The sequence below is a fragment of the Pithys albifrons genome, chromosome 30 (assembly GCF_047495875.1).
Source record: "Pithys albifrons albifrons isolate INPA30051 chromosome 30, PitAlb_v1, whole genome shotgun sequence".
Classification (NCBI taxonomy): Eukaryota; Metazoa; Chordata; class Aves; order Passeriformes; family Thamnophilidae; genus Pithys; species Pithys albifrons.
Genome location: NC_092487.1, coordinates 815,593 through 885,231, shown reverse-complemented (window position 1 = coordinate 885,231; position 69,639 = coordinate 815,593). Strand labels below are relative to the sequence as shown.

The window sequence follows — 69,639 nt, the reverse complement described above, 5'->3', positions numbered from 1 at the left end:
GACACAAACACCTCCCAGGAGGACACAAACACCTTCTCAGGAGGACAAAAACACCTCCCAGGAGGACACAAACAGATTCCAGGAGGACACAAACACCTCCCAGGAGGACACAAACACCTTCTCAGGAGGACAAAAACACCTCCCAGGAGGACACAAACACCTCCCAGGAGGACACAAACACCTTCTCAGGAGGACAAAAACACCTCCCAGGAGGACACAAACACCTCCCAGGAGGACACAAACACCTTCTCAGGAGGACAAAAACACCTCCCAGGAGGACACAAACACCTTTCAGGAGGACAAAAAACAGATTCCAGGAGGACACAAACACCTCCCAGGAGGACACAAACCCCTCCCAGGAGGACACAAACACCTTTCAGGAGGACACAAACACCTTCCAGGAGGACACAAACCCTTCCAAGAAGGACACAAACCCCTCCCAGGAGGACACAAACCCCTCCCAGGAGGACACAAACAGTTTTCTGAAGGAACAAACACCTTCCAGGAGGACACAAACCCCTCCCAGGTGGACACAAACACCTTCCAGGAGGACCAAAACCCCTCCCAGGAGCTGCCAAACCTCCTGGCAGGATCAGGAGCCCGAGGGAGGCTCCGTGGGAAGAGCAGAAATGTGGGAAGAGCAGCCGGAGAACTGGAGTGACCAGGAGGAACCTTCTCCCTCCACCCACTCCCACCAGCCCCAGCAGCTCCTGCAGGAAGGTCAGGTGGGTTTAGACTCGAAATTAAGGCTTGGGTTTATTTTTAGGGGTGGTTTGGAGTCGGGTCTGGTCTCAGCAGAGCTCAGGGGTGGGGAAAATAAAGGGGCTTAAAGTGAAATGAAAAAAGGTTTAAACTGGAGCGGAAAAGGTTTAAACTGGAGTGGAAAAAGGTTTAAACTGGACTGGAAAAGGTTTAAACTGAACTGGGAAAGGTTTAAACTGGAGTGAAAAAGGTTTAAACTGGACTGGAAAAGGTTTAAACTGGACTGGAAAAGGGGTTTAAATTGGACTGGAAAAGGTTTAAACTGGACTGGGAAAGGTTTAAACTGGACTGAAAAAAGGGTTTAAACTGGACTGGAAAAAGGTTTAAACTGGATTGAAGAAAGGTTTAAACTGGACTAAGAAAAGGTTTAAACTGGACTGGAAAAGGTTTAAACTGGACTGGAAAAGGGGTTTAAATTGGACTAAAAAAAGGTTTCAACTCAACTGAAAAAAGGTTTAAACTGGACTGGAAAAGGTTTAAACTGGACTGAACAAAGGTTTAAACTGGACAGAAAAAGGGATTCAAACTGAACTTAAAAAAGGTTTAAACTGGACTGAAAAATGGTTTAAACTGGACTGAAAAAGGGTTTAAATGGAACTAAAAAAAGATTTAAACTGGACTTAAAAAAAGGTTTAAACTGGACTAAGAAAAGGTTTAAACTCAACGGAAAAAAGGTTTAAACTGGACTGGAAAAGGTCTAAACTGAACTGGAAAGGTTTAAACTGGACTGGGAAAGGTTTAAACTGGACTGGGAAAGGTTTAAACTGAACTGGGAAAGGTTTAAACTGGACTGGAAAAAGGTTTAAACTGGACTAAAAAAAGGTTTAAATTGGATGGAAAAAGGTTTAAACTGGAGTGGAAATAGTTTAAATTGGATGGAAAAGGGGTTTAAATTGGAGAAAAAAAGGGTTTAAACTGGACTGAAAAATGGTTTAAATTGGATGGAAAAAGGTTTAAACTGGACTAAAAAAAGGTTTAAACTGGACTGAAAAAAGGTTTAAACTGGACTGAAAAAAGTTTAAACTGGACTGAAAAAAGTTTAAACTGGACTGGAAAAGGTTTAAACTGGACAGAAAAAAGGTCTAAACTGGACTGGAAAAGGGGTTTAAATTGGAGTAAAAAAAGGTTTAAACTGGACTGAAAAAAGATTTAAACTAAACTGAAAGAAAGTTTGAACTGAAAAAAGGTTTAAACTGGACTCAAAAAAGGGTTTAAACTGGATTGGAAAAAGGTTTAAACTGGACTGAAAAAAGGTTTAAACTGGACTGGAAAAAGGTTTAAACTGGACTGAAAAAAGGTTTAAACTGGACTAAAAATGGTTTAAACTGGACTGAAAGAAGGTTTAAATGGAACTAAAAAAAGGTTTAAATTGGACTAAAAAAAGGTTTAAACTCAACTGAACAAAGGTTTAAACTGGACTGAACAAAGGTTTAAACTGGACTGGAAAAGGTTTAAACTGGACTGGAAAAGGTTTAAATTGGATGGAAAAAGGTTTAAACTGGACTGACAAAAGGTTTAAACTCGACTGAAAAAAGGTTTAAACTGGACTGGAAAAGGTTTAAACTGGACTGGAAAAGGTTTAAACTGGACTGAAAAATGGTTTAAACTGGACTGAAAAAGGTTTAACTGGACTGAAAAAAAGGGTTTAAACTGGACTGGACAAAGGTTTAAACTGGAGTAAAAATGGTTTAAACTGGACTGGAAAATGGTTTAAATGGAACTAAAAAAAGGTTTAAACTGGACTGGAAAAAGGTTTAAACTGGACTGGAAAAAGTATTTAAACTGAACTGGGAAAGGTTTAAACTGGACTGGAGAAGGTTTAAACTGGACTGGAAAAGGTTTAAACTGGACTAAAAAAAGGTCTAAACTGGACTAAAAAGGTCTAAACTGGACTAAAAAGGTCTAAACTGGACTGGAAAAGGTTTAAACTGGAGTGGAAAAGGTTTAAACTGAACTGGAAAAGGTTTAAACTGGACTGGAAAAGGTTTAAACTGGACTGGGAAAGGTTTAAACTGGACTGAACGAAGGTTTAAACCAGAGTGCCCAGTCTGGGTGGCGGGAGGGAGCAGGGTGGGGGTCCCTGCGGGCACGGCTGCCCCTGCCAGGTGCTGTGCCCTCAGGTTTTGCTCCTCTCCAGGCCTGGCATCATGTCCAAGCTCCTCAAAGCCCTCAGTGACTTGCTGGGCACTTCCCAGGGCAGTGCCAGGAAGGGCAAGAAGTCGGAGTCGTTGAGCAGGGGCGAGTTCAAGAAGCTGATCCAGCAGGAGTTTGCCCCTGTCAAGGTAACTGGGCACCATGGGGGGCACAGAGAGGGGTGGGGATGGCACTGGGGGGGTATTTGGGGGTGGGCAGAGGGGGCTGAGGGGGCAGAATCTTCCACCCCACCCCGGGCTGGGATGGGAACTCTTCAATATTCAGCCTTGGGGGCACACCCTGAGCTGTGCCCTCGGTGCCAGGCTGAGGTTCAGCCCCAATAGAACTCACCAGGGCACAGGGCAGGAGGGATTTCAGCCTCTTGGAGCTGTGCCCTCGGTGCCAGACTGTGACCCAGCCCCAATGGATCCCACCAGGGCACAGGGCAGGAGGGGTTTCAGCCTCTTGGAGCTGTGCCCTCGGTGCCAGACTGTGACCCAACCCCGATGGAACCCACCAGGGCACAGGGCAGGAGGGGTTTCAGCCTCTTGGAGCTGTGCCCTCAGTGCCAGGCTGTGACCCAGCTCTGATGGAACCCACCATGGCACAGGGACAGGAGGGATTTCAATCCAAATGGAACAACCTGAGCTGTGCCCTCTGTGCCAGGCTGAGGTTCAGCTCTGATGGAACCCACCAGGGCACAGGGCAGGAGGGATTTCAGCCCCTTGGAACACACTGAGCTGTGCCCTCGGTGCCAGGCTGTGACCCAACCCCGATGGAACCCACCATGGCACAGGGCAGGAGGGGTTTCATCCTCTTGGAGCTGTGCCCTCGGTGCCAGGCTGAGGTTCAGATCCAATGGAACCCACCAGGGCAGGAGGGATTTCAGCCCTGATGGGACACACTGAGCTGTGCCCTCAGTGCCAGGCTGTGACTCAGCCCCGATTGAACCCACCAGGGCACAGGGCAGGAGGGATTTCAGCCTCTTGTAGCTGTGCCCTCTGTGCCAGGCTGTGACCCAGCCCTGATTGAACCCACCAGGGCACAGGGCAGGAGGGGTTTCAGCTTCTTGGAGCTGTGCCCTCTGTGCCAGGCTGTGACCTAACCCTGATGGAACCCACCATGGCACAGGGCAGGAGGGGTTTCAACCCCTTGAACACCCTGAGCTGTGCCCTTGGTGCCAGGCTGTGACCCAACCCCGATTGAACCCACCAGGGCAAAGGGCAGGAGGGATTTCAGCCCTGATGGGACACACTGAGCTGTGCCCTCGGTGCCAGGCTGTGATCCAGCCCCAATGGATCCCACCAGGACACAGGGCAGGAGGGATTTCAGCCCATTGGAACACTCTGAGCTGTGCCCTCGGTGCCAGGCTGTGACCCAGCTCTGATGGAACCCACCAGGGCACAGGGCAGGAGGGATTTCAATCCAAATGGAACACTACGCTGTGCCCTCAGTGCCAGGCTGTGACCCAGCCCCGATGGAACCCACCAGGGCACAGGGCAGGAGGGGTTTCATCGTCTTGGAGCTGTGCCCTCTGTGCCAGGCTGTGATTCAGGTGCAATGGAACTCACCAGGACACAGGGCAGGAGGAATTTCAGTCCTGATGGAACAACCTGAGCTGTGCCCTCGGTGCCAGGCTGAGGTTCAGCCCCAATGGAACCCACCAGGGCACAGGGCAGAAGGAATTTCAGTCCCTTGGAACACTCTGAGTTGTGCCCTCTGTGCCAGGCTGTGACCCAGCTCCGATGGAACCCACCAGGGCACAGGGCAGGAGGAATTTCAGCCCCTTGGACACACTGAGCTGTGCCCTCGGTGCCAGGCTGAGGTTCAGCCCCAATGGAACCCATCAGGGCACAGGGCAGGAGGGGTTTCAGCCTCTTGGAGCTGTGCCCTCTGTGCCAGGCTGAGGTTCAGCTCCGATGGAACCCGCCAGGGCACAGAGCAGGAGGGATTTCAGTCCTGTTGGAACACACACTGAGCTGTGCCCTCAGTGCCAGGCTGTGACCCAACCCCAATGGAACCACCAGGGCACAGGGCAGGAGGGATTTCAGCCCCTTGGACAGACTGAGCTGTGCCCTCAGTGCCAGGCTGTGACCCAGCCCCGATTGAACCCACCAGGGCACAGGGCAGGAGGGGTTTCATCCTCTTGGAGCTGTGCCCTCGGTGCCAGGCTGAGGTTCAGCTCCGATGGAACCCACCAGGGCACAGGGCAGGAGGGATTTCAGCCCTGATGGGAAACTGAGCTGTGCCCTCGGTGCCAGGCTGTGACCCAGCCCCGATTGAACCCACCAGGGCACAGGGCAGGAGGGATTTCAGCCCTGATGGGACACCCTGAGCTGTGCCCTCGGTGCCAGGCTGTGACCCAGCTCTGATGGAACCCACCATGGCACAGGGACAGGAGGGATTTCAATCCAAATGGAACACTGCGCTGTGCCCTCAGTGCCAGGCTGTGATTCAGGTGCAATGGAACTCACCAGGGCACAGGGCAGGAGGGATTTCAGCCTCTTGGAGCTGTGCCCTCTGTGCCAGGCTGAGGTTCACCCCCAGTGGAACTCACCAGGGCACAGGGCAGGAGGAATATCAGCCCCTTGGAACACCCTGAGCTGTGCCCTCAGTGCCAGGCTGTGACCCAGCCCCGATTGAACCCACCAGGGCACAGGGCAGGAGGGATTTCAGCCCATTGGAACACTCTGAGCTGTGCCCTCAGTGCCAGGCTGAGGTTCAGCCCCAATGGAACCCACCAGGGCACAGGGCAGGAGGGATTTTTGCCCTGATGGCACACCCTGAGCTGTGCCCTCAGTGCCAGGCTGTGACCCAGCCCCAATGGATCCCACCAGGGCACAGGGCAGGAGGGATTTCAGTCCTGATGGGACACACTGAGTTGTGCCCTCGGTGCCAGGCTGAGGTTCAGCCCCAATGGAACCCACCAGAGCACAGGGCAGGAGGGATTTCAGCCCATTGGAACACTCTGAGCTGTGCCCTCAGTGCCAGGCTGTGATTCAGATCCAATGGAACCCACCAGGGCACAGGGCAGGAGGGATTTCAGCCCATTGGAACACTCTGAGCTGTGTCCTCTGTGCCAGGCTGTGATTCAGATCCAATGGAACCCACCAGGGCACAGGGCAGGAGGGATTTCAGCCCTGATGGGACACACTGAGCTGTGCCCTCGGTGCCAGGCTTTGACCCAGCTCTGATGGAACCCACCAGGGCACAGGGCAGGAGGGATTTCAGTCCTGATGGCACACTCTGAGCTGTGCCCTCTGTGCCAGGCTGTGATCCAGGTAACTGGGCAGGATGTTGGGCACAAAGGTGGGTGCCAGGCTGTGATATCCCCTTGGCACTGCAGCCTGTGCCCCCTCCTCTGCCTTCTGCTCCTTTTCCTGGCTTTGCCCTTGGCACTGCAGCCTGTGCCCCCTCCTCTGCCTTCTGCTCCTTTTCCTGGCTTTGCCCTTGCCCCGGGGGGGTGCCAACCTTGGCTTTGCCAAGCACTGATGAGCTCCTGTGCCCCCAGAGATCGCCCACCAGCAAGTTCAGGATCATCCCTCGCTCGCCCGACTCCGACTCCGAGCCCGTGGCCAGGAAGGGGAGGGGCAAATCCTGCGGGTACTGAGGGGCATCTGCACCACCCCTGGGCACAGAGAGGGCAGGTAAGGAGAGCTCGGGGTGGTCCCTAAACTCCTGGAGGACATTCCCATCCCTTCATTAAGGTCAGGAGAGCTCAGGGTGGTCCTAAAGCTCCTGGAGGACACTCCCATCCACTCCTGAAGGTCAGGAGAGCTCAGGGACCTCCCAAAGCTCCTGGAGGACATTCCCATCCACTCCTGAAGGTCAGGAGAGCTCAGGGACCTCCCAAAGCTCCTGGAGGACATTCCCATCCCCTCCTAAAGGTCAGGAGAGCTCAGGGACCTCCCAAAGCTCCTGGAGGACATTCCCAACCCCTCCTGAAGGTCAGGAGAGCTCAGGGACCTCCCAAAGCTCCTGGAGGACATTCCCATCCCTTCATTAAGGTCAGGAGAGCTCAGCGTGGTCCTAAAGCTCCTGGAGGACATTCCCAACCCCTCCTGAAGTTCAGGAGAGCTCAGGGAGTTCCCAAAGCTCCTGGAGGACATTCCCATCCCCTCCTGAAGTTCAGGAGAGCTCAGGGAGTTCCCAAAGCTCCTGGAGGACATTCCCATCCCCTCCTGAAGGTCAGGAGAGCTCAGGGAGTTCCCAAAACTCCTGCAGGACATTCCCATCACCTCCTGAAGGTCAGGAGAGCTCAGGGAGTTCCCAAAACTCCTGCAGGACATTCCCATCCCCTCCTGAAGGTCAGGAGAGCTCGGGGTGGTCCCAAAACTCCTGCAGGACATTCTGATCCCTCCTGAAGATCAGGAGAGCTCGGGGTGGTCCCAAAACTCCTGCAGGACATTCTGATCCCTCCTGAAGATCAGGAGAGCTCAGGGTGGCCCCAAAACTCCTGTAGGACATCCCCATCCCTTCTTTAAGGCAAGGAGAGCTCAGGGAGCTCCCAAAGCTCCTGCAGAAAATTCCTATCCCCTCTTTAAATTAAGGAGAACTCAGGGTGTTCCCAAAACTCCTACACAACATTCCCACCCCTTTTTCAAGGTCAGGAGAGCTCAGGGACCTCCCAAAGCTGCTACACAACATTCCCATCCACTCCTGAAGGTCAGGAGAGCTCAGGGACCTCCCAAAGCTGCTGCACAACATTCCCATCCGCTCCTGAAGGTCAGGAGAGCTCAGGGTGGTCCCAAAGCTCCTGTACAAGATTCCCATCCACTCCTGAAGGTCAGGAGAGCTCAGGGAGCTCCCAAAACTCCCTCACAACATTCCCATCCCTTTTTCAAGGTCAGGAGTGCTCAGGAACCTCCCAAAGCTCCTGTACAACATTCCCATCCAATCCTGAAGGTCAGGAGAGCTCAGGGTGGTCCCAAAACTCCTACACAACATTCCCATCCACTCCTGAAGGTCAGGAGAGCTCAGGGTGGTCCCAAAGCTCCTGTACAACATTCCCATCCATTCTTCAAGGTCAGGAGAGCTCAGGGAGTTTCCAAAGCTCCTGCACAACCTTTCCATCCCTTCTTGAAGGTCAGGAGAGCTCAGGGTGTGCCCAAAACTCCTACACAACATTCCCATCCCTGTTTCAAGGTCAGGAGAGCTCAGGGACCTCCCAAAGCTGCTGCACAACATTCCCATCCACTCCTGAAGGTCAGGAGAGCTCAGGGACCTCCCAAAGTTCCTGCTCAACATTCCCACCCACTTCTGAAGGTCAGGAGAGCTCAGGGTGGTCCCAAAGCTCCTGCACAAGATTCCCATCCCTTCTTGAAGGTCAGGAGAACTCCCAAAGGTGCTGCACAACATTCCCATCCAATCCTGAAGGTCAGGAGAGCTCAAGGTAGTCCCAAAGCTCCTGAACAACATTTAAATCTTTTCTTTAAGGTAAGGAGAGCTCAGGGAGCTCCCAAAGCTGCTGGAGGACATTCCCATCCCTTCTTCAAGTTAAGGAGAGCTCAGGGACCCCCAAAACTCCTGCTCAACATTCCCATCCATTCTTCAAGGTCAGGAGAGCTCAGGGTGGTCCCAAAGCTCCTGCACAACATTCCCATCCACTCCTGAAGGTCAGGAGAGCTCAGGGAGCTCCCAAAGCTGCTGCACAACATTCCCATCCAATCCTGAAGGTCAGGAGAGCTCAGGGTGTTCCCAAAACTCCTGCACAACCTTTCCATCCCTTCTTGAAGGTCAGGAGAGCTCAGGGTGTGCCCAAAACTCCCACACAACATTCCCATCCCTTTTTCAAGGTCAGGAGAGCTCAGGGACCTCCCAAAGCTGCTGCACAACATTCCCATCCAATCCTGAAGGTCAGGAGAGCTCAGGGACCTCCCAAAGCTCCTGCACAACATTCCCATCCGCTTCTGAAGGTCAGAAGAGCTCAGGGTGTTCCCAAAACTCCTACACAACATTCCAATCCCTTTTTTAAGGTCAGGAGAGCTCAGGGTGGTCCCAAAGCTCCTGCACAACATTTCCATCCAATCCTGAAGGTCAGGAGAGCTCAGGGTGGTCCCAAAGCTCCTGCACAACATTCCCATCCACTCCTGAAAGTCAGGACAGCTCAGGGACCTCCCAAAGCTCCTGCACAACATTCCCATCCAATCCTGAAGGTCAGGAGAGCTCAGGGACCTCCCAAAGCTCCTGCACAACATTCCCATCCCTTCTTGAAGGTCAGGAGAGCTCAGGGTGTTCCCAAAGCTCCTGTAGAACATTCACCTCCACCCCTTAGGTGGTCACAGGGGTGTCCCCAGGGCTGGTGTCACCCTGAGGTGACCAGATTTACCCCCTATGGTTGTCCCAGTCCATGAGGGAGGGTGGGATTCCAAAATTCCCAGAATATTCCAGGTTGGAAGGGACTCCCAAGGGTTGTGGAGTCCAACTCTTGGCCCACACAGGGAGTTCCAGCTCCAGAGAATTTAATCAGCTCTAATTAAAATCACAGAGTTATTGGGCACAAAATTAGAGCAAAGCAGAGTTGGGTAATTGGGGAGGGGGTTTGGGGTCACCTTGAGCAGATTTTTGGGGTGACCACAATGAACCTCTCCATGAGTTTCCATCTCTCCTTGTAGGATCCCAAAATTCTCCCCGTGGGTGAAGGAAAAGTGGCACCTTTTGGGCTCTCTCTGTTCCCCTGGAGATGAGAAGACCATGCCCTGCTCCTCCTTGGACCTCCAGGAGGCCAAACCAACCCCAGGCCTCCTGTTTGTCCTTCTGCTCCTTGGTGGCTCTTTGGGGCACTTTGAAAGGTTGGAAGGGGCATTTTGGGGGGTCAGATCTGCTCTTTTCTTCTCCTAAACTCAATGCCAGGGCACAGAGCTACGATGCCAACCCCTTGGTGCATGTGCCAGGGCAAAGAGCTGCGATGCCAACCCCTTGGTGTTGGTGCCGGGGCAAAGAGCTGCAATGCCAACCCCTTGGTGAGGGTGCCAGGGCAAAGAGCCACAATGCCAACCCCTTGGTGTGGGTTTTTAATGGGTGAAGGAAAAGTGGCACCTTTTGGGCTCTCTCTGTTCCCTGGAGATGAGAAGACCATGCCCTGCTCCTCCTTGGACCTCCAGGAGGCCAAACCAACCCCAGGCCTCCTGTTTGTCCTTCTGCTCCTCGGGGGCTCTTTGGGGCACTTTAAAAAGGTTGGAAGGGGCATTTTGGGGGGTCAGATCTGCTCTTCTCTTCTCCTAAACTCAATGCCAGGGCACAGAGCTGCGATGCCAATGCCTTGGTGAGGGTGCTGGGGCGAAGAGCTGCGATGCCAACCCTTTGGTGAGGGTGCCGGGGCAAAGAGGTGTGATGCCAACCCCTTGGTGAGGGTGAGAGCTGCAATGCCAACCCCTTGGTGAGGGTGCCAGGGCAAAGAGCTGCAATGCCAACCCCTTGGTGAGGGTGCCAGGGCACAGAGCTGCGATGCCAACCCCTTGGTGAGGGTGCCAGGGCAAAGAGCCACAATGCCAACCCCTTGGTGTGGGTTTTTAATGGGTGAAGGAAAAGTGGCACCTTTTGGGCTCTCTCTGTTCCCCTGGAGATGAGAAGACCATGCCCTGCTCCTCCTTGGACCTCCAGGAGGCCAAACCAACCCCAGGCCTCCTGTTTGTCCTTCTGCTCCTCGGTGGCTCTTTGGGGCACTTTGAAAGGTTGGAAGGGGCATTTTGGGGGGTCAGATCTGCTCTTCTCTTCTCCTAAACTCAATGCCAGGGCAAAGAACTGCGATGCCAACCCCTTGGTGAGGGTGAGAGCTGCGATGCCAACCCCTTGGTGAGGGTGCCAGGGCACAGAGCTGCAATGCCAACCCCTTGGTGAGGGTGCCGGGGCAAAGAGCTGCGATGCCAACCCCTTGGTGAGGGTTCCAGGGCACAGAGCTGGAATGCCAACCCCTTGGTGAGGGTGCCAGGGCAAAGAGGTGCGATGCCAACCCCTTGGTGCATGTGCCAGGGCAAAGAGCTGCAATGCCAACCCCTTGGTGAGGGTGCCAGGGCAAAGAGCTGCAATGCCAACCCCTTGGTGTGGGTGCCAGGCCAAAGAGCTGTGATGCCAACCCCTTGGTGTGGGTTTTTAATGGGTGAAGGAAAAGTGGCACCTTTTGGGCTCTCTCTGTCCCCTGGAGATGAGAAGACCATGCCCTGCTCCTCCTTGGACCTCCAGGAGGCCAAACCAACCTCAGGCCTCCTGTTTGTCCTTCTGCTCCTCGGGGGCTCTTTGGGGCACTTTGAAAGGTTGGAAGGGGCATTTTGGGGGGTCAGATCTGCTCTTCTCTTCTCCTAAACTCAATGCCAGGGCACAGAGCTGCGATGCCAACCCCTTGGGGTTGGTGCCAGGGCAAAGAGCTGCGATGCCAACCCCTTGGTGGGGGTGCCAGGGCACAGAGCTGCAATGCCAACCCCTTGGTGAGGGTGCCGGGGCAAAGAGGTGTGATGCCAACCCATTGGTGAGGGTGCCAGGGCAAAGAGGTGTGATGCCAACCCATTGGTGCATGTGCCAGGGCAAAGAGCTGCAATGCCAACCCTTTGGTGCATGTGCCAGGGCAAAGAGCTGCGATGCCAACCCCTTGGTGAGGGTGCCAGGGCAAAGAACTGCAATGCCAACCCCTTGGTGCATGTGCCAGGGCAAAGAGCTGCGATGCCAACCCCTTGGTGAGGGTGCCAGGGCAAAGAGCCACAATGCCAACCCTTTGGTGTGGGTTTTTAATGGGTGAAGGAAAAGTGGCACCTTTTGGGCTCTCTCTGTTCCCCTGGAGATGAGAAGACCATGCCCTGCTCCTCCTTGGACCTCCAGGAGGCCAAACCAACCTCAGGCCTCCTGTTTGTCCTTCTGCTCCTCGGGGGCTCTTTGGGGCACTTTGAAAGGTTGGAAGGGGCATTTTGGGGGGTCAGATCTGCTCTTCTCTTCTCTTAAACTCAATGCCAGGGCACAGAGCTGCGATGCCAACCCCTTGGTGAGGGTGCCGGGGCAAAGAGCTGCGATGCCAACCCTTTGGTGAGGGTGCCAGGGCAAAGAGGTGTGATGCCAACCCATTGGTGGGGGTGCCAGGGCAAAGAGCCGTGATGCCAACCCCTTTGGTGCATGTGCCAGGGCAAACAGCTGCGATGCCAACCCCTTGGTGTGGGTGCCGGGGCACAGAGCCGTGATGCCAACCCCTTGGTGAGGGTGCCAGGGCACAGAGCTGTGATGCCAACCCCTTGGTGCATGTGCCAGGGGAAAGAACTGCGATGCCAACCCCTTGGTGAGGGTGCCAGGGCACAGAGCTGCAATGCCAACCCCTTGGGGTTGGTGCCGGGGCAAAGAACTGTGATGCCAACCCCTTGGTGAGGGTGCCAGGGCACAGAGCTGCAATGCCAACCCCTTGGGGTTGGTGCCGGGGCAAAGAACTGTGATGCCAACCCCTTGGTGAGGGTGCCAGGGCACAGAGCTGCGATGCCAACCCCTTGGTGAGGGTGCCAGGGCACAGAGCTGCGATGCCAACCCTTTGGTGTTGGTGCCAGGGCACAGAGCCGTGATGCCAACCCCTTGGTGAGGGTGCCAGAGCAAAAGGCTGTGATGCCAACCCCTTGGTGAGGGTGCCAGGGCACAGAGCCGTGATGCCAACCCCTTGGTGAGGGTGCCAGGCCAAGGAGGTGTGATGCCAACCCCTTGGTGAGGGTGCCAGGGCACAGAGCTGCGATGCCAACCCCTTGGTGAGGGTGCCAGGGCAAAGAGCCGTGATTCCAACCCCTTGGTGTTGGTGCCAGGGCACAGAGCTGCGATGCCAACCCCTTGGTGAGGGTGCCAGGGCACAGAGCCGTGATGCCAACCCCTTGGTGAGGGTGCCAGGGCACAGAGCCGTGATTCCAACCCCTTGGTGTTGGTGCCAGGGCACAGAGCTGCGATGCCAACCCCTTGGTGAGGGTGCCAGGGCAAAGAGCCGTGATGCCAACCCCTTGGTGAGGGTGCCAGGGCACAGAGCCGTGATTCCAACCCCTTGGTGTTGGTGCCAGGGCACAGAGCTGCGATGCCAACCCCTTGGTGAGGGTGCCAGGCCAAAGAGCTGTAATGCCAACCCCTTGGTGAGGGTGCCAGGGCAAAGAGCTGCAATGCCAACCCCTTGGTGTGGGTGCCAGGGCACAGAGGTGTGATGCCAACCCCTTGGTGTGGGTGCCAGGCCAAACAGCTGCGATGCCAAGCCCTTGGTTTGGGTTTTTAATGGGTGGAGAGTGGAAAAAGTCTCTGGTTAATGAGGGTGAATTAATTAAGTGGATTCATTGTAGAGGGATAATGAGTCAAGAGTGGAGATTCCTCCAGGAAAATGGAATATTTGTGGTTGGAAGTTTTGTCTCCAGGTTGGTTGGAGGCAGCAGAAAAATTCCCAAGGGTTTTGGGTGGTTGGACACACCCAGAAGAGGCTCCACCTGCAGCTGATCCTTCTGAGGTTGCTCCATTGAGGTGTTTCACTCTAAATATCCAACAGGTGTTTTGGTTTTTGGGGTTTTTTTTTGGCTTGTTTTGCTCTTTCTTCCACAAAGACCATAAAAAATTGTCCAAAGTGGTGCCTGTCTGGTTTTTATGAGCCCTCACCTCGATCTTCAGGAGCCTCCTGAGGTTGGGAGGTTGTTCAGGGCTCTTGGTGGTGGAGAAACCCCCAAGGCAGGATTGGAAAGGGGGGTTGAGGGTTCTGGTTGGGATCAGAACTTGGGGAGATCCCTCACTGGGCACCACCAGGGGCAAACTGGGCTTAAAGTGGGGCTGGTAATTGGATTTCTGATCAACAGAAGCAGAGAAGGGGAATGGGAAGGAAAATAAGTCTTGAAAACATCTTAAAAAAATTAAAAGTCCTTTTCCATGGGGTCAGTCCCTCAATGTGGGTCCCTTTCCATGGGGTCAGTCCCTCAATGTGGGTCACTCTCCCATGGGGTCAGTCCCTCAATGTGGGTCCCTTTCCATGGGGTCAGTCCCTCAATGTTGGTCCCTTTCCATGGGGTCAGTCCCTCAATGTGGGTCACTCTTCCATGGGGTCAGTCCCTCAATGTTGGTCCCTTTCCATGGGGTCAGTCCCTCAATGTGGGTCACTCTTCCATGGGGTCAGTCCCTCAATGTTGGTCCTTTTCCATGGGGTCAGTCCTTCAATGTGGGTCACTCTTCCATGGGGTCAGTCCTTCAACATTGGTAACTCTTCCGTAGGGTCAGTCTATCAATGTTGGTCACTCTCCCATGGGGTCAGTCCCTCAATGTGGGTCACTCTCCCATGGGGTCAGTCCTTCAATGTGGGTCACTCTCCCATGGGGTCAGTCCCTCAATGTGGGTCACTCTCCCGTGGGGTCAGTTCTTCTGTGTGGGTCCTTATCCATGGGGTCAATCCTTGAATGTTGGTAACTCTTCTATGGGGTCAGTCCCTCATGTGGGTCACTCTTCCATGGGGTCAGTCCCTCAATGTGGGTCCTTCTCCATGGGGTCAGTCCCTCAATGTGGGTCCCTTTCCATGGGGTCAATCCTTCAATGTGGGTCCTTTTCCATGGGGTCAGTCCCTCAATGTGGGTCACTCTCCCATGAGGTCAGTCCTCCAATGTGGGTCCCTTTCCATGGGGTCAGTCTTTCAATGTGGGTCCTTTTCCATGGGGTCAGTCCTTGAATGTTGGTAACTCTTCTGTGGGGTCAGTCCTTCAACACTGGTCACTCTCCCATGGGGTCAGTCCTTCAATAGGGGTCCCTTTCCATGGGGTCAGTCCCTCAATGTTGGTCACTCTCCCATGGGGTCAGTCCCTCAATGTGGGTCACTCTCCCATGGGGTCAGTCCCTCAATGTGGGTCACTCTTTCCATCCTGGAGCCTCTGGAATTGTCTCCATGGACATGGGGGAACCTTCTGGCAGCTTCTCACAGAAGCCCCCCCTGGAGACCCTCAAACCTGCCCATGGAAACCCAAAGTCCCAGCCCTGCAGAGATGGCACAACATGTGGGTGGGACCCTCTGAACCCCTGAGGGGTTTGGGGAGAACCTGGATGAGAAGGTGGGAGGAGAACATGGACGGGAAGGTGGGAGGAGAACATGGATGGGAAGGTGGAAGGAGAACACGGACCAGAAGGTGGGAGGAGAACATGGACAAGAAGGTGGGAGGAGAACACGGACCAGAAGGTGGGAGGAGAACATGGATGAGAAGGTGGGAGGAGAACATGGATGGGAAGGTGGGAGGAGAACATGGAACAGAAGGTGGGAGGAGCACATGGATGGCAAGGTGGGAGGAGAACATGAACGAGAATGTGGGAGGAGAACACGGACCAGAAGGTGGGAGGAGAACATGGACAGGAAGGTGGGAGGAGAACACGGATGGGAAGGTGGGAGGAGAACATGGATGAGAAGGTGGGAGGAAAACATGGATGAGAAGGTGGGAGGAGAACATGAACGGAAAGGTGGGAGGAGAACATGGATGAGAAGGTGGGAGGAGAACATGGACGAGAAGGTGGGAGGAGAACATGAACGGAAAGGTGGGAGGAGAACATGGATGAGAAGGTGGGAGGAGAACATGGACGAGAAGGTGGGAGGAGAACATGAACGGAAAGGTGGGAGGAGAACATGGACCAGAATGTGGGACTTGATGGTCTCTTTCCCGGCCTAATTGATTCTGTTCTTCTGTGATTCTCAATTTAAGGAAATGCCGACACGAGGGAGGTCTTGGGAATGTGACACTTTATTGGGCACCTCATGGGGCCAAAGCACAGCCTGGGGCACCATTGATGCCCCTTCTCCAGGGGCTCCAGAGGGCACAGGAGGGGGATTGGCAGCCCCGGGGCTGGCAGAGCTCTGTGGGGATGATGGGAGGGAGCTGGTCCAGGCATGGACACCCATCACTTCATCTTCTGCTGGGGCATCTGGGGCATCTGCTGCTGCTGCTGCTGCTGGACCTGCATCTGGGGCTTGCCATGGCAGCCACCAGAGCCACCAGAGCTGTGACAGCCACCCCCACCAGAGCTGTGACAGCCCCCGGAGCTGCCACCAGAGCTGTGACAGCCACCACCTCCCGAGCTGTGACAGCCACCACCTCCAGAGCTGTGACAGCCACCAGAGCTGCCACCAGAGCTGTGACAGCCACCACCTCCAGAGCTGTGACAGCCACCACCTCCAGAGCTGTGACAGCCCCCGGAGCTCTGGCGGGTGTAACGCCCCTGCTGGTGGCACTGGTCCTTCTCCTGGCGGGAGCACATTGTCCTCTGCTGGGCTGACCTGGGAGGACAGAGAGGACCATCAGGGCTTTCCTTTCCTTCCTCTGCCCTCCCTGGGGAGAGGAATCTGGGGGTGCAACTACCCAGGCTTTGCCAGGTCCCCAAATCAGCTTTAAACCTTGTCCCGGGTTCTTGTCCCGGGTTCTTTTCCTGGGTTCTTTTCCCAGGTTCTTTTCCCAAGTTCTTGTCCTGGTCTATTTTCCCAGATTCTTGTCCTGGGTTCTTTTCCCAGGTTCTTTTCCCAGGTTCTTGTCCTGGTTTATTTTCCCAGGTTCTTGTCCCGGGTTCTTTTCCAAGGTTCTTTTCCCGGGTTCTTTTCCCGGGTTCTTTTCCCAGGTTCTTGTCCTGGTTTATTTTCCCAGGTTCTTGTCCCAGGTTCTTTTCCCGGGTTCTTTTCCCGGGTTCTTTTCCCAGGTTCTTGTCCTGGTTTATTTTCCCAGGTTCTTGTCCCAGGTTCTTGTCCCGGGTTCTTTTCCCGGGTTCTTTTCCCGGGTTCTTTTCCCGGGTTCTTGTCCTGGTTTATTTTCCCAGGTTCTTGTCCCGGGTTCTTGTCCCGGGTTTTTTCCCAGGCTCTTGTTCTGTTTTTTTTCCCCAGGTTCTTTTCCCAGGTTCTTTTCCCACCTCGGGGGTCCAAACCCACCTCAGAAGCTCAAACCCACCTTAGAAGTCCAACCCCACCCACCTCCGGGATCCAAACCCACCCACTTTGGGGTGCTCCAAATCCACCCACCTTGAGGGTCCAAACCCACCTTAGAAGTCCAGACCCACCTTAGATCTAAACCCACCTTAGAAGTCCAAACCCTTCCACCTCAGGGGTCTGAACCCGCCCACCTGAGGGGTCCAAACCCACCTTAGAAGTCCAAACTCACTCACTTTGGGGTCCAAACCCACCCACCTGAGGGGTCCAAACCCACCTTAGAAGTCCAAAACCACCTTAGAACTCCAAACCCACCCACCTGAGGGATCCAAACCCACTCACTTCAGGGGGTCCAAACCCACCTTAGAAGTCAAGACCCACCCACCTGAAGGATCCAAACCCACCTACCTCGAGGGTCCAAACCCACTTTAGAAGTCCAAACCCATCCACCTCAGCGGGGTCCAAACCCATCCACCTCAGGGGGGCCAAACCCACCCACCTTAGAAGTTCAAACCCACCTTAGATCTAAACCCACCTTAGAAGTCCAAACCCACCTCAGAAGCCCAAATCCACCCACCTCTGGGGGGTCCAAACCCGCCCACCTGAGGGGTCCAAACCACCTTAGGAGTTCAAACCCACCTTAGAAGTCCAACCCCACCCACCTTAGGGATCCAAACCCACCTTAGAAGTCCAAACCCACCTTAGATCTTAACCCCACCTTAGGGATCCAAACCCACCCACATCAAGGGTCCAAACCCACCTACCTGAGGGGTCCAAACCCACCTTAGGGATCCAAACCCACCTTAGGGATCCAAACCCACTCACATCAGGGGTTCAAACCCACCTACCTGAGGGGTCCAAACCCACCTTAGAAGCCCAAACTCACCCACCTCGAGGGTCCCAAACCCACCAACCTTGGGGGTCCAAACCCACCTTAGAAGTCCAAATCCACCTTACAAGTCCAACCTCACCCACTTGAGGGGTCCAAACCCACCTTAGAAGTCCAAACCCAACCACCCTGAGGGCTCCAAACCCACCCTAGAAGTTCAACCCCACCCATCTCAGGGGGGTCCAAACCCACCCACTTTGGGGGGATCCAAATCCACCCACCTTGAGGGTCCAAACCCACCTTAGAAGTCCAACCCCACCCACCTCAGGGGGGTCCAAACCCACCCACTTTGGGGGGCTCCAAATCCACTCACCTTGAGGGTCCAAACCCACCTTAGATCTAAACCCACCTTAGAAGTTCAAACCCACCTCAGAAGCCCAAACTCACCCACCTCTGGGGGGTCCAAACCCGCCCACCTGAGGGGTCTAAACCACCTTAGGAGTCCAAACCCACCTTAGAAGTCCAACCCCACCCACCTTAGGGATCCAAACCCACCTTAGGGATCCAAACCCACCTTAGGGATCCAAACCCACCCACATCAGGGGTCCAAACCCACCTACCTGAGGGGTCCGAACCCACCTTAGAAGCCCAAACTCACCCACCTCGAGGGTCCCAAACCCACCCACCTTGGGGGTCCAAACCCACCTTAGAAGTCCAAACCCACCTTAGAAGTCCAACCTCACCCACTTGAGGGGTCCAAACCCACCTTAGAAGTCCAAACCCAACCACCCTGAGGGCTCCAAACCCACCCTAGAAGTTCAACCCCACCCATCTCAGGGGGGTCCAAACCCACCCACTTTGGGGGCTCCAAATCCACCCACCTTGAGGGTCCAAACCCACCTTAGAAGTCCAACCCCACCCACCTCAGGGGGGTCCAAACCCACTCACTTTGGGGGGCTCCAAATCCACTCACCTTGAGGGTCCAAACCCACCTTAGATCTAAACCCACCTTAGAAGTCCAAACCCACCTTAGAAGTCCAAACTCACCCACCTCGAGGGCTCCAAACCCACCTTAGAAGTCCAACCCCACCCACCTGAGGGGTCCAAACCCACCTTAGAAGATCAACCCCACCCACATCAGGGCTCCAAACCCACCCACCTTGGGGGTCCAAACCCACCTTAGAAGTCCAAACCCACCTTAGAAGTCCAACCCCACTCACCTGAGGGCTCCAAACCCACCTTGGGGGTCCAAACCCACCTTAGAAGTCCAAACCCACCTTAGAAGATCAACCCCACTCACCTGAGGGCTCCAAACCCACCCTGGGGGTCCAAACCCACCTTAGAAGTCCAACCCCACTCACCTGAGGGCTCCAAACCCACCTTGGGGGTCCAAACCCACCTTAGAAGTCCAACCCCACCCACCTGAGGGGTCCAAACCCACCCACCTTGGGGGTCCAAACCCACCTTAGAAGTCCAACCCCACTCACCTGAGGGCTCCAAACCCACCTTGGGGGTCCAAACCCATCTTAGAAGTCCAAACCCACCTTAGAAGTCCAACCCCACTCACCTGAGGGCTCCAAACCCACCTTGGGGGTCCAAACCCACCTTAGAAGTCCAAACCCACCTCAGAAGCCCAAACTCACCTACCTCTGGGAGGTCCAAACCCACCTTAGAAGTCCAAACCCACCTTAGAAGTCCAACCCCACTCACCTGAGGGCTCCAAACCCACCTTGGGGGTCCAAACCCACCTTAGAAGTCCAAACCCACCTTAGAAGTCCAACCTCACCCACCTGAGGGGTCCAAACCCACCCACCTTGGGGATCCAACCCCCCCCTACCTCCCCACGGAGCCCCCCAAAGTCTCTGCTCTCACCTGAGACGCTCGAGCAGCAAAGCCACGAGGACGGAATGAGGTTCTGAGGACCAGCAGCACTTTTATACCCTCCCTTCCCACCCCACCTGACAGTGAAGCCCCTCCCTGTCTCAGGTCAATGAAACCATCGATGGGTTTTCAGTTTTTGCCTCCCCACTCCTCTGGGTGTGACTCACCCCAAACACTCTCCTGGTAGGTCGCCCTTCCTGTGCCACAGAGATGAGATTGAGGTTGAGCCAATGGGGGAAGGTGAGTGGGTGGCCCTGGTTTGGTTTCCAGGTTGGGTTTGGGGTGGGTCCCACCCGGGCAGAGCTTTGAGGTTGAGAAAGGGGGAGGAGAATTAAATCAGAATTAAATCCCAACATCCTTCTGGAATGGCTTGAGGTTCTCCAGGCTTGGAAAACCCCCCTAAAAACCTCCAGAGATGTGTCTGTAAAGACCAAAGAGGGAGAAAAGTCTTCTTTAACAGCATCTCCTGCTCTGCTGGGCATTGGGGAGGGCACCACAGCTGTGCCCACCTCTCATCCAAGAGAGACATTGAGGGGCTGGAGCAGGTCCAGGGAAGGGGAAGGGGCTGGAGCAGCAGGAGGAGGGTCTGGAGAACTCCTGAGGGAGCTGGGGGGGCTCAGGATGGAGAAAAGGAGGCTCAGGGGGGACCTTCTGGCTCTGCAATCCCTGAGGGATCCAGGGGAAGGGTGGGATCTTCTGCCAGGGAAGAGGGACAGGCCAAGGGCAAGGGTGGGATCTTCTGCCAGGGAACAGGGACAGGCCAAGGGCAAGGGTGGGATCTTGTGCCAGGGAACAGGGACAGGCCAAGGACAAGGGTGGGATCTTCTGCCAGGGAACAGGGACAGGCCAAGGGCAAGGGTGGGATCTTCTGCCAGGGAACAGGGACAGGCCAAGGGCAAGGGTGGGATCTTCTGCCAGGGAAGAGGGACAGGCCAAGGACAAGGGTGGGATCTTCTCCCAGGGGGGACCTTCTGGCTCTCTGCAACTCCCTGATGGATCCAAAGGGGTTTGGTGAGCAGGAGCTCCCCAGGGATGGACATGAAGGGGAGGAGAGACCCAGGAGGGTTCCCATGGTGTGGAAAGAGGGAAGAAAACCAAAGAGGAAGGATGAGAGTCTTGTGGTGGGTGTTGTTTATTGTCCAAGAGAGACACTGAGGGGCTGGAGCTTGGCCAAGGATGAGAACGGGGCTGGAGCAGCAGGAGGAGGGTCTGGAGAACTCCTGAGGGAGCTGGGGGGGCTCAGCCTGGAGAAAAGGAGGCTCAGGGGGGACCTTCTGGCTCTGCAATCCCTGAGGGATCCAGGGGAAGGGTGGGATCTTCTGCCAGGGAAGAGGGACAGGCCAAGGGCAAGGGTGGGATCTTCTGCCAGGGAACAGGGACAGGCCAAGGGCAAGGGTGGGATCTTCTGCCAGGGAACAGGGACAGGCCAAGGGCAAGGGTGGGATCTTGTGCCAGGGAACAGGGACAGGCCAAGGGCAAAGGGCCTCAGGCTGTGCCAGGGGAGGGGCAGGTGGGACATGAGAGGGAATTTCTCTGTGGAAAGGGTGGGGAGGCCTTGGAAGGGGCTGCCCAGGGAGGGGATGGAGTCCCCACCCCTGGAGGTGTCCAAGGAACACCTGGATGTGACACTGAGTGACAAAGTGGGGCATTTGGGGCACAGAATGGACTTGAAGACCTTGAAGGTCTTTTCCAACCTCAAGAGTTCCATGATTTTTTTAATTTGAGCTCATTCCTCTCAGAACCATCCAAAACATGATGGAGAGAAGAAGAGAAGAACCTCTGCCAACCCTTTCCTGCTGCTTCCAGAAGGACCACAGGCAGTTGGAATTGTTATTTTTGGAAGGAGGAAGCCCCGCCCTGGGTGGTGATCCAGGATTAGCAGGTGCTTAATGATGTGGTTGGACCTTCAGCTGATGAGCAAGTCCCAAACCTTGGGTTTATTCCAGGTTTTTATTCCAGGATTTTATTCCAGGATTTTATTCCAGCTTCAGTGCCACCCACAGGGGTCTGTGTCACCCATAGTGGGTCCAGTGCCACCCACGGGGGGTCTGTGTCACCCACGGGGGAGGGTCTAGTGCCATCTCTGAAGGTCCTGGGTCACCCACGGGGGTCTCTGTGTCACCCACTGGGGTCCAGAGGCACCCATGAGGATCCTGGTGTCACCCGGGAGGTCCCAGTGCCACCCACGGGGGTCTGTGTCACCCAGAGGGGTTCCAGTGCCACCCCCGGGGGTCTGTGTCACCCATAGGAGGTCCAGTGCCACCCCCGGGGGTCTGTGTCACCCATAGTGGGTCCAGTGCCACCCACGGGGCTCTGTGTCACCCATAGGAGGTCCAGTGCCACCCATGGGGGTCTGTGTCACCCACGGGGGGGGGTCTAGTGCCATCTCTGAAGGTCCTGTGTCACCCACGGGGGTCTCTGTGTCACCCACTGGGAGTCTGTGTCACCCATAGGGGGTCTGGTGTCATCTCTGAAGGTCCTGGGTCACCCACGGGGGTCTCTGTGTCACCCACTGGGGTCCAGGGGCACCCATGGGGATCCTGGTGTCACCCTGGAGGTCCCAGTGCCACCCACGGGGGTCTGTGTCACCCATAGGGGGTCCAGTGCCACCCACGGGGGTCTGTGTCACCCACAGGGGGTCCAGTGCCACCCACGGGGGTCTCTGTGTCACCCATAGTGGGTCCAGTGCCACCCATGGAGGTCTGTGTCACCCACAGGGGGTCCAGTGCCACTCACGGGGGTCTCTGTGTCACCCATAGGGGGTCCAGTGCCATCTCTGAAGGTCCTGGGTCACCCACTGAGGTTCAGGGACACCCATAGGGACCTTGGTGTCACCCAGGAGGTCCCAGTGCCACCCACGGGGGTCTCTGTGTCACCCACTGGGGTCCAGGGACACCCATAGGGACCTTGGTGTCACCCAGGAGGTCCCAGTGTCACCCCCAGAGGTCTCGCTGTCCCTGAGTGTCCCCCCAGAGTCCTGGTGACACCAACAGACCTGAGTGACATCAACACACCCCTGGAGCGAGAAGGTCCCTTGGGGGCTGCTTGAGGTCCCACCTTGTGGGCTTCTGGACCTTCTCAAACTCACGGGAACACCCTTCCTGAGGTTCTCCCAGCTCCCTAATTAGCTGCTAATTGAGCTAATCCCGAGGGATGCAGCGCACCACAGTGAGAGCAGATCCCAAGCAGGAATTTGGGATCCTCCCTCTGTGTGGGCTGGGAATTCTTCATGGACCACAGGGCTTGTTTGACCCTTTTCCTCTCCCTGCTTGTGGGAGACAATTGACTAATTAAACTGCAAGTTCAGTAATTAATTTCCAGCTAAACTGGGGGAGCTGCTGGGATGTTGTCGGTGGGAAAGACCTTGGGAAGAAGCAGGTGGGAAATATTTCCTTTCAAAGAGCTGCTATTTTTGGGCCACTTCTCCTGCCTTTTATTTCTCTTTTTTCCATGTTAATTAGCCCTCATCCCACCTTTCCTGGTGCTCTTGGAGCTCCAACATCCTTTGGGAAGGTTTTGAACCTCAGCCCACCATTCCTGGTGCTGTTGGATCTCCAACATCCTTTGGGAAGGTTCTTGAACCTCATCCCACCTTTCCTGGTGCTGTTGGAGCCCCAACATCCTTTGGGAAGGTTCTTGAACCTCATCCCACCATTCCTGGTGCTGTTGGATCTCCAACATCCTCTGGGAAGGTCTTCTGGAGCTTCATCCCACTTTTCCTGGTACTTTTGGAGCTCCAACATCCTTTGGGAAGGTTCTTGAGCCTCATCCCACCATTTCTGGTGCTGTTGGAGCTCCAACATCCTTTGGGAAGGTTCTTGAACCTCATCCCACTTTTCCTGGTACTTTTGGAGCTCCAACATCCTTTGGGAAGGTTCTTGAGCCTCATCCCACCTTTCCTGGTGCTGTTGGAGCTCCAACATCCTTTGGGAAGGTTCCCTTGGAGCCTCATCCCACCTTTCCTGTTGCTGTTGGAGCTCCAACATCCTTTGGGAAGGTTCTTGAGCCTCATCCCACCTTTCCTGGTGCTCTTGGAGCTCCAACATCCTTTGGGAAGGTTCCTCTGGAGCCTCATCCCACCTTTCCTGGTGCTGTTGGAGCTCCAACATCCTTTGGGAAGGTTCTTGAGCCTCATCCCACCTTTCCTGGTGCTCTTGGAGCTCCAACATCCTTTGGGAAGGTCCTTCTGGAGCTTCATCCCACTTTTCCTGGTACTTTTGGAGCTCCAACATCCTTTGAGAAGGTTCTGGAGCTTCATTCCACCTTTCCTGGTGCTGTTGGAGCTCCAACATCCTTTGGGAAGGTTCTTGAACCTCATCCCACCTTTCCTGGTGCTCTTGGAGCTCCAACATCCTTTGGGAAGGAACCTGGAGCCTCATCCCACCTTTCCTGGTGCTCTTGGAGCTCCAACATCCTTTGGGAAGGTTCCTCTGGAGCCTCATCCCACCTTTCCTGGTGCTCTTGGAGCTCCAACATCCTTTGGGAAGGTTCTGGAGCTTCATTCCACCTTTCCTGGTGCTGTTGGAGCTCCAACATCCTTTGGGAAGGTTCTTGAACCTCATCCCACCTTTCCTGGTGCTCTTGGAGCTCCAACATCCTCTGGGAAGGTCCTTCTGGAGCTTCATCCCACCTTTCCTGGTGCTGTTGGAGCCCCAACATCCTTTGGGAAGGTTCTTGAACCTCATCCCACCTTTCCTGGTGCTCTTGGAGCTCCAACATCCTCTGGGAAGGTTCCTCTGGAGCCTCATCCCACCTTTCCTGGTTCTGTTGGAGCTCCAACATCCTTTGGGAAGGTTCTTGAACCTCATCCCACCTTTCCTGGTGCTGTTGGAGCTCCAACATCCTTTGGGAAGCTTCTAGAACCTCATCCCACCTTTCCTGGTGCTGTTGGAGCTCCAACATCCTTTGGGAAGGTCCTTCTGGAGCTTCATCCCACTTTTCCTGGTACTTTTGGAGCTCCAACATCCTTTGGGAAGGTTTTGAACCTCATCCCACCTTTCCTGGTGCTCTTGGAGCTCCAACATCCTCTGGGAAGGTCCTTCTGGAGCCTCATCCCACCTTTTCCTGGTGCTGTTGGAGCTCCAACATCCTTTGAGAAGGTTCTGGAGCTTCATTCCACCTTCCCTGGTTCTGTTGGAGCCCCAACATCCTTTGGGAAGGTTCTTGAACCTCATCCCACCTTTCCTGGTTCTGTTGGAGCTCCAACATCCTTTGGGAAGGTTCTTGAACCTCATCCCACCTTTCCTGGTTCTGTTGGAGCTCCAACATCCTTTGGGAAGCTTCTAGAACCTCATCCCACCTTTCCTGGTGCTGTTGGAGCTCCAACATCCTTTGGGAAGGTTCTTGAACCTCATCGCACCTTTTCTGGTCCTATTGGAGCTCCAACATCCTCTGGGAAGATCCTTCTGGAGCTTCATCCCACTTTTTCTGGTACTTTTGGATCTCCAACATCCTTTGGGAAGGTTCTTGAACCTCATCCCACCTTTCCTGGTGCTGTTGGAGCTCCAACATCCTCTGGGAAGGTTCTGAACCTCATCCCATCTTTCCTGGTGCTGTTGGAGCTCCAACATCCTCTGGGAATGTTCCTCTGGAGCCTCATCCCACCTTTCCTGGTTCTGTTGGATCTCCAACATCCTTTGGGAAGGTTCTTCTCCAACCTCATCCCACCTTTCCTGGTGCTGTTGGAGCTCCAACATCCTCTGGGAAGGTCCTTCTGGAGCTTCATCCCACTTTTCCTGGTACTTTTGGAGCTCCAACATCCTTTGGGAAGGTTCTTGAACCTCATCCCACCTTTCCTGGTGCTCTTGGAGCCCCAACATCCTTTGGGAAGGTTCTGGAGCTTCATCCCACCTTTCCTGGTGCTGTTGGAGCTCCAACATCCTTTGGGAAAAAAAAATATTTTGGGGAAAAAAATTTTTGGGAAAAATATTTTTGGAAAAAAAATAATTTGGGGAAAAAATTATTTTGGGAAAAATATTTTGGGGAAAAATATTTGGGAAAAATATTTTGGGAAAAAATATTTTGGGGAAAAATATTTGGGAAAAATATTTTGGGGAAAAAATAATTTGGGGAAAAATATTTTGGGAAAAATTATTTTGGAAAAAAATATTTTGGGAAAAAATAATTTGGGGAAAAATAGTTTGGGAAAAATATTTTTTGGGGGAAAATATTTTGGGGAAAAATATTTGTGGAAAAAATATTTTGGGGAAAATTATTTTGGGAAAAAATTTGGGAAAAAATATTTTTGGGGAAAAAAATTGTGAAAAAAATATTTGTGAAAAAATATTTTGGGGAAAAATATTTTGGGGAAAAAATATTAGTGGAAAAAATTTGGTGAGAAAATATTTGGGGAAAAATATTTTTGGGGAAAATATTTTTGGGAAAAAGTATTTTGGAATGAAATATTTGGGAAAAAATATTTTGGGGAAAAATATTTTGGGGAAAAATTATTTGGGGAAAAATATTTTGGGAAAAAATATTTTGGGAAAAATATTTGGGGAAAATATTTTGGGGAAAAATATTTTTGGAAAAAATAATTTGGGGAAAAAATTATTTTGGGAAAAGTATTTTGGGAAAAAATATTTTGGGGAAAAATATTTTGGGAAAAATTATTTTGGAAAAAAATATTTTGGAAAAAAATATTTTTGGAAAAAATGTTTTGGGGAAAAATATTTGGGGAAAAATATTTTGGAGAAAAAATATTTGGGAAAAGATATTTTGGGGAAAAATTTGGTGAGAAAATATTTGGGGAAAAATATTTTGGGGGAAAATATTTTTGGGGAAAAAATATTTTGGGAAAAAAATAATTTGGGGAAAAAATTATTTTGGGAAAAATATTTTGGGAAAAAATATTTTGGGAAAAATATTTTGGGGAAAAATATTTTGGGGAAAAATATTTTTGGGAAAATATTTGGGGAAAATATTTTTGGGAAAAAGATTTTGCGAAAAAATATTTTTGGGGGAAAAATAATTTGGGGAAAAATATGTTGGGGAAAAATATTTTTGGAAAAAAATAATTTGGGGAAAAGATTATTTTGGGAAAAATATTTTGGAAGAAAAATATTTTGGGGAAAAATATTTTGGGGAAAAAATATTTGGGAAAAATTATTTTGGGGAAAAATATTTTTGGAAAAAATAATTTGGGGAAAAAATTATTTTGGGAAAAAATATTTTGGGAGAAAAATATTTTGGGAAAAATATTTTGGGAAAAATAGTTTGGGAAAAATATTTTTTTGGGAAAAATATTTTGGGGAAAATATTTTGGGGAAAAATATTTTGGGGAAAAATATTTTTGGAAAAAAATAATTTGGGGAAAAAATTATTTTGGGAAAAATATTTTGGGGGAAAAATATTTTGGGAAAAATATTTGAGGAAAAAATATTTGGGAAAAATATTTTGGGGAAAAAATATTTTGGGGAAAATATTTTGGGAAAAATATTTTGGGGAAAAATTATTTGGGGAAAAATATTTTGGGGGAAAAATATTTTGGGAAAAAATATTTGGGGAAAAATGTTTTAGGGAAAAATATTTTGGGGAAAATATAATTTGGGGAAAAAATTATTTTGGGAAAATATTTTGGGAAAAAATATTTTGGGGAAAAATATTTTGGGAAAAAATATTTGGGGAAAAATATTTTGGGGAAAAAATATTTGAGGAAAAAATATTTTGGGAAAAAAACCCCACTCCAAGTGATTTTTGGTTGACTGTTTTTGGTTCCTCATGGTTTGGTTGCTCTGAGTTTATTGAGGATGAACATCCAACCCCAATATTTGGGGAAAAATATTTCGGGAAAAATATTTTTGGAAAAAAATAATTTGGGGAAAAATAGTTTGGGAAAAAAATATTTTTTGGAAAAAAATATTTTGGGGAAAATATTTTGGGAAAAAATATTTGGGAAAAAATATTTTGGGGAAAAATATTTTGGGGAAAATATTTGGGGAAAAATAGTTTGGGGAAAATATTTTGGGAAAATATTTTGGGAAAAAATATTTGGGAAAAATAGTTTTGGGGAAAAATATTTTGGGGAAAAATATTTTTGGAAAAAAATAATTTGGGGAAAAAATTATTTTGGTAAAAATATTTTGGGGGAAAAATATTTTGGGAAAAATTATTTTTGGGGAAAAATATTTTTGGGGAAAAATATTTTGGGGAAAAAATATTTGGGGAAAAAATAATTTGGGGAAAAAAATTGTGGAAAAAAATTTGGGGAAAAAATATTTGGAAAAAAATTTGGTGAGAAAATATTTGGGGAAAAATATTTTGGGGAAAAAAAATTTGGGGAAAAATATTTTGGGGGGAAAATATTTTGGGGAAAAAAATTGTGGAAAAAGTTTGGGGAAAAAATATTTTGGGGAAAAATATTTTGGGGAAAAATTTGGTGAGAAAATATTTGGGGAAAAATATTTTGGGGAAAAAATATTTGGGAAAAATATTTTGGGAAAAAATATTTTGGAAAAAATATTTGGGGAAAAATATTTTGGGAAAAAATATTTGGGAAAAATATTTTGGGGAAAAAATATTTGGAAAAAATATTTTGGGAAAAAATTATTTGGGGAAAAAAATATTTTGGGGAAAAATATTTTTGGAAAAAATAATTTGGGGAAAAAATTATTTTGGGAAAAATATTTTGGGAAAAAATATTTGGGAAAAAATATTTTGGGGAAAAATTTGGTGAGAAAATATTTGGGGAAAAATATTTTGGGGGAAAAATATTTTTGGGGAAAAATTATTTGGGAAAAAATATTTTGGGGAAAAAATTGTGGAAAAAAATTTGGGGAAAAAATATTTTGGGGGAAAAATATTTTGGGGAAAAAAAATTGTGAAAAAATTATTTGGGAAAAAATATTTGGGAAAAAAATAATTTAGGGAAAAATATTTTGGGGAAAAGTATTTTTGGAAAAAAATAATTTGGGGAAAAATATTTTGGGGAAAAATATTTTTGGAAAAAAATAATTTAGGGAAAAATATTTTGGAAAAATATTTTGGGGAAAAAACTTTGGTGAGAAAATATTTGGGGAAAAATATTTTGGGGGAAAAATATTTTTGGGGAAAAATTATTTGAGGAAAAATATTTTGGGAAAAAATATTTTTGGAAAAAAATATTTTGGGGAAAATTATTTTGGGGAAAAATTATTTGGGAAAAAAATATTTTGGGGGAAAAATATATTGGGGAAAAAATTTGTGAAAAAAATATTTGGGAAAAAATATTTGGGAAAAAATATTTTGGGAAAAAAACCCCACTCCAAGTGATTTTTGCTCCACTGTTTTTGGTTCCTCATGTTTTGGTTGCTCTGAGTTCGTTGAGGATGAACATCCAACCCGGTGCCACCTCCAGATATTTCGGGATTTGGCCACTTTAAATCACCTTCCAAACGACCTTTGACACGGGAGGAAAATTCCAGAGGTTTTTTTTTTTTTCCCAAAGGATCCCAAAGCAGGGAGTGGATTTCCCCCTGCACCCTTTGCAGCGATGTCAGACATTTCTGCTCCTCGTGACTCACTCCAGAACCATCTTCTCGAGGCTTCACCCACCCCCTGAGTGGCAACACCAGAGCAAGAAATTACCCCCCTGCTTTTAATTACCAGTTGAGAAGGAATTAATCAGCTCCTTGTGCAATTCCGGCGTCGCTCGACGCCCCCAGCCCCACCCAGAGCTCCTCAAGGGTTGGGCTGGAGGTTTCTAGAAAGGCTTGATGGGAGGTTTGTCACCACCCCCAGGGACAGAGTTTTGGGGTCAAAGGGGGGAAAAAAATGGGGTTTTTTTTTGGTCTGGAAAATGGAGATGGAAGAAAAGGGAGAAGGGAAATCAACAGGACAAAACTCTCCAAAACTCTGAACTGTGGGGGCTAAAAAGTTGTGCCAAACTCTGGATTGGAATGGTTGGAAATCCCTCCCAAAATCCAGATGGAAATGGCTTAAAAACACTCCAAAATTTTGGATTGGGATGGCTCAAAATTCCTCCCAAAATCCAGATGGAAATGGCTTAAAATCCCTCCCAAAATCCAGATGGAAATGGCTCAAAGTTTCTCCCAAGTTCCAGACTGGAATGGCTCAAAATCCCTCCCAAATTCCAAATTGAAATGGCTCAAAGTCCCTTCCCTAATGCCAGACTGGAATGTCTCCAAACCTCTCCCAAATTCCAGACTGGAATGGCTCAAAATCCCTCCCAAAATCCAGATGGAAATGGCTTAAAATCCCTCCAAAATTTTGGATTGGGATGGCTCAAAATCCCTCCCAAAATCCAGATGGAAATGGCTCCAAACCTCTCCCAAGTTCCAGACTGGAATGGCTCAAAATCCCTCCCAAACTCCAGATGGAAATGGCTGAAAATCCCTCCAAAACTTTGGATTGGGATGGCTCAAAATCCCTCCCAAAATCCAGATGGAAATGGCTGAAAATCCCTCCCAAAATCCAGATGGAAATGGCTTAAAATCCCTCCAAAATTTTGGATTGGGATGGCTCAAAATCCTTCCCAAAATCCAGACTGAAATGGCTCAAAACCTTTCCCAAATTCCAGATTTTAATGGCTCAATATTTCTCCCAAAATCCAGATTGAAATGTCTCCAAACGTCTCCCAAACTCCAGACTGGATTGGCTCAAAACCTCTCCCAAATTCCAAATTGAAATGGCTCAAAATCCCTCCCAAACTCTGGATTGGGATGGCTCAAAATCCCTCCCAAAATCCAGATGGAAATGGCTTAAAATCCCTCCCAAACTCCAGATTGGAATGGCTCAAAGTTTCTCCCAAGTTCCAGACTGGAATGGCTCAAAATCCCTCCCAAATTCCAAATTGAAATGGCTCAAAGTCCCTTCCCAAATTCCAGACTGGAAGGGCTCCAAACCTCTCCCAAATTCCAGACTGGAATGGCTCAAAATCCCTCCCAAATTCCAGACTGGAATGGCTCAAAATCCCTCCCAAATTCCAGACTGGAATGGCTCAAACCCCCTTCCCAAACTCTGGATTGAAATGGCTCAAACCTCTCCCAAACCTTAGATTGGAATGGCTCAAAATCCCTCCCAAACTCCAGACTTTAATGGCTCCAAACCCCTCCCAAATTCCAGACTGGAATGGCTCAAAATCCCTCCCAGACTCTGGATAGAAATGGCCCCAAACCCCTCCCAAACCTTGGACAGAAATGACCCCAAACCTCTCCCAAACCTTGGACTGAAATGGCTCCAAACTTCTCCCAAACCTTGGACAGAAATGGCCCCAAACCCCTCCCAAAACTTGGATTGAAATGGCCCCAAACCTCTCCCAAACTCTGGATTGAAATGGCCCCAAACCTCTCCCAAACTCTGGATTGAAATGGCCCCAAACCTCTCCCAAACTCTGGATTGAAATGGCCCCAAACCTCTCCCAAACTCTGGACTAAAATGGCCCCAAACCTCTCCCAAACTCTGGATTGAAATGGCTCCAAACCTCTCCCAAACTCTGGATTGAAATGGCTCCAAACCTCTCCCAAACTCTGGATAGAAATGGCCCCAAACCTCTCCCAAACTCTGGACTAAAATGGCCCCAAACCTCTCCCAAACTCTGGATAGAAATGGCCTCAAACCTCTCCCAAACCTTGGACGGAAATGGCTCCAAACCCCTCCCAAACCTTGGATGGAAATGGCTTAAAATCCCTCCCAACCTCTGGATTGAAATGGCCCCAAACCCCTCCCAAAGTCTGGATTGAAATGGCCCCAAACCTCTCCCAAACCTTTGATTGAAATGGCTCCAAATCCCTCCCAAAGTCTGGATTGAAATGGCCCCAAACCCCTCCCAAACTCTGGATTGAAATGGCCTCAAACCTCTCCCAAACTCTGGAGTGAAATGGCCCCAAACCTCTCCCAAAACTTGGATTCAAATTGCCCCAAACCTCTCCCAAACTCTGGATTGAAATGGCTCCAAACTCCTCCCAAACCTTGGATAGAAATGGCCCCAAACCTCTCCCAAACTCTGGACTGAAATGGCCCCCAACCTCTCCCAAAACTTGGATTCAAATGGCCCCAAACCTCTCCCAAACCTTGGACTGAAATGGCCCCAAACCTCTCCAAAACCTTGGACTGAAATGGCCCCAAACCTCTCCCAAACTCCAGATTTTGTCTCTCTAAGCAGCAACAAACCAAACCAGAGCAAACTGTGCCATGAACGCAGAGTTTATTTCAGCACCCCCAGAGAAGCTCAGGGGGGGTCTCAGGACTCACCAGGGGAGGGGGAGGAGGAACTTTGCTTGGAGATGATTGACAAGGACATGCAAAGCTTTCTGCACTCGCCACAGGATGGAGGACGTGCCTGTGGGTCACCTGCAGATGGTTTGGTCTCTTCATCTTCAGAGGATGATGTGGTCAGTTCATCTTCAGAGGATGGTTTGGTCACATCATCTTCAGAGGATGGTGTGGTCAGTTCATCTTCAGAGGATGGTTTGGTCACATCATCTTCAGAGGATGGTGTGGTCATTTCATCTTCAGAGGATGGTTTGGTCACATCATCTTCAGAGGATGGTGTGGTCAGTTCATCTTCAGAGGATGGTGTGGTCTCTTCATCTTCAGATGATGGTGTGGTCAGTTCATCTTCAGAGGATGGTGTGGTCAGTTCATCCTCAGATGATGGTGTGGTCATTTCATCTTCAAACTGTGGTCTGGTAATTTCATCTTCAGAGGATGGTTTGGTCATTTCATCTTCAGAGGATGGTGTGGTCACTTCATCTTGAGGTGATGGTGTGGTCAGTTCATCTTCAGAGGATGGTGTGGTCATTTCATCCTCAGAGGATGGTTTGGTCATTTCATCTTCAGATGATGGTGTGGTCACTTCGTCTTCAGGTCATGGTCTGGTCACTTCATCTTCAGAGGATGGTGTGGTCTCTTCATCTTCAAATTGTGGTCTGGTCATTTCATCTTCAGGTCACGGTCTGGTCATTTCATCTTCAGAGGATGGTTTGGTCACTTCATCCTTGAGGAGACTTGGTAGATTTGCTGCTGGCAATCCTGAGGGTTTCCATGGCAGGATCCACCACTGCTCCCCTGGCAGGACCCACCACTGCTCCTGTGGCATCCAGACCCACCACTGCTCCCTTGGCATCCAGACCCACCACTGCTGCCCTGGCAGGATCCACCACTTCCATGGCATCCAAATCCACTGCTCCTGTGGCATCCAGACCCACCACTGCTCCCTTGGCATCCAGACCCACCACTGCTCCCATGACAGGATCCACCACTTCCATGGCATCCAAATCCACTGCTCCTGTGGCATCCAGATCCACCACTGCTTCCTTGGCAGGATCCACCACTGCTCCTGTGGCATCCAGACCCACCACTGCTCCCATGACAGGATCCACCACTGCTCCCTTGGCATCCAGATCCACCACTGCTCCCATGGCAGGATCCACCACTGCTCCCCTGGCATCCAGACCCACCACTGCTCCTGTGACACCCCCCACTGCTGTGGCAGGAGGACCTTTCCTGCTGGTGGCACTGGTCTTTGTCCTGGCGGGAGCACATCCTTGGAGACCTGCTGGGAAAATTCATCTTTGAGGGAACACAACGACAAAGGAATATCCAAGGCCAGGCTGGAGCAACCTGGTCTACTGGGAGGGTGTCCCTGTCCACGGCAGGGGGTGGAAGGTCATGATTTTAAGGTCCCTTCCAAACCAAACCATTCCACAAGTCCATGATTGTGATTCAGGTGGAAGGAGATGATCTTTAAGGTCCCTTCCAACCCAACCCATCCCACGACTCCGTGATTGTAATTCAGGTTCTTGAAGGAGATGATCTTTCAGGTCCCTTCCAATCCAACCCATTCCATGATTGTAACTCAGGTGGAAGGAGATGATCTTTAAGGACCCTTCCAACCCAAACCATCCCACAAGTCCATGATTGTAACTCAGGTTCTTGAAGGAGATGATTTTAAGGTCCCTTCCAACCCAACCCATTCCATGATTGTAATTCAGGTGGAGGGAGATGATCTTTAAGGTCCCTTCCAACCCAAACCATTCCATGACTGTAATTCAGGTTCTTGAAGGAGATGATCTTTAAGGTCCCTTCCAACCCAACCCATCCCACAAGTCCATGATTGTAATTCAGGTGGAAGGAGAAGATTTTAAGGTCCCTTCCAACCCATTTCATTCCATGATTGTAATTCAGGTGGAGGGAGATGATCTTTAAGGTCCCTTCCAACCCAAACCATCCCACAAGTCCATGATTGTAATTCAGGTTCTTGAAGGAGATGATTTTAAGGTCCCTTCCAACCCACTCCACAAGTCCATGACTGTAATTCAGGTGGAAGGAGATGATCTTTAAGGTCCCTTCCAACCCAAACCATTCCATGATTGTAATTCAGGTGGAAGGAGATGATCTTTAAGGTCCCTTCCAATCCAAACCATTCCATGAGTCCATGATTGTAATTCAGGTGGAAGGAGAAGATTTTAAGGTCCCTTCCAACCCATTTCATTCCATGATTGTAATTCAGGTGGAGGGAGATGATCTTTAAGGTCCCTTCCAACCCAAACCATCCCACAAGTCCATGATTGTAATTCAGATTCTTGAAGGAGATGATTTTAAGGTCCCTTCCAACCCAACCCATTCCATGATTGTAATTCAGGTGGAGGGAGATGATTTTTAAGGTCCCTTCCAACCCAAACCATCCCACAAGCCCATGATTGTAATTCAGGTAGAAGGTCATGATTTTAAGGTCCCTTCCAACCCACTCCACGAGTCCATGACTGTAATTCAGGTGGAAGGAGAAGATTTTAAGGTCCCTTCCAACCCAACCCACTCCACGAGTCGATGATTGTAATTCAGGTGGAAGGAGATGATCTTTAAGGTCCCTTCCAACCCAACCCATTCCATGATTGTAATTCAGGTGGAAGGAGATGATCTTTAAGGTCCCTTCCAACCCAAACCATTCCATGACTGTAATTCAGGTTCTCGAAGGAGATGATCTTTAAGGTCCCTTCCAACCCAACCCATCCCACGAATCCATGATTGTAATTCAAGTTCTTGAAGGACAGAGAGAAATTAAGAACCCACTTGGGCAGGTTTTCCCTTCTCTGTTTGGCAAAGGCATCAGAGAGAAGGTAAAAGTCTCAGTGATGGTGAGAAGGGGTGGAGAGACCCCAGAGCAAGAAGAGTCAACCCCCTGTTTTCCAACATCTTCACATTATTGAAGTGCAGACATGGATGGAGAAGACAAGGAGAGAGAAGAAGGGAGGCAGAGACGGGGACATGAAAGAGGCCAAGACTTTGAGGTCAGGGCAAGGCTGGAGAGCATTTAAAGGGGAAAGGTTTGGTAGAGTCCTTACCAAAGGAGCTGGAGAGGAGAGGAGATGACACCGAGAGACGACACCGAGTCACGACGCCGAGTCACGACACGGAGACGACGAGGAGTGAGAGGCTGGGAGGTCTTTTATAGCCCAACCCGGGTTGTCCCTCCGGAAACGAGCAGAGGAGGCCCCACTGGAGGGACTTGCTCGTTCAGCACTTCGCTAATTGGGAGTTCTGGCTTTGCTGATTTGAGTCACGGCCCCGGGAGCAGATCGATATCCCCTCGTTACTGCAAGAAATGTTAATTGCCCACCACGCCTGGCTGGGCCATGGGGAGGTTTCTGGTGGGGGGGGTTTGGGTTGTGGAGTTCACCTGGAGGTTGGGGAGGCTGAAATGCCCTTAGGGGGAGGTGGGATTGTTGTGAAGGAACCCCAAAATAAAAGGGAAGGAGAACCAATCAGGTTGTGGTGGTGGGAGGGGAAAATGAAGGTCTTTGGGCTGCGTGGGAAAAAGAAAAGTGGGTTGTGAGTGGGGGAAGGAGACAAAGGGAAGTAGGGATGGAGGTCTGAGGGTGGCAGGAGGGGATCTCAGAGCCTGGAGCTGCTCTGGGGGGGGAGGAGGAGTGTGGGGGTCCTGTGTCAAACCCTGGGGCTCAGCCCTGGTGGGAGTCGAGTCACCTCCGGGCTCCAAAGCTCTCATGGGGTTTGGTTTGGGGGTTCAGAGGTGAGACATGGTGAGATGAGACCTTCCATCTATCCTGGCTTCACCATCAAACTCCTGGGGACAGGAGGTGGGACATGGTGAGGTGAGACCTTCACACAAACTCGTGGTGAATGTGGTGAGGGCAGGAGGTGGGACATGGAGAGGTGAGACTTTCCATCTGTCCTGGCTTCACCATCAAACTCCTGGTGAACTTGGCAAAGGCAGGAGGTGGGACATGGTGAGATGAGACCTTCCATCTGTTTTGGGTTTACCATCAAACTCCTGGTGAACTTGGCAAGGGCAGGAGGTGGGACATGGTGAGATGAGACCTTCCATCTGTCCTGGGCTCACCATCAAACTCCTGAGGGCAGGAGGTGGGATATGGCAAGGTGAGACCTTCCATCTGTCCTGGCTTCACCATCAATCTCCTGGGGGCAGGAGGTGGGACATGGTGAGGTGAGACCTTCCATCAAACTCCTGGTGAACTTGGCAAGGGCAGGAGGTGGGACATGGTGAGATGAGACTTTCCATCTGTCCTGGCTTCACCATCAAACTCCTGGGGACAGGAGGTGGGACATGGCCAGGGAGAGACATCAGAGAAACACCAAATTGTGAGTAAAATAAACCAAGAAGCACCAAGAGGAGTGTTGGACCTTTTCCAGCCACTCTTGTCTTTCCTCAATGGCTTTGAACCCAACCAGAGGTCTGAAGGTGGCAGGAGGGGACCACAGAGCCTGGAGCTGCTCTGGGGGGGGGGAGGAGGAGTGTGGGGGTCCTGTGTCAGCCCTGGGGCTCAGCCCTGGTGGGAGTCGAGTCACCTCTGGGCTCCAAAGCTCTCAGTGGGGTTTGGTGTGTGGGGTTCGGAGGTGGGACATGGTGAGATGAGACCTTCCATCTGTCCTGGGTTCACCATCAAACTCCTGGTGAACTTGGCAAGGGCAGGAGGTGGGACATGACAAGGTGAGACTTTCCATCTGTCCTGGCTTCACCATCAAACTCCTGGGGACAGGAGGTGGGATATGGCAAGGTGAGACCTTCCATCTGTTCTGGCTTCACTATCAATCTCCTGGGGGCAGGAGGTGGGACATGGTGAGGTGAGACCTTCCATCAAACTCCTGGTGAACTTGTCAAGGGCAGGAGGTGGGACATGGTGAGATGAGACCTTCACACAAACTCCTGGTGAATGTGGTGAGGGCAGGAGGTGGGATATAGTAAGGTGAGACCTTCCATCAAACTCCTGGTGAACTTGTCAAGGGCAGGAGATGGGAGATGAGTCTTTCCATCTGTCCTGGGTTCAGCATCAAAGTCCTGGTGAACTTGGCAAGGGCAGGAGGTGGGACATGGTGAGATGAGACCTTCCATCTGTTTTGGGTTTACCAGCAAACTCCTGGTGAACTTGGCAAGGGCAGGAGGTGGGACATGACGAGGTGAGACCTTCAGTCAAACTCCTGGTGAATGTGGTGAGGGCAGGAGGTGGGACATGGTGAGATGAGACCTTCCATTAGTTCTGGGTTCAGCATCAAACTCCTGGTAGATGTGTTGAGGGCAGGAGGTGGGATATGTCAAGGTGAGACCTTCCATCAAACTCCTGGTGAATGTGGTGAGGGCAGGAGGTGGGACAAGGTGAGATGAGACTTTCCATCTGTCCTGGGTTCACCATCAAACTCCTCGGGACAGGAGGTGGGACATGGTGAGGTGAGACCTTCACACAAACTCCTGGTAGATGTGGTGAGGGCAGGAGGCGGGACATGGTGAGATGAGACCTTCCATCTGTCCTGGGCTCACCATTAAACTCCTGAGGGCAGGAGGTGGGATATGGCAAGGTGAGACTTTCCATCTGTCCTGGCTTCACCATCAAACTCCTGGGGACAGGAGGTGGGACATGGTGAGATGAGACCTTCACACAAACTCGTGGTGAATGTGGTGAGGGCAGGAGGTGGGACATGGAGAGGTGAGACCTTCCATCAAACTCCTGGTGAATGTGGTGAGGGCAAGAGGTGGGACATGGTGAGATGAGACCTTCCATTAGTTCTGGGTTCACCATCAAACTCCTGGTGAACCTGGCAAGGGCAGGAGGTGGGACATGGCAAGGTGAGACCTCCCATCTGTCCTGGGTTCACCATCAAACTCCTGAGGGCAGGAGGTGGGACATGGTGAGATGAGACTTTCCTTCTGTCCTGGCTTCACCATCAAACTCCTGGTGAATGTGGTGAGGGCAGGAGGTGGGACATGGCGAGGTGAGACCTTCCATCAAACTCCTGGTGAACTTGGCAAGGGCAGGAGGTGGGACATGGTGAGATGAGTCTTTCCATCTGTCCTGGGTTCACCATCAAACTCTTGAGGGCAGGAGGTGGGACATGGCGAGGTGAGACCTTCCATCTGTCCTGGGTTCACCATCAAACTCTTGAGGGCAGGAGGTGGGACATGGTGAGGTGAGACCTTCACACAAACTCCTGGTGAACTTGGCAAGGGCAGGAGGTGGGACAAGGCGAGGTCAGACCTTCCATCTGTCCTGGGCTCACCATCAAACTCCTGGTGGACGTGGTGAGGGCAGGAGGTGGGAGATGGCAAGGTGAGACCTTCCATCAAACTCCTGGTGAACTTGGCAAGGGCAGGAGGTGGGACATGGTGAGATGAGACTTTCCTTCTGTCCTGGGTTCACCATCAAACTCCTGGTGAACTTGGCAAGGGCAGGAGGTGGGACATGGAGAGGTGAGACCTTCCAACAAACTCCTGGTAGATGTGGTGAGGGCAGGAGGTGGGACATGGTGAGATGAGACCTTCCATTTGTCCTGGGTTCACCATTAAACTCCTGGGGACAGGAGGTGGGACATGGTGAGATGAGACCTTCCATTAGTTCTGGGTTCACCATCAAACTCCTGGTGAACCTGGCAAGGGCAGGAGGTGGGACATGGCAAGGTGAGACCTTCCATCTGTCCTGGGTTCACCATCAAACTCCTGAGGGCAGGAGGTGGGACATGGTGAGATGAGACTTTCCTTCTGTCCTGGCTTCACCATCAAACTCCTGGTGAATTTGGCAAGGGCAGGAGGTGGGACATGGTGAGATGAGACCTTCCATCTGTCCTGGGCTCACCATCAAACTCCTGAGGGCAGGAGGTGGGACATGGCCAGGGAGAGACATCAGAGGAAACACCAAATTCTGAATAAAACCAGCCAAGAAGCACCAAGAGGAGTGTTGGACCTTTTCCAGCCTGTCTTGTCATTCCTCAAAGTCTTTGAACCCCAAAAAAAGGAATTTAAAGCTCCACAGGAGACCAAGACCATCCAGGTGGGAGGGGGAGGACATTTGGAGCAGCATCTCCATCCATTCCATGCTCTGTTTTGGGGAGAAAAGTTCCTTTCTGCTGTGGATGTCCCCAGGTCTGATCTCCCCCAGGACTCCAGAGGCCACTGTGATATTAATTATGGCACAGATTGACTTCTAATTAAAACACAGAGCTGAGGACACTCATCAGTGCCTGGAGGAGCTGAATCACCCCAAGCAATGGATGGATGAGGAAACCAGAACGTGACTTGGGATGTTTCCCAAAGGTTGGGAGGATGGAACTCCTTGTGAAACTTTGATGGATGAGTCACCCCAGCCCACGTGGGTGGGGAGGAACATCCAACATTGCTGGTGGTGACAGAGACACCTGAGCATGGCCTGGTGGGGAGGACACTTTTGGCACAGATGGGAGGTCCCCACAGGTGGTCTCTGAGCCCTCCTGCAAAGCTCCTGATCTTCTGGAGGGGTTTCTTGAGTCCTTTTTGTTGCCAATTCCTGGGAAAATAAACACTCAAAACCAGTTTATTGGAGAAAGATCTACAGGTGACCTTTTTTAGAAGCTTCCAAGGTGCTCACCCACCAAGGGCTGCAGGTTCCAAGCCCTGGATATCAAAGATCCTTCAAGATGTTTTTCTCTGTTATTTCAGAGGGATCAAAAGCCTGAAACAGGCTGAGAAAATTGGGGATAGAGAGGAGAAGGTTGTGTGGAGACCTCAGAGCACCTTCCAGGACCTGAAGGGGCTCCAGGGAAGCTGGAGAGGGAAATAAGCTCCAGTTCATCAGGAACTGGAGTGACAGGACAAGGGATGGGCTCAGACTGACAGAGGGGAAATTTGGGTTGGATATGGAGAAGAAATTCCTCCCTGGGAGGGTGGAGAGGCCCTCGAGGTTATTCCATGGATTCCCCATCCCTGGAAGTGTCCAAGTCCAGCTTGGACCAACCTGGGACAGTGAGAGGTGTCCCTGCCCATGTCATGGGGTGGGACTGGATGGGCTTTAAGGTCCCTTCCAACCCAAACTCTGCTGCAGGAGATCAGGAGCTGCTCACCCACCAAGGGCTGCAGGTTCCAAGCCCTGGATATCAAAGATCCTTCAATTAATTTTTCTCTGTTATTTCAGAGGGATCAAAAGTCTGAAACAGGCTGAGAAAATTGGGGATAGAGAGGAGAAGGTTGTGTGGAGACCTCAGAGCACCTTCCAGGATCTGAAGGAGCTCCAGGGAAGCTGGAGAGGGAAATAAGCTCCAGTTCATCAGGAACTGGAGTGACAGGACAAGGGATGGGCTCAGACTGACAGAGGGGAAATTTGGGTTGGATATTGGGAAGGAATTGGGCCCTGGGAGGGTGGAGAGGCCCTCGAGGTTATTCCATGGATTTCCCACCCCTGGAAGTGTCCAAGTCCAGCTTGGAGCCACCTGGGACAGCGGAAGGTGTCCCTGCCCATGTCATGGGGTGGGACTGGATGGGCTCTAAGGTCCCTTCCAACCCAAACTCTGCTGCAGGAGATCAGGAGCTGCTCACCCACCAAGGGCTGCAGGTTCCAAGCCCTGGATAGGAAAGATCCTTCAATTAATTTCTCTGTTATTTCAGAGGGATCAAAAGCCTGAAACAGGCTGAGAAAATTGGGAATGTTCAGCCTGGAGAGGAGAAGGTTGTGTGGAGACCTCAGAGCACCTTCCAGGACCTGAAGGGGCTCCAGGGAAGCTGGAGAGGGAAATAAGCTCCAGTTCATCAGGAACTGGAGTGGCAGGACAAGGGATGGGCTCAGACTGACAGAGGGGAAATTTGGGTTGGATATGGAGGAGAAATTCCATCCCTGGGGGGGTGGGCAGACCCTGGCAAAGGTTATTCCATGGCTGTCCCATCCCTGGGAGTGTCCAAGGAGGGGTTGGAGCCACCTGGGACAGTGGGAGGTGACCCTGCCCATGGCAGGAGGTGGAATGGGATGGGCTTTAAGGTCCCTTCCAACCCAAACCATTCCAGGTTCCATGAGCTGAGTTCTATTGGATATTGGGGATAAATCCTTCCCTGGAAGGGTGGGCAGGACCTGGCACAGGTTGGGCAGAGAAGCTGTGGCTGCCCCACCCCTGGGAGTGTCCAAGGCCAGGGTGGAGCAACCTGGGATGGTGGGAGGTGTCCCTGTCCATGACAGGAGGTGGAACTGGAAGAACTTTAAGGTTCCTTCTAATCCAAACCATTCCAGGTTCCATGTGCTGGTTTAGGACGGGATATCAGGGATAAATCCTTCCCTGGGAGGGTGGGCAGGACCTGGTACAGGTTGGGCAGAGAAGCTGTGGCTGCCCCATCCCTGGGAGTGCCCAAGGCTGGGTGGAGCCACCTGGGATAGTGGGAGGTGTCCCTGCCCATGACAGTGTTGCCAATTCCTGGGAAAATAAACACTCAAAACCAGTTTATTGGAGAAAGATCTACAGGTGACCTTTATTAGAAGCTCTCAAGGTGCACACCAGAAGGTCTGGGCAAACCATGACCAGGAATGTCACAACTTTAGAACCTCTCCAGTAATTTCTATATGAGAGATCAATGACCACCCATGACCTTCATTTCCCTCTCTGTCCCACCCATGGGGGTCCTCAGACCTGCCCCTTGGAGATCTCCCAGGACCTCCAGACCTTCTCTCCTTGTGCTTTGTCTTCTTGCTGTCTCCAGGTGGCTCCTCACAACCACCACGGCCTTGGCAGAGCATGAGGAAGCTCCAAATTTTAGGGAAAGAAATTTGGGAACTGACTTTGGGATGGGACCAACCAAGAGGAATTTGTGCAATTTTATGATTCTAAAAATCTACAAAAACACACTAAAATTTTTGGGCATCACCAGGAGGTGTCATGGGACGTTCTTTGAGGTCCCTTCCAACCAAACCATTCCAGAATTTCTTTTCCAAGCCCAGGAAAGGCACAAAGCCCCTGAATTTGTGACTTTCTTTGCTCTGCTCAAGCTTCAAGTTCCTCTGAATTAATGAGAAACAAGAACAAAACTTGTTTTTATTCCAACCCATCCCAAGATTCTTCTCTCCCCCCTGGAGAGGTTTAACACCCAAAAATCAAGGACCACCAAAGCCTTTAAGAGCCACAAGAGGAGAAGTCCCCTCTCCCCGACACTCCAAGCACCCAAAGGGCCATTTCTGCTCTGCTTAATCCAAGTTTCAATAATGTCCCAGTGGATTTTCCCAAGCAGAAGAAACTGCAGGAAACTCCAAAGGGTCCATGAGGAGGAATTTGTTCCCCAGCAAGGATTCCTTCAGTGCATTCCCAGTTTTCCCACCCAAACAGGCAGAGGGTGTTACTCTACTTTGGGCATCTTATGGAGCCTTCTGAGTCCTTTTAATCAAGGCAAGATTTAATTGGGATCTTTTGGTGACTCTCATTTGACTCTTCAGTCAAGGCAGTTCTGGGTCCCTCAGCTCCCCCCAGAGCTTTAAACACTCCTGATATTCCCCCCCAGCTCTAACTGTGGCATTTTTGCACCAAATCCCTGCAAAATAACACAAAAAACAGCCTCATTTTGACCAATATCTCTTTTTTTTCCCCCCTCCCTGCTCAGGATTCCCAACATTCCCACTGGTGGAATCTCCTGAGCTTTCCCTGCAGGCTCAGAAACCCCCTTGGCTGTTTGAAGAGTTGCAAGTTCTCTGCTGGTGCAAAGGATTAATGAGGAGGAATTTGTGGGAAAGAACTTCAGGAACTGACTTTGGGATGGGACCAACCAAGAGGAATTTGTGCAATTTTATGATTCTAAAAACCTACAAAAACTCACTAAAATTTTTGGGCATCACCAGGAGGTGTCATGGGATGTTCTTTGAGGTCCCTTCCAACCAAACCATTCCAGAATTCCTTTTCCAAAGCCCCTGAATTTGTTGCTTTCTCTGCTCTGCTCAAGCTTCAAGTTCCTCTCAAATAATGAGAAACAAGAACAAAACTTGTTTTCATTCCATCCCATCCCAGGATTCTTCTCTCCCCCCTGGAGAGGTTTAACACCCCAAAATCAAGGACCACCAAAGCCTTTAAGAGCCACAAGAGGAGAAGTCCCCTCTCCCCAACACTCCAAGCACCCAAAGGGCCATTTCTGCTCTGCTTAATCCAAGTTTCAATCATGTCCCAGTGGATTTTCCCAAGCAGAAGAAACTGCAGGAACCCCCAAAGGGTCCATGAGGAGGAATTTGTTCTCCAGGAAGGTCACAATTGGTGGGAAAGAACTTCAGGAACTGACTTTGGGATGGGACCAACCAAGAGGAATTTGTGCAATTTTATGATTCTAAAAATCTACAAAAACTCACTAAAATTTTTGGGCATCACCAGGAGGTTTCATGGGATGTTCTTTGAGGTCCCTTCCAACCAAACCATTCCAGAATTCCTTTTCCAGGCCTATAAAAGGCACAAGCCCCTGAATTTGTGACTTTCTCTGCTCTGCTCAAGCTTCAAGTTCCTCTGAAATAATGAGAAACAAGAACAAAATTTCTTTTTATTCCAACCCATCCCAAGATTCTTCTCTCCCCCCTGGAGAGGTTTAACACCCCAAAATCAAGGACCAAAACCTTTAAGAACCACAGAAATTGGGTAAGAGGAGAAGTCCCCTCTCCCCAACACTCCAAGCACCCAAAGGGCCATTTCTGCTCTGCTTAATCCAAGTTTCAATAATGTCCCAGTGGATTTTCCCAAGCAGAAGAAACTGCAGGAACCCCCAAAGGGTCCATGAGGAGGAATTTGTTCCCCAGCAAGGATTCCTTCAGTGCATCCCCAATTTTCCCACCCAAACAGGCAGAGGGTGTTACTCTACTTTGGGCATCTTATGGAGCCTTCTGAGTCCTTTTAATCAAGGCAAGATTTAATTGGGATCTTTTGGTGACTCTCATTTGACTCTTCAGTCAAGGCAGTTCTGGGTCCCTCAGCTCCCCCCAGAGCTTTAAACACTCCTGATATTCCCACCCAGCTCTAACTGTGGCATTTTTGCACCAAATCCCTGCAAAATAACACAAAAAACAGCCTCATTTTGACCAATATCTCTTTTTTTTTCCCTTCTCTGCTCAGGATTCCCAACATTCCCACTGGTGGAATCTCCTGAGCTTTCCCTGCAGGCTCAGAAACCCCCTTGGCTGTTTGAAGAGTTGCAAGTTCTCTGCTGGTGCAAAGGATTAATGAGGAGGAATTTGTGGGAAAGAACTTCAGGAACTGACTTTGGGATGGGACCAACCAAGAAGAATTTGTGCAATTTTATGATTCTAAAAATCTACAAAAACTCACTAAAATTTTTGGGCATCACCAGGAGGTGTCATGGGATGTTCTTTGAGGTCCCTTCCAACCAAACCATTCCAGAATTCCTTTTCCAAAGCCCCTGAATTTGTGACTTTCTCTGCTCTGCTCAAGCTTAAAGTTCCTCTCAAATAATGAGAAACAAGAACAAAACTTGTTTTCATTCCATCCCATCCCAAGATTCTTCTCTCCCCCCTGGAGAGGTTTAACACCCCAAAATCAAGGACCACCAAAGCCTTTAAGAGCCACAAGAGGAGAAGTCCCCTCTCCCCGACACTCCAAGCACCCAAAGGGCCATTTCTGCTCTGCTTAATCCAAGTTTCAATCATGTCCCAGTGGATTTTCCCAAGCAGAAGAAACTGCAGGAAACTCCAAAGGGTCCATGAGGAGGAATTTGTTCTCCAGGAAGGTCACAATTGGTGGGAAAGAACTTCAGGAACTGACTTTGGGATGGGACCAACCGAGAGGAATTTGTGCAATTTTATGATTCTAAAAATCTACAAAAACACACTAAAATTTTTGGGCATCACCAGGAGGTGTCATGGGATGTTCTTTGAGGTCCCTTCCAACCAAACCATTCCAGAATTCCTTTTCCAAAGCCCCTGAATTTGTGACTTTCTCTGCTCTGCTCAAGCTTCAAGTTCCTCTGAACTTGAAACCTCTAAAACCTCCATCCCACAAAGGCCCCCCTTGCGCCTCCTTCTGCTCCTTTTCCTTCTCCAGGTGGTGCTGGAGGAGAAATGTCCCCCAGGAATGTTGGGAAGCAGCTGATTCCAAGGTGTGTCACATCCTGAGGGCAGGGCCGGGCAGGACGTGGGGCTGGTGGAGCCTCTCCCTGGGTTGGGGGAGGTTCAAGGAGCCTCCAAGGAACACGATGGTGGGACCCTCCAGCTCCAGGAATCCTCCCAGGTGGTTCCTCTGCTCTCCAACCAGTGCCCTCTGTCACCCCATCACCCCTGGCACTGCCCCCTGTCATCCCTGGCAGTGCCCCCTGTCATCTCTGTCACCCCTGGGAGTGCCCCTGTGACCCTGGCAGTGCCCCTGCCACCCCTGCCACCCTTGGCAGTGCCCCCTGTCATCTCTGTCATCCCTGAGAGTGCCCCCTGTCATCCCTGGGAGTGGTCCCTGCCACCCTGTCACCCCTGGGAGTGCCTCCTGACACCCCTGGCAGTGCCCCTGTCACCCCTGGGAGTGCCCCCTGACACCCCTGGTAGTGCCCCTGTCACCCCTGGGAGTGCCCCCTGACACCCCTGGCAGTGCCCCTGTCACCCCTGGGAGTGCCCCCTGCCATCCCTGGGAGTGGTCCCTGCCGCCCTGTCACCCCTGGGAGTGCCCCTGTCACCCCTGGGTGTGCTCCCTATCATCTCTGTCATCCCTGGCAGTGCCCCCTCTCATCTCTGCCAGCCCTGGCAGTGTCCCCTGCCATCCCTGGGAGTGGCCCCTGTCACCCTGTCACCCCTGGGAGTGCCTCCTGACACCCCTGGCAGTGCCCCCTTCATCCCTGGCAGTGCCCCCTGTCACCCCTGTCATCCCTGTGAGAGCCCTCTGACACCCCTGGAAGTGACCCCTGTCACCCCTGGCAGTGCCCCTGCCACCCCTGTCACCCCTGGCAGTGCCCGCTGTCACCCCTGGAAGAGCCCCCTGCCACCCCTGCCAGTGCCCCTGTCAACTCTGTCACCCCTGTCACCCCTGGGAGTGCCCCCTGCCACCCCTGGCAGTGCCCCTGCCACCCCTGCCACCCTGCCAGTGCCCCTGTCACCCCTGTCACCCCTGGCAGTGCCCCCTGCCACCCCTGCCACCCCTGCCAGTGCCCCTGTCACCTCTGTCACCCCTGGCAGTGCCCCCTGCCACCCCTGACAGTGCCCCTGTCACCCCTGTCACCCCTGGGAGTGCCCCTGTCACCCCGGCAGTGCCCCTGTCACCCCTGCCACCCTTGTGAGTGCCCCCTGTCAACCCTGTCACCCCTGCAAGTGCCTCCTTCACCCCTGGCAGTGCTCCTGCCACCCCTGGCAGTGCCCCCTGTCACCCCTGTCACCCCTGGTAGTGCCCCCTGCCACCCCTGGCAGTGCTCCTGCCACCCCTGCCACATCTGGCAGTGCCCCTGCCACCCCTGCCACCCTTGCCAGTGCCCCTGTCACCCCTGTCACCCCTGGGAGTGCCCGCTGTCACCCCTCCCACCCTTGTGAGTGCCCCCTGTCACCCCTGTCACCCCTGGGAGTGCCCCCTGCCACCCCTGGCAGTGCTCCTGCCACCCCTGCCACATCTGGCAGTGCCCCTGTGACCTCTGTCACCCCTGGCATTGCCCCCGGTCACCCCTCCCACCCCTGGCAGTGCCCCCCAGGCTTTTTTTGGGAAGGTTGGAGAGGCCAGTCCAGCTGCCCCCGTTGCCTCATCAGGGCATGGCACGACGTGCCAGGCAGAACTTCTGGTTTTCACCTCTCTGATGAAGTCTGAGGGTTGTTTTATCCTGACCGTTTGTTATTGTTTAATTCCTGTGTTGCATAAACACGATGAAAACTCTCAGGTCCCCCCAACAAGGAAGGAGGAACCAAAAAGAGCCAACCAGGAATTTAATGAGGATGAACACGAAGCTGCAAACCCCAACTTTGGCCACAAGAATCATAGAATGGATTGGGTTGGAAGAGACCTCTGAGATCATCAAGTCCAACCCTTGGGCCAACTCCAGTCCCTTTACCAGATCATGGCACTCAGTGCCACGGCCAAGCTCAGCTGAAAAACCTCCAGGGATGGGGAATCCACCCCCTCTCTGGGCAGCCCATTCCAATCCCTGAGCACTCTCTCTGCAAAGAATTTCCTTCTGCTCTCCAGCTTCAATTTCCCCTGGCAGAGCTTGAGCCCATCGTGCCCCCTTGTCCTACTGCTGAGTGCCTGGGAGAAGAGACCAACCCCCAGCTGGCCAGAACTTCCCTTCAGGCAGTTCCAGACAGTGCTGAGGTCACCTCTGAGCCTCCTCTTCTCCAGGCTGAACACCCCCAGCTCCCTCAGCCTCTCCCCACAGCACTTGTGCTCCAGTCCCTTCTCCAGCCTCGTTGCTCTTCTCAGTTGGGTTGGAAGAGACCTCTGAGATCATCAAATCCAACCCTTGATCCAACCCCACTGTGGTCACTCTGGCACTCTGTGCCCTGGGCTGGTGATCACAGTGGGGTTGGATCAAGACATGGTGGATTCTCTGTCCCTGGAGGTGTTTCAGAGGACACTCAGTGCCACCTCCAGTCCCTTCTCCAGCCTCGTTGCTCTTCTCAGTTGGGTTGGAAGAGACCTCTGAGATCATCAAATTCAACCCCTGGTCCAACCCCACTGTGGTCACCAGCCCAAGGCACTCAGTGCCATGTCCAGTGTCACCTTAAACACCTCCAGGGATGGAGAATCCACCATCACAAAATCATGGAGTCATGGAATGAGTTGGGTTGGAAGAGACCTCTGAGATTATCCAGTCCAACCCTTGATCCAACCCCACTGTGATCACCAGCCCAGGGCACTCAGGGCACTAACCCTAACCCTAACCCACCCTAGGCTGGTGATCACAGTGGGGTTGGATCAAGACCTGGTGGATTCTCTGTCCCTGGAGGTGTTTCAGAGGACACTCAGTGCCACCTCCAGTCCCTTCTCCAGCCTCGTTGCTCTTCTCTGGCCCCGCTCCAGCCCCTCAATCTCTTGCCTCAACTGAGGGGCCCAGAACTGAACACAACACTCAAGGTGTGGCCTCCCCAAGGCAGAGTCCAGGGGAAGGGTCACTGCCCTGGGCCTGCTGGCCACGCTAGTTTGGATCCAGGCCAGGATCCCCTTGGCCTTCTTGGCCACCTGGGCACACTGTTGGCTCCTGTTGAGCTTCCTGTCCCTCAGTCCCCCCAGGTCCCTCTGCCTGTCCCTCTCCAGCCACTCTGTGCCCAGCCTGGAGCGCTGCAGGGCTTGGGGTGGCCAAAGGGCAGGACCTGCACTTGGCCTTGTTGAACTTCATCCCATTGGAATCAGCCCATCCCTCAAGTCTGTCCAGGTCCCTCTGCAGAGCCCTCCTGCCCTCCAGCCTGTCCAGATCCCTCTCCAGATCCCTCTATCCTGTCCAGGTCCTTCTCCAGATCCCTCCAGCCTGTCCAGATCCCTCTCCAGATCCCCCCATCCTGTCCAGATCCTTCTCCAGATCCTCCCATCCTGTCCAGATCCTTCTCCAGATCCCCCCATCCTATTCAGGTCCTTCTCTAGATCCCCCCATCCTGTCCAAATCCCTCTCCAGGTCCCTCCTCCCTTCCAGCAGGTCGACCCTCCCTCCCAACTTGGTGTCATCAGCAAATTTGCTGCTGATGGACTCAATCCCCTCATCTAAATCATCAATAAAGATGTTAATTAAACAGGACTGGACCCAACACAGACCCCTGGGGGACACCACTGGTGACCAGTTGGACACAGCCCCGTTCACCAGCACTCTCTGGGCCAGCTCCTGACCCAGCAGAGGGGACACCTGTCCAAGCCATGGCCTACCAGCTTTTCCAGGAGTGTCTTAAAGGCCTTTCTGGGGTCCCTTCTGCCCCACAAGGTCCTCCAGGACATGGAGCTTGGTGGGAATGACCCAGATGGCAGAGGAAAATTGGGATAACCAGATTCTCCAGCCCCTTTCTTCACTCTCCAGGCACTAATTGCTCCATCCCAATTAGCCACAGCTTTGTGGCTTTGAGTTTTTTCCCAGTTTGCTGGAATTATCCCCAAATCCCACGTTCTCCCAGCACAGGTGGGATCTTGTTGGGTCACAGCTCTGGGCTCAGTCCAAGGTCAGAATTTTGGGATCTCCTCTGAGCTTCCTCCAGCCCAGCGTGGAATAAAATTCCCAAAGTTCTTTGGGATGCCCGTCCAGAACTCTCTGGGCCCTCCAGCCAGATCCTAACCCAGCTCAGGGTACTCAGCAGAGGGTACTCAGCAGAGGGTACTCAGTAGAAGGTACCCAGCAGAGGGTACCCAGCAGAGGGTACCCAGTAGAGAGGACCCAGCAGAAGGTACCCAGCTGAGGGTACCCAGCAGAGGGTACTCAGCAGAGGGTACTCAGCAGAGGGTACCCAGCAGAGGGAACCCAGCAGAGGGTACTCAGCAGAAGGTACTCAGCAGAGGGTACCCAGCAGAGGGTACCCAGTAGAGAGGACCCAGCAGAAGGTACCCAGCTGAGGGTACCCAGCAGAGGGTACCCAGTAGAGAGGACCCAGCAGAAGGTACCCAGCTGAGGGTACCCAGCAGAGGGTACCAAGCAGAGGGTACTCAGCAGAGGGTACTCAGCAGAAGGTACCCAGCAGAGGGTACTCAGCAGAGGGTACTCAGCAGAGGGAACCAGCAGAAGGTACCCAGCAGAGGGTACCCAGGAGAGGGTACTCAGCAGAGGGTACCCAGCAGAGGGTACTCAGTAGAGGGTACCCAGCAGAGGGTACTCAGTAGAGGGAACCAGCAGAGGGTACCCAGTAGAAGGTACCCAGAATAAGGTACCCAGCAGAGGGTACCCAGCAGAGGGTACTCAGCAGAAGGTACCCAGCAGAGGGTACCCAGCAGAGGGTACCCAGCAGAGGGTACTCAGCAGAAGGTACCCAGCAGAGGGTACCCAGCAGAGGGTACTCAGCAGAGAGTACCCAGCAGAGGGTACCCAGCAGAGGGTACTCAGCAGAGGGAACCAGCAGAGGGTACCCAGCAGAGGGTACCCAGCAGAGGGAACCAGCAGAGGGTACTCAGCAGAAGGTACCCAGCAGAGGGTACCCAGCAGAGGGTACCCAGCAGAGGGTACCCAGTAGAGAGGACCCAGCAGAAGGTACCCAGCTGAGGGTACCCAGCAGAGGGTACCAAGCAGAAGGTACCCAGCAGAGGGTACCCAGCAGAGGGTACCCAGCAGAGGGTACTCAGCAGAAGGTACCCAGCAGAGGGTACCCAGCAGAGGGTACCCAGCAGAGGGTACTCAGTAGAAGGTACCCAGCAGAGGGTACTCAGCAGAGGGAACCAGCAGAGAGTACCCAGCAGAGGGTACCCAGCAGAGGGTACTCAGTAGAGGGAACCAGCAGAGGGTACTCAGTAGAGGGAACCAGCAGAGGGAACCAGCAGAAGGTACCCAGCAGAGGGTACCCAGCAGAGGGTACTCAGCAGAGGGTACCCAGCAGAGGGTACTCAGTAGAGGGAACCAGCAGAGGGTACCAAGCAGAGGCTACCAGGAGATGCTCCAAAGGGAATAAACAAAGAGGCCAAGAGGGTTTTGAGTCATCATTTTTTTATTGCCTCCACATCTGCCGTGAAACAAGGAGGGGAAGAGCATTTCGTGTCACAGAGATCGTGGGTCACACCTTCAAAGGATGGTCCAAGCAAGAGGAGAGATCAGAGAGCCACGAGCAGCTCAGGCCACGGAGCCCAGGGAAGAGTCAACCAGTGGGACATTCCCTTTGTTTGGCCTCACTCTTCTCATCTCCTACTTTATTTTCCGGGCTGGAATTTTGCAGACCTGCTTGTGCTGCTGGTGTGGGATGCCCTTTGGCACGGGCACACAGCCCTGCTGGACTGGGGGGGCACAGATCTGCACTGGTGGGGCACAGACTTGTGCAGGGGGGGCACAGACCTGTGCAGGGGGGGCACAGACCTGCACTGGGGGGGCACAGACTTGTGCAGGGGGGGCACAGACCTTCACTGGAGGGGCACAGACTTGTGCAGGGGGGGCACAGACCTTCACTGGAGGGGCACAGACCTGCACTGGGGGGGCACAGATCTGCTGGACTGGGGGGGCACAGACTTGTGCAGGGGGGGCACAGACCTTCACTGGGGGGGCACAGACCTGTGCAGGAGGGGCACAGACCTTCACTGGGGGGGCACAGATCTGCTGGACTGGGGGGGCACAGACCTGCACTGGTGGGGCACAGGTCTGCACTGGGACACACTTGGGGGCACACTTGGGGGCACACTTTGGGGCACACTTCGAGGTGCTCTGTGGGATGCACTTGGCACTGCCCTGTGGCACACACTGTGGGAGGCACTGGGTGGACTTCCCACCACTCACCTTCCCACCCTGGTACCCATGGCACGTCTCCGAGCACACCGACCCCCCGTAGCCCTGGTACCCCCCTGATGCCCCACAACCATACGTGGGTCTCCTCACACAGCTGGAACTCCCTCCATGGCATGATCCTGATGCCCCCTGGCACCTCTCAGAGCACACAGAGCCCCCATAGCCCTGAGCTCCCCCTGATGCCCCCTGGCACCTCTCAGAGCACACAGACCCCCCATAGCCCTGAGCTCCCCCTGATGCCCCCTGGCACCTCTCAGAGCACACAGACCCCCCATAGCCCTGGCACCCCCCCGAGGTGCCATAACTGTAGGTGGGTCTCCTCACACAGCCATGGCAGGACCTCGAGGAGGTGTAGCCATGGCAGGACCCCGAGGAGGTGTAGCCCTGGCACCCCTCGGAGCACACGGGCTGCCTGTAGCCGTAGTGCCGGTAGTTGTGCCCACACATGCCCTCGGCGCCGGTGCCGTCGCAGCCCGAGGAGCAGCAGGTGCCGTAGGCGTAGCGGAAGGGCGTGCGCCGCGTGTCCAGCCAGGAGCCCGCCGGGTCGTACCACGTGGAGTTCAGGTTGAAGTAGGACTCTCTGCCAGAGGAGTAGATCATGTCTGAGCTGGAGGGAGAGACCTGGAAAACAGAAGGTTGGTGTCACCATCTCTGGGTTCACTTGGTGTCACCATCCCTGAGTTTGTTTGGTGTCACCATCTCTGGGTTCTCTTGGTGTCACCATCTCTGGGTTCACTTGGTGTCACCATCTCCTCTGGGTTCTCTTGGGTGTCACCATCTCTTCTGGGTTCTCTTGGTGTCACCATCTCTGGGTTCTCTTGGTGTCACCATCTCTGGGTTCTCTTGGTGTCACCATCTCTTCTGGGTTCTCTTGGGTGTCACCATCTCTTCTGGGTTCTCTTGGTGTCACCATCTCCTCTGGGTTCAGTTGGTGTCACCATCTCTGGGTTCTCTTGGTGTCACCATCTCTTCTGGGTTCTCTTGGTGTCACCATCTCTGGGTTCAGTTGGTGTCACCATCTCTGGGTTTGTTTGGTGTCACCATCTCCTCTGGGTTCTCTTGGTGTCACCATCTCTTCTGGGTTCAGTTGGTGTCACCATCTCTGGGTTCTCTTGGTGTCACCACCTCTTCTCTCTTCTATGATTCTGTGATCTCCTCTAGTTTCACCTGATGTCCCACAAAGCCACCTTGGTGGGACAGGTCCAGGTCACACCTGGTTGGGTGACCAGGTCACAGAATCACAGAATCATAGAATGGATTGGGTTGGAAAAGACCTCCCAGATCATCAAGTCCAACCCTTGGTCCAACTCCAGTCCCTTTACCAGATCATGGCACTCAGTGCCATGGCCAAGCTCAGCTGAAAACCCTCCAGGGATGGGGAATCCACCCCCTCTCTGGGCAGCCCATTCCAATCCCTGAGCACTCTCTCTGCAAAGAATTTCCTCCTGATCTCCAACTTCAATTTCCCCTGGCAGAGCTTGAGCCCATCGTGCCCCCTTGTCCTATTGCTGAGTGCCTGGGAGAAGAGACCAACCCCCACCTGGAGGTCCCTTCAGGTCACCCCTGGTTGTCCTGAGGGTCTGGAGCTGAAGGAAATTCCTGCAGCTGCCCAATAGTGGTCACATTAAATCCAAACCTTCTTTCTGACCTTCCTCTTCATTTTTTTCCCCTCCAGGAATAGAATGAACCAAAAGGCACCATGTGTGGAAATCCAACACCCAAATCTCCCAACAATCTGACATCCAAGTCTCCCATCAATCTGACATCTAAATCTCCCATCAGTCTGACATCCAGATCTCCCAACAATCTGACATCCAAGTCTCCCATTAGTCTGACATCCAAGTCTCCCATCAATCACCCCCAGGTCCCCACCAACCTCCCCCCAAGTCTCCCATCAATCCCACCCCCAAGTCTCATCAATCTCACCCCCAAGTCTCCCATCAATCCCACTCCCAAATCTCCCATCAATCCCACTCCCAAGTCTCCCAACAATCTCACCCCCAAGTCTCCCATCAATCACCCCCAAGTCTCCCATCAATCACCCCCAAGTCTCCCATCAACCTCAACCCCAAGTCTCCCAACAATCTCACCCTCAAGTCTCCCATCTATCACCCCCAAGTCTCCCATCAATCCCACCCCCAAGTCTCCCATCAATCACCCCCAAGTCTCCCATCAATCCCACTCCCAACTCTCCCATCAATCTCACCCCAGGTCTCCCATCAATCCCACCCCCAAGTCTCCCATCAATCACCCCCAAGTCTCCCATCAATCCCACCCCTGTCTCCCAACAATCTCACCCTCAAGTCTCCCAAAAACCTCCCCCCAAGTCTCCCAACAGCCTCACCCCCAAGTCTCCCATCAATGTCACCCCAAGTCTCCCAACAATCTCACCCCAAGTCTCCCACCAATCCCACTCCCAAGTCTCCCATCAACCTCATCCCCAAGTCTCCCATCAATCCCACTCCCAGGTCTCCCATCAATCCCACCCCTGTCTCCCATCAATCTCACCCCAAGTCTCCCATCAATCCTACCCCTGTCTCCCAAAAACCTCCCCCGAAGTCTCCCAACAGCCTCACCCCCAAGTCTCCCATCAACCTCACCCCCAAGTCTCATCAATCTCACCCCAAGTCTCCCATCGATCACCCCCAAGTCTCCCAACAATCCCACCCCCAAGTCTCCCATCAATCTGCCCCCCAAGTCTCCCATCAGTCACCCCCAAGTCTCCCATCAATCACCCCCAAGTCTCCCACCAATCACTGCCAAGTCTCCCATTAATCCCACCCCTGTCTCCTAACAATTTCACCCCCAAGTCTCCCAAAACTCTCCCCCCCAAGTCTCCCATCAATCACCCCCAAGTCTCCCATCAATCACCCCCAAGTCTCCCATCAATCTCACCCCCAAGTGTCCCAACAATCTCACCCTCAAGTCTCCCAAAAACCTCCCCCCAAGTCTCCCATCAATCACCCCCAAGTCTCCCATCAATGTCACCCCAAGTCTCCCATCAATCACCCCCAAGTCTCTCATCAATCTCACCCCTAAGTCTCCCAAAAACCTCCCCCCAGGTCTCCCATCAATTCCACCTCCAAGTCTCCCATCAATCACCCCAAGTCTCCCAACAATCTCACCCCCAAGTCTCCCATCAATCACCCCAAGTCTCCCATCAATCTGCCCCCCAAGTCTCCCATCAATCACCCCCAAGTCTCCCATCAATCTGCCCCCCAAGTCTCCCATCAATCACCCCCAAGTCTCCCATCAATCACCCCCAAGCCTATCAACAATCCCACCCCAAGTCTCCCATCAACCTCACATCCAAGTCCCTCAAGAACTTCTGCCTCAGCTTAGCCCACCACCCTTGTGGGTAGAGCATGGTCTGAAGGTTCAAGTGGAACAAATCAGGTTCTGTGACCACCTGACTCCAACCCCCACCCCAAAATGAACCCAGGCTGGCCCCAAAGGAACCCTCCCAAGCTGCTCCAGGCTGTGTCTTACCCCGTTCCCAAGGGATGGCAGGCTCTGAGCAGGGCAGCAGATTGGCACAGGCCAAGGGACCAGGGCCTTTTATAGGGTGCCAAGTCTTCCCCTCGTAAATGAAACACTCTGCAGGAACGAGGAGTGAGTTATTTACTGCCAAAACATCTCCTCCACTGGGATGCTGTTCTCGTGTTCTGCTCTTGACTCACAAATTTCTGATAAGCATCTTTTAATTACCCAGCGGGGCACATAAAAGGCTCAGAGCGTTTAAGGCACACTCTGTTCGTGTCAGGGAGGAAATAAAGGACTTATTCACCATCTCCAGAGCACCAGGACACTGAGTGGAGCCTGAAGTGTGACCTCTGAGTCAGGACCTGGCCTTCCCCTTCCCTTCTGCTGCCCAGGAGGAACATTTCCAGGAGGTGCCTGAAGCACAAGCAGGTGATGGGGAAGAGACAACTCAGAGTCACCAAAAGCAAACGGGGAAGAGACAGCTCAGAGTCACCAAAAGCAAATTGTGCCCATGGAGAGGTTGGTTCTGGGCATGGGCAGGACCTGGCACAGGGAATTGTGGCTGTCCCACCCCTGGAAGTGCCCAAGGCCAGGTTGGAGCAACCTGGGATAGTGGGAGGTGTCCCTGCACAAGGTCTGGATGATTCTACGAGTCTCCTTCCACCCAAACCATTCCAGGATGGTTTAGATGGGACTGTGGGAAGAAATCCTGCCCTGGGAGGGTGGGCAGGTACTGGCACAGGTTATTCCATGGATTTCCCATCCCTGGAAGTGCCCATGGACATGTTGGAGTGACCTGGGACAGTGGGAGGTGTCCCTGCCCATGTCAGGGGATGGACCTGGATGATCTTCAAGGTCCTTCCAACACAAACCATGCTGTGATTCCAGGAGGGTGATGGGTGGAGGTGCCCCAAGGTCTCCCATGGCAGCCTTGGAGTTAACCCAGTGGATTGGGGTGTCCATCCAGTATGGACTGGAAGGATGAACCACCCCCATGTTGGGTGAAATCCTGGCTGATCCTGGTGCTGGTCCTGCTTTACATCTTCATTAATGCCCTGGATAACGAGGTGGACTTGGCAGATCTACAGGAGGCACCAAACTGGGGTGAGGGGCTGAAACTGCTGGTCCTGTGACTGGGATGGACTGGGATGGACTGACTGGGATGGACCAACGGGGATGGACTGACTGGGATGGGAGGGTTGGGTTGGTCTAACTGGGATGGACAAACTGGGATGGACTAACTGGGGTGGGAGGGTTGGGATGGTCTAACTGGGATGGTCTGGCTGGGATGGACTAACTGGAATGGGAGGGTTGGGATGGACCAGCTGGGATGGATTAACTGGGATGGACTGACTGGGATGGATTAACTGGGATGGTCTGGCTGGGATGGATTAACTGGGATGGACTAACTGGGATGGACTGACTGGGATGGACTGACTGGGATGGACTAACTGGGATGGTCTGGCTGGGATGGACTAACTGGGATGGACTAACTGGGATGGGAGGGTTGGGATGGAGTAACTGGGGTGAACTGACTGGGATGGATTGACTGGGATAGACTAACTGGGATGGACCAGCTGGGATCGTCTAATTAGGATGGACTGACTGGGATGGAGTAACTGGGGTGAACTGACTGAGATGGACTAACTGGGATGGACTGACTGGGATGGACTAACTGGGATGGACTAACTGGGATGGACTAATTAGGATGGACTGACTGGGATGGACTGGCTGGGATGGGAGGGTTGGTATGGACTAACTGGGATGGACAAACTGGGATGGACTAACTGAGATGGGAGGGTTTGAATTGACTATCTGGGATGGACTGACTGGGATGGACTGACTGGGATGGAGTAACTGGGATGGGAGGGTTGGGATGGACTAACTGGGGTGGACTGACTGGGATGGACTAACTGGGATGGTTTAATTAGGATGGACTGACTGGGAAGGACTGACTGGGATGGATTGATTAGGATGGACTGACTGGGATGGACTAACTGGGATGGAGTAACTGGGGTGGACTGACTGAGATGGACTAACTGAGATGGACTGACTGGGATGGACTGACTGGGATGGACTAAATGGGTTGGGAGGGTTAGTATGGACTAACTGGGATGGACTGACTGGGATGGACTAACTGGGATGGACTGACTGGGATGGACTAACTGGGATGGTTTAATTAGGATGGACTGACTGGGAAGGACTGACTGGGATGGATTGACTGGGATAGACTAACTGGGATGGACTAACTGGGATGGTCTAATTAGGATGGACTGACTGGGATGGACTAACTGGGATGGACTGACTGGGATGGAAGGGTTGGAATGGTCTAACTGGGATGGACAAACTGGGATGGGAGCCCTGGGCTGGCAAGTGAAGAGCAGTTTGGCAGACAAGGGGGCCCAAAGCTGAGCTGGAGGTGCCTGGTCAGGCCTGAACTTGGTCTGAGGGCTCTGAGTCGGTGCCTGGAAACTGGGAAGGGACTGGGAAGAAAACAGTTAATAAAATAAATGAAACTTCATGTATAAAAGTTGTTGTGTTTGGGTAAAATTAGAAAAGAAATTGTAGTGGGGAAAAAAACAAGAATAAACTCCTTGTTCCCCTCTCCAGTTTCCTTTGGGGTTTTTGTCAGGACAAACTTGAGCAAAATAAGGGAAAAATATTAAAATATTTTAATCCACCTCCTGGGAGGCTTTTCTGGGAAAGGGAGAGAGAGAAAAAAAAGGTTTGCGATTCCTGGGAGAGCCGGGAGGGAAGAGCCGGGGCTGGAAAAGGCATCCCGGGCACGCACAGACACCCCTCACGTGCCCTCATTAGCGCGCTCATTAGCGTGATTAGCATGGAAATGGGGCTGTTCTACCCGTGTGGATGAAGGTGCTGGAACACTCCCGGAAAAGTTTGGACCGGAGTGGATCCATCCCAGGATTTTCCTGGTGGAACTTCTTCGGTCAGAGCTGAAATCGCCCCGTGCCAACCCCGAGTTTGAGTTTGGATCAGCCAGAGCTGAAATCCCCCCGTGCCAACCCCGAGTTTGAGTTTGGATCAGCCAGAGCTGAAATCCCCCCGTGCCAACCCCGAGATTGAGTTTGGATCAGTCAGAGCTGAAATCCCCCCGTGCCAACCCCGAGTTTGGATCAGCCAGAGCTGAAATCCCCCCGTGCCAACCCCGGGTTTGAGTTTGGATCAGCCAGAGCTGAAATCCCCCCGTGCCAACCCCGAGTTTGAGTTGGGATCAGCCAGAGCTGAAATCCCCCCGTGCCAACCCCGGGTTTGGATCAGCCAGAGCTGAAATCCCCCCGTGCCAACCCCGAGTTTGGATCAACCAGAGCTGAAATCCCCCCGTGCCAACCCCGGGTTTGGATCAGCCAGAGCTGAAATCCCCCCGTGCCAACCCCGAGTTTGGATCAACCAGAGCTGAAATCCCCCCGTGCCAACCCCGGGTTTGGATCAGCCAGAGCTGAAATCCCCCCGTGCCAACCCCGAGTTTGGATCAGCCAGAGCTGAAATCCCCCCGTGCCAACCCCGAGATTGAGTTTGGATCAGCCAGAGCTGAAATCCCCCCGTGCCAACCCCGGGTTTGGATCAGTCAGAGCTGAAATCGCCCCGTGCCAACCCCGAGTTTGGATCAGTCAGAGCTGAAATCCCCCCGTGCCAACCCCGAGTTTGGATCAGCCAGAGCTGAAATCCCCCCGTGCCAACCCCGAGTTTGGATCAGCCAGAGCTGAAATCCCCCCGTGCCAACCCCGAGTTTGGATCAGGCAGAGCTGAAATCCCCCCGTGCCAACCCCGAGTTTGAGTTTGGATCAGGCAGAGCTGAAATCCCCCCGTGCCAACCCCGAGTTTGAGTTTGGATCAGCCAGAGCTGAAATCCCCCCGTGCCAACCCCGAGTTTGGAGCAGGCAGAGCTGAAATCCACCCGTGCCAACCCCGGGTTTGGATCAGCCAGAGCTGAAATCCCCCCGTGCCAACCCCGGGTTTGGATCAGCCAGAGCTGAAATCCCCCCGTGCCAACCCCGGGTTTGGATCGCCCCTTTCCCCAATTCTTGAGTGCCCTTTCCCAAAATTTCTTTGCCACTCCCTGAAATTTCAGTGCCCCTTCCATAATTTTTTTTCCAATTTTTGGGTTCCCCTTTCCCCAATTTTTGTGCCCCTTTCCTGAATTTTTCAGTGACCCCTCCGTAATTTTTCCGTGCCCCTTTCCCAAAATTTCAGTTCTCCTTCCATGATTTTTTCTCCAATTTTTGAGTGCCCCTTTCCCCAGTTTTTGGGTGCCCCTTTCCCCAATCCTTGAGTGCCCCTCCCAAAAATTTCAGTGCCCCTTCCATAATTTTCTCCTCAATTTTTGGGTGCCCCTTTCCCAAAATTTCAGTGCCCCTTCCATAATTTTTTTCCCAATATTTTGGGTGCCCCTTTCCCCAAAATTTCAGTGCCCCTTTCCTGAATTTTTCAGTGCCCCTTCCATAATTTTTCCGTGCCCCTTTCCCAAAATTTCAGTGCCCCTTCCATAATTTTTTTCCCAATTTTTCAGTGCCCCTTTCCCCATAATTTCAGTGCCCCTTTTATATTTTTCAGTGCCCTTTCCCCAATTTCTGAGTCCCCTTTCCCCAATTTTTGAGTGCCCCTTTCCCAAAATTTCAGTGCCCCTTCCATGATTTTTTCTCCAATTTTTGAGTGCCCCTTTCCCCAATTTTTGGGTGCCCCTTTCCCCAATCCTTGAGTGCCCCTCCCAAAAATTTCAGTGCCCCTTCCATAATTTTCTCCTCAAATTTTTGTGCCCCTTTCCCCAAATTTTCAGTGCCCCTTTCCCCAATTCTTGAGTGTCCTTTCCCAAAATTTCAGTGCCCTTTCCCAAAATTTCAGTGCCCCTTCCATAATTTTTTCCCCAATTTTTGGGTGCCCCTTCCCCCAAATTTCAGTGCCCCTTCTGTAGTTCTTCAGTGCCCCTTTCCCAAAATTTCAGTGCCCCTTTCCCAAAATTTCAGTGCCACTCCCCGAAATTTCAGTGCCCCTTCCATAATTTTTTTTTCCAATTTTTGGGTGCCCCTTTCCCCAATTTTTGGGTGCCCCTTTCCCCAATTTTTGGGTGCCCCTTTCCCCAATTTTTGGGTGCCCCTTTCCCCAAAATTTTCAGTGTCCCTTTCCCCAATTCTTGAGTGCCCTTTCCCAAAATTTCAGTGCCACTTCCCGAAATTTCAGTGCCCCTTCCAGAATATTTTCCCAATTTTTGGGTGCCCCTTCGCCCAAATTTCAGTGCCCCTTTCCCAAAATTTCAGTGCCACTCCCTGAAAATTCAGTGCCCCTTCCATAATTTTTTTTCCAATTTTTGGGTGTCCCTTTCCCCAATTTTTGTGTCCCTTTCCCCAATTTCTGTGTCCCTTTCCCCAATTTTTGGGTGCCCCTTTCCCCAATTTTTGTGCCCCTTTCCCCAATTCTTGAGTGCCCCTTTCCCAAAATTTCAGTGCCCCTTCCATAATTTTTTTCCAATTTTTGGGTTCCCCTTTCCCCAATTTTTGTGCCCCTTTCCTGAATTTTTGAGTGCCCCTTCCATAATTTTTCCGTGCCCCTTTCCCCAATTTTCGAGTTCCCCTCTCCCCAATTTGAAGATTTTTTAAGGCTTTTGACACATCTTTGTAACGTTGGGAATATTTTTTTTGGAGGTTACAAAAAACCCAACCGAGTTTTCTAATTTTTTTTCTACTTTATTCTTGAATACACAGACAGAAAAAAAAAATAAATTTACAGCAATTCCTGATTTTCTTGTAATCACAAGGATTAATTTTTTTCCCCATTCGAATCTTTCTCTTCTTTCCAAAGAGCTTTGAAATCCCAACCCACGGGAGGCGAATCCTTGGCAGGAGTTTCTTCCCCCTCCAGGTTGTTCAGACGAGGAAAAAAAAAAAAAAATCTTCTTTTCTTCCCCAGGAAAGACCAAAATCTGGCAGGGGAGGGCGCTGGGAGCTTAAAGTGCCAGTGCTGGGGGCAAACAGGGGGGTGGCACCCCGAGGTTGGTGTGCCAAGGGTGGCAATGACCCGTCAGCTGCGGGAGTGGCATCTGGGCAAGGAGTCGAACCCCCCTCAGTGCCCAGTGGGGGCATCCTGGGAGGGGTCTGAGATACCAGGGAGGGATCTGAGATGCCAGGGAGGGTTCCCAGATGCCAGGGAGGGGTCCCAGGTGCCAGGGAGGGGTCTGAGATGCCAGGGAGGGTTCCCAGGTGCCGGGGAGGGGTCCCAGGTGCCAGGGAGGGGTCTGAGATGCCAGGGAGGGGTCTGAGATGCCAGGGATGTATCCCAGATGGCAGGAAAGGGTTTCAGATGCCAGGGAGGGGTCTGAGATGCCAGGGAGGGTTCCCAGGTGCCAGGGAGGAGTCCCAGATGCCAGGGAGGGGTCTGAGATGCCAGGGAGGGTTCCCAGGTGCCAGGGAGGGGTCTGAGATGCCAGGGAGGGGTCCCAGGTGCCAGGGAGGGGTCTGAGATGCCAGGGAGGGGTCTGAGATGCCAGAGAGGGGTCCCAGGTGCCAGGGAGGGGTCTGAGATGCCAGGGAGGGTTCCCAGATGCCAGGGAGGGGTCCCAGGTGCCAGGGAGGGGTCCCAGGTGCCAGGGAGGGGTCTCAGGTGCCAGGGAGGAGTCCCAGATGCCAGGGAGGGGTCCCAGGTGCCAGGGAGGGGTCTCAGATGCCAGGGAGGGGTCTGAGATGCCAGGGAGGGTTCCCAGGTGCCGGGGAGGGGTCCCAGGTGCCAGGGAGGGGTCTGAGATGCCAGGGAGGGTTCCCAGGTGCCAGGGAGGAGTCCCAGATGCCAGGGAGGGGTCTGAGATGCCAGGGATGTATCCCAGATGGCAGGAAAGGGTTTCAGATGCCAGGGAGGGGTCTGAGATGCCAGGGAGGGGTCTGAGATGCCAGGGAGGGGTCCCAGGTGCCAGGGAGGTGTCTGAGATGCCAGAGAGGGGTCTCAGGTGCCAGGGAGGGGTCCCAGGTGCCAGGGAGGGGTCTGAGATGCCAGGGAGGGGTCTCAGGTGCCAGGGAGGAGTCCCAGATGCCAGGGATGTATCCCAGATGGCAGGAAAGGGTTTCAGATGCCAGGGAGGGATCCCAGATGCCAGGAAGGGATCTCAGATGCCAGGAAGGGATCCCAGGTGCCAGGAAGGGATCCCCAAAGGCAGAAAAGGGTTTCAGATGCCAGGGAGGTATCCCAGATGCCAGGGAGGGGTCCCAGATGCCAGGAAGGGATCTCAGATGCCAGGAAGGGGTCCCAGGTCCCAGGAAGTGACCCCAGACACCAGAGAGGTGTTCCAGATTCCAGGAAAGGGTCCTAGATACCAGGGAGATGCCCTAGATACCAGGGAGGTGCCCTAGATGCCAGGGAGGTGCCCCAGATGCCAGAGAAGGGTTTCAGATGTCAAGGAGGGGTCTCAGATGACAGGGAGGGGTCCCAGATGGCAAGGAAGGGTCCCAGATGCCAGGGAGGGGTCCCAGATGCCAAGGAGGGATCCCAGATGCCAGTGGGTGGCCCCAGATACCAGGGAAGGGTCCCAGATGCCAGGAAAGGGTTTCAGATGCCAAGGAAGGGGTCTCAGATGACAGGGAGGGGTCCCAGGTGTCAGAAAGTGACCCCAGACACCAGGGAGGTGCCCCAGATGCCAGGGAGGGGTTCCAGATGCCAGGAAAGGGTCCCAGACTCTGGGGAGATGTCCCAGGTGCCAGGAAGTGACCCAGACACCAGGGAGGTGCCCCAGGTGCCAGGGAGGGGTCCCAGACACCAGGGACGTATCCCAGATGCCAGGGAGGGATCCCAGATGCCAGAGAGTGGTCCCAGATGCCAGGGAGGGGTCTCAGATGCCAGGGAGGGGTCCCAGACAACAGAGACACATCCCAGATGCCAAAGAAGGATCTCAGATGCCAGGGAGGTGCCCCAGATGCCAGGGAGGGGTCTCAGTGCTCAGCACTTCTGCACACAGGGTGGCAAGAGAGTGACCTGTTTGTGCTGGTGGTGGCCAGGGTGTGGTGGCAGCGGGACAGGGGCAGGGCAGCAGCGCTGGAGGGGTGGGTGGCACCTCTGGATGGGTGGGTGGCACCTCTGGATGGGTGGGTGGCACCTCTGGATGGGCGGGGGGCACCTCTGGATGGGTGGGAGGCAACAGGGGGCACGGGGGCAGCGGTGCTGCAGGGGCAGGGGCTGCAGGACCACCGGGGGACTGTCATCCTCTGGGGGGCACTGGTCCACCCTCCTCCTGGGTTTGCCATCCTGGTCCTGGCAGGGCGGGCACGGCCGGTACTGCTGGAGGGGCCGGCGATGGATCTTCACGGGTGGGGGGCACACGGGGGGCACGGGGGGCACCTCCACCCGCCGCCGGGGCTTGCAGCTCTGTGGGGGTGGGCACGGCTCAGGGGGTGGGCACGGCTCAGGGGGTGGGCACGGCTCAGGGGGTTGGCAGCCCTGGGGGCAGCTCTGGCAGGACCCCTCCAGGTCGTGGCTGAGGCTCCCAGGGGTTTCGTGGCAACTCCCGAGGGTTTCCTGGCAGGTCCCGGTGGGTCTGGGCCATGTCCAGCCCTTCTGGGCACTGTCGTGGCACAAGTCCTGGTCACTGAGGCCTTTCTGGTGCTGCATCCTGGGGTAGAGATCAGAGAATCATTCCCAAAATCCTTGAGGTTGGAAAAGCCCTCCAAGCCCATCCAGTTCCTCCTGTGCCCCATCCCCACCCTGGCACTCGGTGCCACCTCCAGGAGTTCCTTGGACACCTCCAGGGATGGGGCAGCCACAAGGATGGGTTTAGGTTGGAAAAGCTCTCCCAGGTCACCAAACCCACCCTGTGCCCCATCCCCACCTTGGCACTCAGTGCCACCTCCAGGAGTTCCTTGGACACCTCCAGGTGTTCCTTGGACACTTCCAGGTGTTTCTTGGACACCTCCAGGGATGGGGCAGCCACAAGGATGGATTCAGGTTGGAAAAGCCCTCCAAGGTCACCAAGTCCATCCTGTGCCCCATCCCCACCTTGTCACTCAGTGCCACATCCAGGTGTTCCTTGGGCAACTCCAGGGTTTGGGACTCCACCCCTTCCCTGGGCAGCTCTTTCCAAGGCCTCCCCACCCTTTCCATGGGGAAATTCCTCCTCATGTCCCACCTGCCCCTCCCCTGGCACAGCCTGAGGCCCTTTGCCCTTGGCCTGTCCCTGTTCCCTGGCACAAGATCCCACCCTTGCCCTTGGCCTGTCCCTCTTCCCTGGCAGAAGATCCCACCCTTGCCCTTGGCCTGTCCCTCTTCCCTGGCAGAAGATCCCACCCTTGCCCTTGGCCTGTCCCTCTTCCCTGGCAGAAGATCCCACCCTTGCCCTTGGCCTGTCCCTCTTCCCTGGCAGAAGATCCCACCCTTGCCCTTGGCCTGCCCTCTTCCCTGGCAGAAGATCCCACCCTTGCCCTGGATCCCTCAGGGATTGCAGAGCCAGAAGGTCCCCCCTGACCCTCCTTTTCTCCAGCCTGAGCCCCCCCAGCTCCCTCAGGAGTTCTCCAGACCCTCCTCCTGCTGCTCCAGCCCCGTTCTCATCCTTGGCCAAGCTCCAGCCCCTCAGTGTCTCTCTTGGACAATAAACACCCACCACAAGACTCTCATCTTTCCTCTTTGGTTTTCTTTCCACTTTCCACACCATGGGAACCCTCCTGGGTCTCTCCTCCCCTTCATGTCCATCCCTGGGGAGCTCCTGCTCACCAAACCCCTTTGGATCCATCAGGGAGTTGCAGAGAGTCAGAAGGTCCCCCCTGGGAGAAGATCCCACCCTTGCCCTTGGCCTGTCCCTGTTCCCTGGCACAAGATCCCACCCTTGCCCTTGGCCTGTCCCTCTTCCCTGGCAGAAGATCCCACCCTTGCCCTGGATCCCTCAGGGATTGCAGAGCCAGAAGGTCCCCCCTGAGCCTCCTTTTCTCCAGCCTGAGCCCCCCCAGCTCCCTCAGCTGCTCCTCCAATGACTCACAAATCCCACAATGACCAAACCCTCGGGAATAAACCATCTCTGGGAAAAAAACCAACCAAGCCACCAACTCCTTTCATTTTTTTGCTGTTTCCCTGGAAAAATAATGAGAAATTTGAGAGCTTCCAACTCACCCTGGGACTGGGATGGACAGGCTGGGCAGGGAGTTGGAGTTCTGAGGTCAGAGCTGGAGCTCAAACCCTTTATATGTGGCCAAGCTCTCCTGGGAATGAGGCACGTCCTGGGAATGAAGAGCTGAGCTCTGCCATGGCCATGTGTGTAGTTTTGTTTCTGGCACTTGCTGTCGGATTAATCAGCCCCCAATTAGCATCTCCCTCGTCAGCTCAGCTCCTTTGCATGTGCAGTGGCCCATTAGCTAATTAGTTCTGGCCCTGGTCATGCTCAGGTGTCACCTCGTGCCATGGGATGGGAGTTTGGGATACCTGGAATACCAACATGGTGAGTGATGTGCCCAAAAGGAGCCTCTGCTGGCAGTGGGAAAACCACAGGGAAAGACTCAGGAATCCTTCCAGGGAATGGGGAGGGAATGCAGGGGGACATCAAGGTCCTCAGGGGGACAGCAGGACCCTGAGGAACAGCAGATGTTGCTGCTCTGGGGGTGAGGGGATGAGCTGAGATCCAAACAGGACACCAGGAGAAGGGATGAACCTCACCAGGCTGGGGATGGGATGATCCTTCCCTTATTTCAATTAATTAATCCCCTTATTTCAATGGATTCATCCCTTATTTAAATGGATTCATTCCCTTATTTCAATGGATTCCTTCCCTTATTTCAATGGATTCATCCCTTATTTCAATGAGTCATCCCCTTATTTCAATGGATTCCTTCCTTTATTTCAATGAAATCATTCCCTTATTTCAATGGATTCCTTCCCTTTTTCAGTAAATTCATTCCTTTATTTCAATTATTTCCTTCCCTTATTTCAGTAAATTCACCCCCTTATTTCAATGAACTCATTCCCTCATTCAATAAATTCCTCCCTTATTTCAATGAGTCATCCCCTTATTTCAGTTAATTAATTACCTTATTTCAGTGAATTCATTCTGTTATTTCAATAAATTCCATCCCCTTATTTTAATTAATTCATCCCCTTGTTTCAATGAATTCATCCCCTTATTTCAATTAATTAATTAGCTTTTTTCAATTAATTCCTTCCCTTATTTCAATGAATTCCTTCCCTTATTTCAATGGATTCATTCCCTTATTTCAGTGAATTCATCCCCTTATTTCAATTAATTAATTCTCTTATTTCAATGAATTAATTTCCTTATTTCAAGGAATTCATTCCCTTATATCAGTTAATTCATTCCCTTATTTCAATGAGTCATCCCCTTATTCCAATTAATTCATTCCCTTATTTCAGTGAATTCCTTCCCTTATTTCAGTGAATTCCTTCCCTTATTTCAGTGAATTCCTTCCCTTATTTCAATGGATTCATCCCCTCATTTCAATGGATTCCTTCCCTTTTTCAGTAAATTGCTTCTTTTATTTCAATTATTTCCTTCCCTTATTTCAGTAAATTCACCCCCTTATTTCAATGAACTCATTCCCTCATTCAATAAATTCCTCCCTTATTTCACTGGATTCATCCCTTATTTCAGTGAATTCATCCCGTTATTTCAATTAATTAATTCTCTTATTTCAATGAATTAATTTCCTTATTTCAAGGAATTCATTCACTTATATCAGTTAATTCATTCCCTTATTTCAATGAATTAATCCCCTTATTTCCATTAATTCATCCCCTTATTTCAATTAATTAATTCCCTTATTTCAATGAATTCCTTCCCTTATTTCAATGGATTCATCCCTTTATTTCAATGAATTTCTTCCCTTATTTCAATTAATTCCTTCTCTTATTTCAATGGATTCATCCTCTCATTTCAATGAATTCATTCCCTTATTTCAATAAATTCCTCCCTTATTTAAATGAGTTCATTCCCTTATTTCAATTAATTAATTCCCTTATTTCAGTGAATTCATTCCCTTATTTCAATGAATTCCTTCCCTTATTTCAATGGATTCATCACCTTATCTCAATTAATTCCTTCCCTTATTTCAGTAAATTCATTCCTTTATTTCAATTAATTCCTTCCCTTATTTCAATGGATTCATCCCCTTATTTCAATAAATTCATTCCTTTATGCCAATTAATTCCTTCTCTTATTTCCATCAATTCATTCCCTCATTTCAATGAATTCCTTCCCTTATTTCAGTGAATTCATTCCCTTTTTTCCATCAATTCATTCCCTTATTTCAATAAATTCATTTCTTTATTTCCATGAATTCCTTCCCTTATTTCAATGAATTCATTTCCTTTCATCAATTAATTCATTCCCTTATTTCAAGGAATTCCTTCCCTTATTTCAGTGAGTTCTTTCCATTATTTCAATTAATTAATTCTCTTATTTCAATGGATTCATTCCCTTATTTCAATTAATTAATACCCTTATTTCAATTAATTCATTCCCTTATTTCAATTAATTCATTCCCTTATTTCAATTAATTCATTCTCTTATTTGAATGAGTTCATCCCCTTAATTTCAATTAATTAATTACCTTATTTCACTGAATTAATTCCCTTATTTCAATGAATTCCATCCCCTTATTTTAATTAATTCATCCCCTTATTTCAATTAATTCATCCCCTTATTTCAATTAATTCATTCCTTATTCCAATGAATTCCTTCCCTTATTCCAATGAATTCCTTCCCTTATTTCAATGAAGTTATTCCCTTATTTCCATCAATTCATTCTCTTATTTCAGTGAATTCCTTCCCTTATTTCAATAAATTCCTCCTTTTTTTCAATGAACTCATCCCCTTATTTCACTGAATTAATTCCCTTATTTCACTGAATTAATTCCCTTATTTCAATGAATTCATCCCTTTATTTCCATGAATTCCTTCCCTTATTCCAATGAATTAATTCCCTTATTTCAATGAGTTCATTCCCTTCCAAATCATGGAATGAGGAATTAACTCCCAGGGAATCTCATCCCATTGAGTGACCACAGCGAGTCAGAGCCTTTTATGTGTGGAAAATCCACTTTTATGTGTGGAAAACCAGGAATGAGGACACTCAGTGAGCTCGTGGAGTGACAATTCCCACCATGGAGTGACAATTCCAGCCCATGGACTGAGAATTCCCACCCATGGAGTGAGAATTCCCACCCATGGAGTGACAATTCCATCCCATGGAGTGACAATTCCAGCCCATGGAGTGACAATTCCAGTCCATGGACTGACAATTCCAGCCCATGGAGTGACAATTCCAGCCCATGGACTGAATTCCAGCCCATGGACTGACAATTCCAGCCCATGGAGTGACAATTCCCACCCATGGACTGAATTCCAGCCTATGGACTGACAATTCCAGCCCATGGAGTGACAGTTCCCACCCATGGATTGACAATTCCCACCCATGGATTGACAATTCCAGCCCATGGAGTGACAATTCCAGCCCATGGACTGACAATTCCCACCCATGGACCAACAATTCCAGCCCATGGAGTGACAATTCCCACCCATGGAGTGACAATTCCAGTCCATGGAGTGACAATTCCCACCATGGAGTGACAATTCCAGCCCATGGAGTGACAATTCCAGCCCATGGAGTGACAATTCCCACCATGGAGTGACAATTCCCACCCATGGACTGACAATTCCAGCCTATGGACCAACAATTCCAGCCCATGGAGTGACAATTCCAGCCCATCCACCTCTCTCCCATTTTCCTTCTGACCCATTTTTTTGGAGCTTCTCCCTTTGGAATTTCTGAGGGATCTTTTGAAGGACCAGGAGAACATCTTTGCCACCAACCCCCGGGGCATTCCCTGCCTGGTGGATCCTCTCCAAGGGCTGCTCCGAGTGGAATTTGGGTCTGAATCACCTGGAAAAGCATGTGAAGAATTCCAGGGTGTGGCTTTCAGGGCTGTGCTTGGACCTGCTCCGTGGAAAGAATTTACTTTGGAGCTCCAGGAACAGTCACAGCCTGGCAGGGAGGAGGAAAAGGTGGAAAAAACTCAGGATGTGTTTGGGACAACAAGGATTTCACCTCCAGAATGTGTTGTCGTTGTCCCCAAATTTGGATTTGGGTTTAAAAGAGTTTTTTTGGAGTCTCTTCCCTTCCTGAGGATTTCCCAAATCACTTTAATTACTGAATTATCTCTTAATTTTTGCCTTATTTAATGGAATTCTGGATAAATTAAGGGCCATTTCTGAGTCCTTCAGGCTGGACTTTCCTCAGGAGCTCTGAGTGTGGTGGGACTTGTCACTGTCCCCAAATTTGGATTTGGGTTTCAAAGAGGATTTTTGGAGTCTCTTCCCTTCCTGAGGAATTCCCAAAGCACTTTAATTACTGAATTATCTCTTAAATTTTGCCACTTTTAATGGAATTATGGATAAATTAGGGACTATTTCTGAGTCCCTCAGGCTGGACTTTCATCAGGAGCTCTGAGTGTGGTGGGACTTGTCACTGTCCCCAAATTTGGATTTGGAATTCAAAGAGGATTTTTAGAGTCTCCTCCCCTTCCTGAGGATTTCCCAAACCACTGTTTAATTTCTGAATTTTCTCTCTTGAATTTTGCCACCTTTAATGGAATTCTGGATAAATTAAGGGACTATTTCTGAGTCCTTCAGGCTGGACTTCCATCAGGAGCTCTGAGTGTGGTGGGAGATGTCCCTGCCCCAAATTTGGATTTGGATTTCAAACAGAATTTTTGGAGTCTCTTCCCTTCCCGAGGATTTCCCAAAGCACTTTAATTTCTGAATTATCTCTTAAATTTTACCACCTTTAATGGAATTATGGATAAATTAAGGGCCATTTCTGAGTCCTTCAGGCTGGACTTTCCTCAGGAGCTCTGAGTGTGGTGGGAGATGTCCCTGCCCCAAATTTGGATTTGGATTTAAAAGAGTTTTTTTTGGAGTCTCTTCCCTTCCTGAAGATTTCCCAAATCACTGTTTAATTACTGAATTTTCTATTAAATGGAATTCTGGATAAATTAAGGGGCTATTTCTGAGTCCCTCAGGCTGGACTTCCATCAGGAGCTCTGAGTGTGGTGGGAGATGTCACTGTCCCCAAATTTGGATTTGGATTTAAAAGAGGATTTTTGGAGCCTCTTTCTTTATTGAGGATTTCCCAAATCACTTTAATTACTGAATTATCTCTTAAATTTTTC

The 69,639-nt window shown here is 51.7% G+C and overlaps 3 protein-coding genes across 6 annotated transcripts; all 3 read right to left on the bottom strand.

Annotated features, from left to right (window-relative positions):
- Positions 1 to 15,569: 15,569 nt before the first annotated feature.
- LOC139683972 (loricrin-like) lies at positions 15,570 to 19,657 on the bottom strand. 3 transcript variants are annotated; one of them, XM_071579508.1, is made up of 2 exons: positions 19,634 to 19,657; positions 15,570 to 16,120 (listed from the first exon to the last, which is right to left on the bottom strand). In XM_071579508.1, the coding sequence occupies exon 2, from the start codon at positions 16,099 to 16,101 to the stop codon at positions 15,745 to 15,747; it is 357 nt and encodes a 118-aa protein (XP_071435609.1). In that variant the 5' UTR covers positions 16,102 to 16,120; positions 19,634 to 19,657; the 3' UTR covers positions 15,570 to 15,744. The 3 variants fall into 3 exon arrangements, with proteins under 3 accessions (XP_071435609.1, XP_071435608.1, XP_071435610.1); XM_071579507.1 differs by lacking the exon at positions 19,634 to 19,657 and adding an exon at positions 19,458 to 19,556; XM_071579509.1 differs by lacking the exon at positions 19,634 to 19,657 and adding an exon at positions 16,779 to 16,787.
- Positions 19,658 to 32,363: 12,706 nt separating this feature from the next.
- On the bottom strand, positions 32,364 to 34,804 carry LOC139683930 (loricrin-like). Its single transcript, XM_071579453.1, has 2 exons — positions 34,748 to 34,804; positions 32,364 to 32,958 (listed from the first exon to the last, which is right to left on the bottom strand). The coding sequence occupies exon 2, from the start codon at positions 32,946 to 32,948 to the stop codon at positions 32,391 to 32,393; it is 558 nt and encodes a 185-aa protein (XP_071435554.1). The 5' UTR covers positions 32,949 to 32,958; positions 34,748 to 34,804; the 3' UTR covers positions 32,364 to 32,390.
- Positions 34,805 to 50,201: 15,397 nt separating this feature from the next.
- LOC139683909 (keratin-associated protein 5-5-like) lies at positions 50,202 to 54,518 on the bottom strand. 2 transcript variants are annotated; one of them, XM_071579430.1, is made up of 3 exons: positions 54,487 to 54,518; positions 50,833 to 51,618; positions 50,202 to 50,745 (listed from the first exon to the last, which is right to left on the bottom strand). In XM_071579430.1, the coding sequence occupies exons 2-3, from the start codon at positions 51,595 to 51,597 to the stop codon at positions 50,407 to 50,409; spliced, it is 1,104 nt and encodes a 367-aa protein (XP_071435531.1). In that variant the 5' UTR covers positions 51,598 to 51,618; positions 54,487 to 54,518; the 3' UTR covers positions 50,202 to 50,406. The 2 variants fall into 2 exon arrangements, with proteins under 2 accessions (XP_071435531.1, XP_071435530.1); XM_071579429.1 differs by having other exon boundaries at positions 50,202 to 51,618.
- Positions 54,519 to 69,639: the final 15,121 nt, after the last annotated feature.

What these genes read in the sequence shown, in the direction of transcription:
- LOC139683972 (XM_071579508.1), bottom strand. Translation starts at nt 16,101, where the DNA reads ATGTGCTCCCGCCAGGAGAAGGACCAGTGCCACCAGCAGGGGCGTTAC.
- LOC139683930 (XM_071579453.1), bottom strand. Translation starts at nt 32,948, where the DNA reads ATGTGCTCCCGCCAGGACAAAGACCAGTGCCACCAGCAGGAAAGGTCC.
- LOC139683909 (XM_071579429.1), bottom strand. Translation starts at nt 51,597, where the DNA reads ATGATCTACTCCTCTGGCAGAGAGTCCTACTTCAACCTGAACTCCACG.